This window comes from Mauremys reevesii, linkage group 18 (genome assembly GCF_016161935.1).
Source record: "Mauremys reevesii isolate NIE-2019 linkage group 18, ASM1616193v1, whole genome shotgun sequence".
NCBI classification, from domain to species: domain Eukaryota; kingdom Metazoa; phylum Chordata; order Testudines; family Geoemydidae; genus Mauremys; species Mauremys reevesii.
Genome location: NC_052640.1, coordinates 28,428,295 through 28,479,114, shown reverse-complemented (window position 1 = coordinate 28,479,114; position 50,820 = coordinate 28,428,295). Strand labels below are relative to the sequence as shown.

General features: G+C 62.7%; 2 protein-coding genes across 2 annotated transcripts; one reads left to right on the top strand and one right to left on the bottom strand.

Moving 5' to 3' along the window:
* Positions 1-3,313: 3,313 nt before the first annotated feature.
* On the top strand, positions 3,314-30,347 carry INPP5J (inositol polyphosphate-5-phosphatase J). Its single transcript, XM_039504413.1, has 13 exons — positions 3,314-3,401; positions 5,323-6,170; positions 7,889-7,999; positions 11,281-11,389; positions 13,652-13,768; positions 13,859-14,034; positions 15,735-15,846; positions 17,063-17,172; positions 23,336-23,525; positions 23,722-23,859; positions 25,543-25,620; positions 26,646-26,750; positions 27,105-30,347. The coding sequence occupies exons 2-13, from the start codon at positions 5,323-5,325 to the stop codon at positions 27,783-27,785; spliced, it is 2,775 nt and encodes a 924-aa protein (XP_039360347.1). The 5' UTR covers positions 3,314-3,401; the 3' UTR covers positions 27,786-30,347.
* On the bottom strand, positions 30,295-37,090 carry PLA2G3 (phospholipase A2 group III). The gene is made up of 7 exons (XM_039504414.1): positions 36,511-37,090; positions 35,566-35,698; positions 34,808-34,942; positions 32,865-33,394; positions 32,495-32,624; positions 32,003-32,134; positions 30,295-31,258 (listed from the first exon to the last, which is right to left on the bottom strand). The coding sequence occupies exons 1-7, from the start codon at positions 36,989-36,991 to the stop codon at positions 31,054-31,056; spliced, it is 1,746 nt and encodes a 581-aa protein (XP_039360348.1). The 5' UTR covers positions 36,992-37,090; the 3' UTR covers positions 30,295-31,053.
* Between the last annotated feature and the right edge of the window lie 13,730 nt (positions 37,091-50,820).

Here is a 50,820-nt window from a genome sequence, read left to right as displayed (position 1 = left end):
GGGCACTGTGGGCCCCTCCTTGTCCTCTGAGTGTCACTTCTGCTCTTAATGCAGCTTGTTCACGGAACCTGAGGCTCCTGCCTGGGAATCTCATGGCAGCCCCAAGAACTGTTCCACCCATCTCAGGGGAGGGATTGGGATGGGGTGCTGGCTCGGACGGGCGCAGACTCGGATGGCAGGATGTGGGGAGGGACCGGGGCAGTGAGGGAAAGCTGGGGCCAAGAGTGAGATGGGGCAGACGTGGGCAAAGGGAGGAGACTGGTACATTTCCCGGCTCCATGGTCTGGAGGCTAAGGGAGGAAAGGCTCAGATCAGGCCCTCGGTAGCCAGCAGCCACCCCACTAACAGCCCCCAGCCCCCTGGGGAACAGGCCAAGGTCGCTGCCCCAAAGGCACAGAGGAGCCTGCAGCATCCCATGCCCCAGAGCTGACAGCCCTGGCCCCATGACCATGGCTGCTGGCACTAGGGGTACTGGGGGGGCTGCAGCACCCCCTGGCTTGAAGTGGTTTCCAGCATATGCAGGGTTTACAGTTTGGTTCAATGGCTCTCCCCCCTCCCCCGCCACTACACACATTGTTCCAGCACCACGACCATTGCCCACGACAAGCCCAGGGTCCAGGCTGCTCCCTGGCGGGAACCTGCGGGAGTCTCGGTGTCTGGCCGCAGGGGCCAGGCTGCACTGTTCGAAGTGGCCACCAGAGGGCAGGCCACTCCCACCCGTGCCTGGAGCAGGGCCGCGCAGTGCTCAGGTGGGCCAGGTGCGGGGTGGGGGCTCTGTTTGGGGCTCTGACTCGATTCCCTTCATGCTCGTCACATCCGGGCGCATCGCTTTAAGGCCAAGCCCACAGTGAAGGCGCGATCCTGCCCTTGCCTGCTGCCCAGATGCCCTCAGTGTGGGTGGGGCGCACGTGTGAGACATGGGACGCAGCACGTGTGTGCATGGCACATGAATGGGCCGGGTGGGCATGACACGTGTGGCTGGGGGAGGGGTGCGGCTGCCTCGCTGGGCAGGGTCGTCCATGGGAGCCACACGCCAGGGACACGGAGGTAAGATGCTGCTGAGCAGACCCCAAGCAGAAGGTCAAGGTGACCAACTGGGTGGGGGTCTTCCTGACCCACATGGTGCTAATAGGACATGCTGGGTGCTGGCCTCTGTCACGGAGTGTGGGGGAGTCAGGGCCCTGCTCCCCTCTTCCTGCCATTCACCGGGACTCTCAGCCAGCCAGTAAAACGGAAGGTTTATTAGCCGACAGGAACACAGTCCCAAGCAGGGCTTGTAGGTACAACCAGGACCCCTCAGTCAGGTCCCTCTGGGGGGCAGGGAGCTTAGACCCCAACCCTGGGGTTCCCTCCATTTCCCCAGACTGCTCCAAACTGAAACTCCACTGCAGCCGTCTCCTTCCAGCCTCCCCCCCCACCCCCTTCCAGCCTTTGTCCAGTTTCCCGGCTGAAGGAGTCACCTAATAATAATAAAAAAAGGTAATAATTGGAGCTATACCAATCTCCTAGAACTGGAAGGGACCTTGAAAGATCATTGAGTCCAGCCCCCTGCCTTCACTAGCAGGACCAATTTTTGCCCCAGATCCCTAAGTGGCCTCCTCAAGGATTGAACTCACAAGCCTGGGTTTAGCAGGCTAACACTCAAACCACTGAGCTATCCCTCCCCTTCTCCTGCTGGCTCAGGTTACAGGCTCAGGTATCATCCCTCAAGTAAAGTCACCCCCTGCTCTCTCAGCCCCCATGCAGACAGCGCCAGTAACACTAGGACATTCCCAGGTCTGTCTGCCCCGCTCCCTACTGCGTCCCATCTCCGGGGGCATCGGGGGCTCCTGCTTCAGCTGGTCCAACAGGGTTGTGGCCAGCTTGGCAATCGTCTGCCAGCTCTCCGCTCACCGGTGGGGCTAGCCAGAGCCAGGTCGTACTGTTCCACCCAGGAGCATGGGTCTGGGATGGGACATCCCCCACAGGGCACGCCCTAGACTCTGTAGGGGTGTTCTACACTAGGACCCCACGGTCTTTGTGCCCCCTTCCCCATGTGCCCCAGCTTTGCCACATGCTGCTGTTGGTCTGTGGGCCCTGAACACGTCCCTGCAGGCACAGATCTGCAAGAGTTTCTCCTCTGGGGCTGTCTCCTCTGAGCGCGGGGCCCTGGCCTGCCCTAGGATCCTGGTTCTCCTCCCTGAGCAAGGCCCACTCCCAACACTGTGTCCACATTCTCATCTGCTGCCCCCATGGACACACGTTGTGGGGGTCACCCCCTCGCCAAACAGTCCCCACTGGGCAGCCACAGCCACACAGGCAGCCTCGCCTGCCGTCTCCCTCCTGGGCTGGCCCTGATCCTGCTTCCCCACAGCACCTGAGCCGGGGCATGGCTGGCAGGGGCTAGTCTGTCTCTGAGTCGCAGGCCGGGGCAGACAGCTGAGCTCCCAGGTGGAGAGGGGCAGGGATCCTTTCAGCACCAGGGGGCAGCGCCAGGCAGCTGGGCAGAGGCCTGGAAGTGTGGGTGCTGGGCGCCTCTTGCCCTCGCCTGAAGGCTCAGCTCCCAGTGCCCAGTGCCCCGTCCCAGATGGTCTGTCAGCTGTCCTGGTGCTGGGTCCCAGTGCAGCACCAGCCCGCAATCCGCCATCCTGCTCCCTGCAGCAGAGCGCCCCCTATTGCCACTCAGAGCGCCCCCCAGCCCCTGCCAACCTGCATCACAGCACCTCCTAGTGCTACACCACGGCAATGGGATCAGCACTGGCTGCACGGGGAAAGTGCCCCTACTAAGCCCCCACCCCTCTCCGTACAGCACAGCACCCCGCAGTGCCACAAGCGTCTGATGGGGGCGGTTTCTGCCCCTGACACCCTGTTCTGCGCAGCCCCCAGTGTGTGATGAGGTCCTACCTCCCGGCCAGTGTGGGATTCTGAGCTCTGCCAATCCTGCCGACAGCGCCAGGCCCCGGCCCCGCTCTGTTCAATGCCGATGCCCCCTGAGAATCCCAGAGGGGACCCCCAGTGCCTGCTCAGCTCAGCGTCTCCGACAGCCCCCTGCCAGTGGGGCAGCGCGGCAGGTGGTGCCCTCACCCAGGGAACAGAACCTGCGGTGGCAGCTGTGCCACCCCGGGGCGGGCAAAGGGCTCCCAGGCTCCCCTTTCTGCTTGCCCAGCCTGCTGCCCTCCAGGCTGGCAGCGCTCGGTGGCACCCTGGTGGGCTCCTGCGCCTTTAAATCCTCCAGCAGGTTGCGGGGCTGATGACATCACTGAGTCCCTGGGCTGCGGGAGGGAGCTGAAAGCATCATCGGGGAGGCAGCGATGGAGCAGCCGAGTCGCAGCAGCCGGAGGCCGGGGCCGGGGCCGGGGCCGGGGCGGGGCAGAGCCGCTGCCCTGCAGGCTGGGGCAGAGCCCTGCGGCAGCCACCGCCAGGTAAGTCCCGCGGGGCGGGCAGCCCGGGCACACCTGCTCCAGGGGAACGGGAGCCCCCCGGGGTGCCCACGCGTGCCGGGCCAGCTGCTCCCCACGTGCCGGGCCCTGGAGCCCCGAGGGGCGAGTGAGGCCGGGCCCTAGGCTGCCCCCCGGCTCCGCTCCCGCGGCCACCTGGCCTGGCCGGGGTCCCACGCACCTGTGCCCCGGGCGGGGGGGCGGGTTCCCGCCGGCAGCACCCGCTGACCTCTCGCCCACCTGGTGACAGACTCGCTGGGTTTGGCAGGTGAGTCAGATGGTGGCTGGATTCTCCCCCGCCGCCCGGCTGAGCTATTCTCCTGGCAAGTTAGTGCAGGAGCCAGAGCTCTGGCAGGGCGGGGGGGCTGGTCCCCGAGGGAGTGCCAGGCTGGGGGGGCGGGGGGGCTGGGCCCCGAGGGGGGGGACGGCTGGGGGGGCGGGGGGGCTGGGCCCCGAGGGAGTGCCAGGACTAGAGCCCAGGAGACCTGCCTGGCGCTCCCCAGTGGGACAGCTCTGCCCGGGGGCAGGACAGAGCCTGGTGATGTGGAGGGTCTGGCTGGCTCTGCTGTCCAGTGCCTGCTGCCCCCCATCTCTGAGCCCCATGGGGGGATTTCATTGGGTTGTGCCAGGCTCCGGCTCCAGTCGCTTGGCCTGCTGTGGTGCCCCCGCCCTGCTGCGGGCACTGCCCGAGCTGACACCCAGCACCCGTGTTACCCAAGAGCCAGCCGGCCTCTTCCTCTTCCCCTTCCCCTTCCTGCCAGCAACGACCGACGTTCCCGGGGCAAATAGCAGCCCCTGCCTTTGGAGGGAGCCGAGCGGCCGTGGGGTCCCGTGCCCTATGGGCCAGCAGCCCTAAAGCGGGGTCCCCGGTACGGGAAGGGTTAAGGGAGCCGTGCAAGTGTCAGCAAGTCTGAGCCGGGCTGGAGAGGGGAAATGAAGGGCATGGAGGGGCCATGTGAGTGCAGGGCTCCATGGAGGGAGAACGGTGCCTCGCTCGCTCCCCAGGTGCCAGCGACTCGCTGCCCGCAGCCCAGCCCCCTGCCGGCAGGTGGGACGTCCCGTCAGCCCCACAGTGTGGAGAGCCAGCCAGGAACGGGGTCCCCAAGCTTGATGCTTTTCACACGAAGGGGCCTCATGTCGGACACCGAGGCCAAGCTGTTCCCAGGGGCTGGTGGCTCTGGGGGCCCAGCGCAAGGGGGCCTGATGGTAGCGGAGATCCTGGCCCCCTTGGGCTGCTAGTTCAAGTCCTGCTGTGGGACTGGTGCTGTGGCCTGTTGTACCAGCAGGGGCAGAGGGGTCTCTGGAAGGAGTGTGTCTCGGGGTGTCTCTGGAAGGGGGTGTCTCTGGAAGGAGTGCATCTTGGGGTGTCTCTGGAAGGGGGCGTCCCTGGAAGGAGTGTGTCTCGGGCATCTCTGGAAGGGGGGTGTCTCTGGAAGGAGTGCATCTCGGGTGTCCCTGGAAGGAGCGTGTCTCGGGAGTCTCTGGGAGGGGGTGTCTCTGGAAGGAGCATGTCTCGGGGTGTCTCTGGAATGGGGGTGTCTCTGGAAGGAGTGCATCTTGGGTGTCCCTGGAAGGAGCATGTCTCAGGAGTCTCTGGGAGGGGGTGTCTCTGGAAGGAGCGTGTCTTGGGGCGTCTCTGGGAGGGGGCATCTCTGGAAGGAGTGTGTCTCGGGTGTCCCTGGAAGGAGCGTGTCTCGGGGTGTCTCTGGAAAGGGGGTGTCTCTGGAAGGAGTGCGTCTCGGGGTGTCTCTGGAAGGAGTGCGTCTCGGGCATCCCTGGAAGGGGGGGGCGTCCCTAGAATGAGTGTGTCTCAGGGTGCAGGGACAGGCGGGGTCCAGCGTCCCGGGCCAGGGGAGGCGAGCGTGGCAGGGGCTGACGCACTCCCTGTCTCTTCTCTCTCTCTCAGATGGAGCCGGCTCACCGTGGGAACAAGGACCAGGGACAGGCCTCGGCCATGGGGGCCCCGTCTCTATCGCCGCGGGGCTCCATTACCGCCACCTCCCCGGGACCGTTCGCTCCCCTCGTGGCCCCGTTCGGTGCAGAGGGCTCAGTTCGGTTCCAGCCCGAGGGCTCCAGTGGGCCCATCTCAGCAGCGTACCCTGGGGGGAACCTCCCCCTGGGGCACAGGGGCTCCAGGCCCGACACCCTCTTTGACCCTTTCCGTCCCGTCTCCCCTCGCTCGCAGCCCGAGGGCTCCCAGCACGTGGGGCCTGAGGAGAGGTCCCCGGGCAGACACAGCCAGCCCCAGGCGCTGGAGAGCGGCAGAGCCCAGCCCGACGGCTCAGGCGGGGCCCAGCTATTCAACCTGCTGTCCCCGGTGGAGTTCCGCCCGCTGTCCCCGGGCACCGGCAGCCCCTCCTCCCACCCCAGCCCGGCGCCCGCTGGGAAGCTCAGCCAGTCGCCCAGCCGATCCGCGCTCCCCGAACTCTGCCCCCTGGATCAAGGGCCCTCAAGGAAGATGCTCCCTGTGGAGTGGAAAGAGACCCTCCCCAAGGCAGAGTCCAGTGACTACATCTCCGGGGGGAGAAGTGGCTCGTCCCCCAGACCCGTGAGCCTCCCCAAAGCCATCTCCAGCGAGTTCCTCTCCGGGGCAAGGATCGGCCCCTCCAAGTGCATGACCCTGGCCAAGGCTGAGTCCGAGGAGTTCCCCTCATACGGGAGGAGCAGCCCTTCCCTCGCCCTGCCTGGCTGCATGGACCCCCCCGAGACTTCCCTCAGCTGGCTGGGCAAGGCCAAGGAGAACGGCGCATTCCGGTGAGCGTGGGCTGCCGCGCTGGGGGGGCAGTCTGCTCCCTGGGGGGCTGGGGAGTGTATTTCAGGGCCAGGACGTGCTCGGAGCGCTGCTGCAGTGGGCTGGGGGGGGGCCCGGGAGAGGCTCTGGCTGAGTGCCAGCACCGAGGAGCAGAGAAATGCCCCTCTCCGGTGCTCTCTGCAGGTGGCCCGCAGCATGCTCAGCAGGGTCGAGGCCGCCTGCCCAGCCCAGTCTGGATGGGAAGAGCCGTCTCTAGGGGGCTGGGGCAAGTGGGGCGTGTGCCACCTGCCTGCCGACTGCTCCTCGACCTGGCAGCAGCTGGGGATGTGATCCCAGCGCAGGGTTCAAAGGGCACCAGGGAGAGTCGTGTAGCTGTCTGTCCATCCAGCTCCCTAGCTCGGGATCCGGGCCGAGCCGGCCTGCCCCATACACCCACCCTGCAGCCGGAACCCACCTTCTTCAGCCACTTCAACTGGCCGGCGGGGCCGGTGGGCCGGCATTCAGTGCCACTGCGTGACTGATAGCAGCTCGGTGCCAGGAGAGCACGCACCTGCCCTGGGCTCCGGGCCTGTCTACAAATCCCAGCCCTTCCCAAAGAGAGAGCCAGCAGCTGCTCCAGAGGGAACAGCCCGGCTTCCCCCAGATGCCAAGGCATTGCCTGCTCCTCCCTTCCTTCCCCAGGTCTGCAACGTGCCTCAAAGCCAGGGCAGACCGTGGGGAGGGGAGTGGGCTCCAGTTTCTCCCCCCGTTCTCCCTGCAGACTCCCCTCTCTCCTAGGAATTCGAGGGGACTGACTCTCTGGTAGGCAGCTCTCAGGCGGTTGAAGGCTTAGAGCTCAAACCCAGCCCCTTGAATGCCACCCAGAATCCAACAAGCTCCTGGATCGGGGAGAGCCCCACAAGAGACCCCGTTTCTGCACCAGTTTCCTGGCTGGGGTCAGCTGCAGCCTTGTGTGTGACCCGTAGCTACGGCCCGTCCCCGGGGGCTCAGATGCAGCCGCTGCCCTACCCCACCTCGCCCTACCCCACCTCGGTCCTCTGTCGTCTTGTGCAAATAAGCTAACGAGTCAAGTTACATTTTGCAAGTAATTTGCATTTCACTAGAACCACCAAGTCCCGCCCTGAGCAGAGGGGCAGAAGGAGCAGTCACAGGGCTGCACAGCCCAGGCAGCTTGTTGGGGTGGGTGGCTGCTGATACAACTGGGGATTAGCAGGCTCCTGGGGATGGGGGGGCTGCAGGGAGCCTGGGGCCAGCCTGGTGCTGCTGTGGGCGAGGGGCAGAAGCTCCACAGTGGCCTCTAGTGGTCAGAAGACACAGCTGCAGGTAAAGGCCTTCCTGCCGCCCAGCTGGGGTGTGGGCGTCAAGGCAGGGCTGAGCTCTGGGCCTGCTGTGCCCCGGTGTGGACGGTGCGCCCCTGGGCTAGCACGAGCAGGGTGCTGAGTGCACTCGGTGCGTAGCATGCCCAGCGCGGTGTTCTTAGCAGCCGCTCTGTGCGCTGACAGAGCCCAGCTGAGCTCAGCGCTGCGGGATGCCCAGCAGCCTCTTCCTCGGGCACAGCCTTTCCAGACACCTGCCGCATTCCTTAGCCTCTGTCACGGCCCGTTCTCTGCCCCCGTAGGGCAGCAGCTCCGAGGCACAGGGGTAAGCGGACTGTGGAGGAGGGAGTGGGGCCGGGCACCCTTGTCCCAAAACCTGAGTGTGGCTCCTTTGTCTGTCCAAGGATCACCGTGGTCACGTGGAACGTTGGCACAGCCATGCCCCCGAGCGACGTGACGTCCCTGCTGCACCTCAACACGGGCGACACAAACGACACCGACATGATCGCCATTGGGTAAGGGGAGCCCGGGCCGAGAGAGCCTCCTCGCCCCACTGCGGGGGCTGAAGGAGGGTGCCCTGCAGGAGGTGGGGCCCAGAGAGGCTAGAATGGCACTGAAAGGAATTGTCCACTAGCCCAAGCAATGGGTTCTGGTCCCCGCTCCCCAAGCGTGCTGTTCCTGCACACCGCGTACTGCAGCAAGGAAGGGGATTCAGAATAAAACACACAATCAAAATCTAACAGTAAAAGTAGCCCAAACACTTTTTAACCCCCTCAAATCCACCCTCCTCGCTCCCCCGATCCCTGTGTGCCCTACACGGCAGAGCCCAGCCCGTACAAATGCCCCTGCACCGCTCAGGATTGGGCCGTGGACAGTGCAGCGTCCCCTCCAAAGTCTAGCAGGAGCTTCTCCCTCTGCAATCAGCCCTTGGCCGTAGTAAGCAGCCCTCCAGGGCATGAATCCATTGTTCTGTTCAAGCTGGATTGGAGCCAGCCCCCGCTAACACTTAATGCAGTTCTGAGCTACCGACCAGGCATCTCCCAATACAACGCACAGAGACTTTGTTGGCACGACAAGCCGGACGAGCGCTGCCAAAGTGCAAGAAAAAGACAGGCCCTTGGGTACTATTGTAGTGGGTTACGTTAGCACCTAGGAACCCGAACTGAGATCAGGTCTCCATTATTCAGAGACAGTCCCTCTCCCAGAGACCTTCCAGGCCACATGAGGCTGCTTGTAGGCTTGGTCTCTCTCCTGCTGGACTCCCCCATCCAGGCCGGGGGTCACACACGGCATGGGAGGTTCAATCCCCTGTGCTTGTTTGTAATCACTGTCCATTCCTAGGGCTCTCCGGGTGCTGTGACACCTCTGGCCCACTTACCTCTGCCCCGGGGCCTGGCACCTTTTTAATCCCTGTCTGCTTTTTGATGAGACGTCTTCAACCAGCAGGTTCCCTAGGGAGGGTGTGGAACCCCCGTCACTGGAGGTTTAAGAACAGGCTGGACAAATGCCTGTCAGGGCTGGTCTAGGTTGACTTGGTCCTGCCTCAGCGCAGGGGCTGGAGTAACTGACTTCCCGATGCCCCTTCCAGCCCCACATTTCTATGATTCTATCCCTGAGGCAGCGTCTCCCACCATTTGCTTTTGTTAACAGCGGCCTGGGCCGAGCTGGGGCAGGCTGTTAATGCAAAGCCACTGCTGGTGCAGACCTGGGTGGAACTACGGTGGCTTGGAGGTGGCTGGGCCCCCCAGGCCCCAGACTGTTTAGTAACGCAGCAGCTGCATACGATGTGCACCAAGTGGCATTGCACATGCTTCTTGCCTCTATTGAATGCACTGAATTCGCTTAGGGTGCAGTTCAGGCCTGGGCTGAGAGCCTGCGAGAGGCCTACCCTGTAAGCAGCCGTAGGTGACCCCGGGGCCTTTCCCAGGCTCTCAGCACAGGACGGAATTGCACCCCCTGTGAAGAATGCTTCCGAGGAGCACCCACCGCCCCGCATCTCTCCACGCACGGCTTGTCTCTTCCCGTCTCCCGGCCTGACCCGGCAGGAATCCTCAAGCAGATCCCTCCAGCCAAAGCAGAGCACCCGAAGCCCTTTGAACGTCCGCGGGATTTGGGTGCCTGACTCTCCTTGGCTCTTCCTGCCAGTCCCAGGCTGCCTCACTCCCCTTTGCCAGTGCAGCCTGTGTAATCGCCTCGGCCTGACCCAAAGGGAGGCTGATGCTTCCTCTCGATGGAGGATGCTGGCGCTGTGGCCAGTTAACGTCTGGCTTGGCAGCAGCAGTGGAATAGCCAGGGCCGTGCCACGGACTAGACATCATTGGCTAAGTGTCTCTGGAGACACCTCCCAGGGATCAGAGAGGCGGGCGCGCCACTTCGCGCATGGACTGTGTTGTCAGTCACACTTGGTAGGCAGGGGCCCTTTATAAAGGGTTAGCCTGTTTTAGGGTTTTTTCCTGCTGCCCATCACCATAGCATCTGGGTGCCTTCTACATGAAATCAATAGCAATAGCCAAGGCACTAATGGAGTTCATGGAGTCTCTGGCATTTCTCCCTTTTCCGAGGTCAAAACTCTGGGACAAATCTTGGTTTTGACTTTCCGTTTCAGATTTTTTTTGATCATCTACTCTGCCCTCCTGTATACCACAGGCCACTGGATGTCACCAGTTACCCCTGTACTGAGCCCCAACTTGTGATTTGCTAAAGCATCTTCCAGAAAGGCATCAGCCAGCCTGGACTGGAAGACAGTGAGAGATGGCGAATTCAGCGCTGCCCTTGGCAGGCTGTCCCAGTGGGGAACTACCCTGACCGATAACATTAACTGTAGGAGTTCCCCTGTGGGATTGGTTGGGGATTGGGATGCCAGTGTGGGGTGCAGGGGAGACAGGGGTCACAGAGTTGCCCCAGTCTCATAGCAGAAAGGCTTTTCCAAAGAGGAAAGTTTTGTGGCATTTCCTGAAGACGCTTGGACTCTGGTCTCCTCTGGAAGGTTGTTCCTAGCACCTGGTTGGAGAACACTTGGTCTCCTGCACTTTGTGTGGAGCTTGTCAACGACTGATGTTTTAATAAATGTTGAATCGGTTGTTGGAGACCAGCAGGTCAATTGGTTGCTTATGAGTGTCTATAGCCTCTTCTACTGATGGGCTTATAAGCAGTTTTTTATAATGTCTGTCAATCACCCATTTCAGAGCACTGTGACTGGATGAGTCTTTGAAAAGTCGTCGTTAGCCTGATTCTTCCCTCTCGGGAAATGAGGCCGGGATTTTCCAGGCGCGCAGCATGTCGGGGCCGCAGCTGTTCTGAGGCTCTTAGAGTCCCTGGCAGGAGGGTGGAGCTCAAGGCTGGGTGTCGGGGCTCCCTGGTCTCCTTGGACAGGCTCCCGCAAAGCAGGGCCATGCCCTCGGGTTAGTGCCCGGCTGGCAATACGCTGGGAATCGCACAGACTCTTGGGACGTCTCCAAGTGCAGCGTCAGTTACTGTGGGAGGCAACAGCCTCTGTCAGCTGCTGCATGTAGCTTTGTGTGAACAGGGGCACAGAACCCCCGTGGGGTCCCCAGGACCCCTGCCTGGCGGTTAAGCCCCACCCTGCTAGTTGTAGTGTTTGACTCACCCAGACTCGCCCCCTCCACTGCCAGCAGCAGGGACTCTCCCCGGGGGAATTTCCAACCCCCTGCTCCCTCCAGCACCGGGCCGCTGCCCCTGGCTGAGGGGGCTGCCCCGAGCTGGGGCCCAGCAGGGAGGAGGGGCTGCTGGGGGGTCTGCCCAAGCCTGCCATCAGACCCGTCTGTCTCCCTTCCAGGCTGCAGGAGGTGAACTCCATGATCAACCAGCGCCTGAAGGACGCCCTCTTCACGGACCAGTGGAGTGAGCTCTTCATGGATGTGCTGAGTCCTTTCAACTTCGTACTGGTACGGGGGGGTTGGGCTCGAAGGTCTGCTGGGTTTGAGCAGGAAGCTGATTAAATCAAACTGGGGACTCCACCCAGGAGTGCAGGAAGCCAGGGCCTCCCTACGCTACCCCCACCCCCAGCCTGGCTTGCTGACACCGTTCCCCATCCTGGATATCGGGGTCTCCCTGGGGCGGGGGGGGGGGGTGGATTAGAAGGAGACTGCTCTAACCCCTAGACAATGCACAGGGATAGCAAGGCCCTGCCACTAGTTCATTGGGTGACTCTGGGCAAGGCCCGTCCCTGCTCTCTGCCTCAGTGTCCCTCATTGCACCACAGAGAAGTGACACCCTGGCCCACCTTTGCAAGGTACTGAGAATCCGAGACATGAGGCACTTCTTGTTCCATGGGTGACTCGTCAGTGCTGTTTGGGGGACTTCTTTGAATTAGAGGGATGAGGTCAAAGAGTAGAAGGGAGCTGGTGGGGAGTCAGGAGTGGGGGGCGCAGGAGAACATACAAAGCTCATGACAGTGGTATCTGGTGCCAGGCACCGTCCATGGACTTCTACCTGTGATCTTAACGCTCCCGGCCCCCTTTGTGCGTGTCCTCACAGCTGTCTCCATGGCAGCTTGAGACTGGGAGGTCACAAGCACAGTTAAACTCTTCTGATGGGGGGGCCCCAGCTGCTGGGGGGGCAGAGCTGTCTGGCTCCTCCCCTGCCTACCTCTACCTGGGCCCAGGAGTGGAGGGCAGGTCTTCCCCAGTAGCACAAGGGTGGGGGCCTGAGCCCACCCCATCTCCAGTGGATCTACCCCGTGGCCTGGAGCCCGTGGAGCTGCCCCGTCCCATCCCATGGCCCTGCGGCTCACAGCACCCACCGTCATGCCTGCCCGGCCAGCGCAGCATATCTCCCTGTCATGCTGGTCCCTCGCTGCCCCCATTCCTTGTGGGGCCAGCACAGCCCCCAGCGCAGGGCGTGTGGAGCCCTTGGCTTTGAGCTGCTGGCCCTGCTCTGGCCTGATCTGAAGTCCTACGTGCCCACCCCCATCCAGGGAACTAAGCCCCGCTGGGCACTCTGGGCTATTGCCTGTTGTGGTGAAGTGGGAATGGTCTTTGAACGCCGGGTGGGTGCCTGTGACGCAGCAGGGAGAGGGGAGTATTGACCTGGGAAGGTTGCAGGGGAGTTTTGCTGGGACTGTCTGCACTGGGGATGGGAGACTTTCCTCAAGGGAGGAGACCTGCGCATGTAACATGAGAACCAGGAGGGGGGTTGGAGCCAGGTGACACCTTTGCCTGGGAAATTGGACAAAGGCTGGGGGAGGAGCCGGGGGGAGACTGAGTCAGGGCCAGCTCCAGGCACCAGCGCAGGAAGCAGGTGCTTGGGGTGGCCAATGAAAAGGGGCAGCACATCCGGGTCTTTGGTGGCAATTTGGCAGCGGGTCCCTCAGTCCCTTTCGGAGGGAAGGACCAGCCGCCGAATTGCCGCCGAAGAATGAAGCAGTGCAGTAGAGCAGCCGCCGATTGCGGCTTTTTTTTTTTTTCCTCTTCGCCGCTTGGGGCAGAAAAAAAGCTGGAGCCGGCCCTGGGCTGAGGGAGAGGCTGGAGGGAGTTTCAGTTTGGAGCTGGCTGGCAAAATGGAGGGGAGCCCAGAAGCAGCTCTGGCCTCCCTGGCCCCACCCCCAAGATGGACCTGCGGGGGGCCCTGTGGTCTGTACCTGCAAGACCTGTCTTGGACTGTGTTCCTGTCGGCTAAATAAACCTGTGTTACTGGCTGGCTGAGAGTCACGGTGAATCACAGGAAGCTGGGGGTGCAGGGCTCTGACTCCCCCACACTCCGTGACACCTGTTGCCAAGAGACTGCTCTGCGGGGTCCATTCCTGGGGTAGTCGCATGCTGGCGTCAGCCTGGCTGCAGAGCAATTGCCTGGGAATGGATGCTGTGGAGCAGGGTGTGCCGGCTGGGTACCAAATACAGGACAGGGTGGGTGCAGGGACCTGTAGCCTGTGGGGTCTGCATGCTTGGGGTGGCTGCCATCTGCCCTGGCTGGCGCATAACCCCCCCTCAGCGCTGTGCCACTGCTGACCAGTCCTGCCAGCCCTGCCCCTGGGAAGGTGGGTCAGTGCCATCAGCCCTGGCTGGCAGATGGGGAGACTGAGGCAGGGAGGGCCTGGCCCGAGCCGGAATTCTAGCGCAGCCCTGCACCTCAGCCCCACGTCCCCTGCCATGCAGGGGCAGAGGCCTCGGACAGCTGCCCCGCCTCACGCCCTTCTCTCCCTGTTGCAGGTGAGCACGGTGCGGATGCAGGGTGTGATCCTGCTGCTGTTTGCCAAGTACTATCACCTCCCCTTCCTGCAGAACATCCAGACGGACTGCACCAGGACCGGGCTGGGCGGCTACTGGGTGAGGAGGGGGCCGCGGCAGGGGTGGGCGGAGGTGACTCCGGGGGGGTCCCCTCCCCCGATGACACAGCTTGGGTTCCTCTTGGAGCAGGGCAACAAGGGCGGGGTCAGCGTGCGGCTCTCCATCTTCGGCCACATGGTCTGTTTCCTGAACTGCCACCTGCCGGCTCACCTGGAGAAGGCCGAGCAGCGCAAGGAGGATTTCACCACCATCCTCAACATGCAGCAGTTCGAGGGGCACGCAGCCAGCGGCATCCTGGACCATGAGTATGTCCCCCCCCCCCACTCCTTCCACTTCCTGCCCCCCCCCCCAGCTCTGACTGGGGCTTGGAGCTGAGTCTGCGGCTCTACCCCTCTGAGACAGGCCGTGTCCTGCCCCCCGGAGCTCAGATTCGGGTCCAGCAGGGTTCCTAGCCGGGGCTCTGCTTTGGGAGTCGCAAGCCAGCACCTCACCTGGCGAGTGCTGGGTGGGCCCCACGTGGATCTGGGTCCTGGGCCGCCCTTGGCCCTTCAGTCCCAGGCCCAGCTGGGTTTGCTTTGCAGCCCCCCCCCGGGTGCGTGCTGGGCACTGGGCCATTCTCCTGCGCTGGCAGATGGCTTCCTCCAGGCTAGCTGGGGGGCTGGGAGTCTGCTCCAGGCCTGTCAGGCTGTGCTTTGCTCTGCCCGCTTCCCACCATGCTCTACTGCTCGGTGCTAGCCGGGCTGCAGGCCTCGGGACGGCCCCACCAGCCGGCACCAGCCAGTGGAAATTTCCACCCCGGGTTCGCGCTCTCCCATTTGATCCATGGAAAGTCTGATGATCTGAGCAGCAGGTTTCAGCTAATTATCCCCAGGGCTGCTGGGCCCCGCACCTGAGCCGCTCCAGCAGTGGAGCAGCGGGGCTGGCAGCCGGCCAGCGCGTTATCGGCAAAGCAGTGACCTACATTCCCTCGCCCGCGCGGCTGGGCTGCTCAGCGCCTGTGCGGCTGGGTGAGACTGACTCCTGTCCCCAGGCCTCCCTGTGCCACAGCCACGTGTCCCGGCTCCTGCTCTGCCCAGGGCCCCGCCCAACGCCCCCAATCCCCGGGCCCCCCGCCTGCCCAGGGCCCCGCCCAACGCCCCCAATCCCCGGGGGCCCCCGCCTGCCCAGGGCCCCGCCCAACGCCCCCCCATCCCGGGCCCCCGCCCGCCCACGGCCCCGCCCCCCCGCCTGCCCAGGGCCCCAACGCCCCCATCCCGGGCCCCCGCCTGCCCAGGGCCCCGCCCAACGCCCCCATCCCGGGCCCCCGCCTGCCCCGGGCCCCGCCTAACGCCCCCCATCCCAGGCCCCCCTGTGTGTCCAGCCCCCCCATGTGTCCAGGCCGCTGCCCTGCCCTCTGCAGCCCACAAGCTCCCAGAAGCCCAAGTTGAGACACAGCCCAGAACCCACCCTGCCAGCCCACTGCCCTGCTCCAGCTCCCCAGGCTGTGCCAGGGCTGGGGAGGTCCCAGACACTAGCAGGTAAAGGGCTCCTGGCTCCTGCCTACCCGGGAGCAGGCTGGAGGCCAGGTCGCAGCTCCAGGACTGCTTGTCACCCCACCAAGCTGGCTGGAGGGGTGAGACCCTGTGACGCTGTGTCTCTGACCGCGACCTGTTGGGAATCGTGCCCCATCACTCTGGGTGCTGCGGGGGAGCCCTTCCCTGGCCGCCTTGGACAGGGCTACGGGAGCTGGTGTCTCAGGCAGGGACTTTCCCTCCCCGCTGCCTTACCCAGGACACTTCCCTGGGCCTCACTTCTCAGAGGCAGCGCAGCCCAGTGGCTGGATCCCAGGCCTGGGAGCCAGGACTCCTAGCGCTCTCCCCGGCTGTCACTCACTCACTGCAAGCTCTGGAGGGAGTCGGGTCCTGTCTCCGGGCTGCAGCTGGCCCACCCCTAGGGACGCTGCGCTGGTGCTGTGTGGGGAGCACGGCGCCTCCTCTTCACGCTGGCCCTGCCTTGCTCTTCCCAGCATCGTCTTCTGGTTTGGGGACCTCAACTTCCGCATCGAGAGCCTGGACATCCGCTTTGTGAAGTACGCCATCGACAACAGCATCCTGAGCCAGCTGTGGGAGAGGGACCAGGTGAGAGGCCGGCCGGGCAGGTGCATCCCTTGCCTGGTTCTGAGTTAACGCTCGGCGGTGCTGAATGGGGGCCAGCAGATACTCTCCTGCAGCCCCACATACTAGGCACTGAGGGCAACGTGGGGCCGAGGAGCCAGCGCCTCCCTGGGGAATCCCCCTTAGGAAGAGATTGAAGGGGGCCTGGAGGGGTTCGGGGGTTCGGAAGAGGGTTGGGTTCTGGGGCTGCTCAGGAAAGCCATGTGCTAAGTACCTCGTTCCTCCCTTTCTGCCCGCTCCCTGGGATGTGGGTCAGAGCTACTTTAATCTCGTCCCGTTCGCCCTGCAGGGCCAGTGGGGTGCAGGGCAGCTGGGGCCCAGCCTGGCTTGTGCATCGCCAACGCAATTGCTCCCTGTGTTCCCAGAGCACAATCTCTGTTGTTGATGCACAAGCCCAGCATGACTCTGAGTCCAGGAGAGCATGGGGGCCGGGCGGGGACCCCCGGGAGAGCATGGGGGCCAGGCGGGGACCCCCGGGGGAGCATGGGGGGCTGGGCAGGGAGGTCCCAGGGGAGCGTGGGGCTGGGCCGGGGGAGACACATCTCTGTACTGATGGGCTCTGAGGTTGATGCGAGGCTGTAATCACTGGATTCTGGGGCATGCTGCCCACGGGGACCGTGGAGCTGCACTGAGGCTGGGCAGAGGGCACAGGAGCCGCCTGACACTCCTAGAGGCTTGTGCTTGGGGCAAAGTCCTCCCAGCCTGGCCTGTGTTGCCGGGAGCTGTTGGAACATATTTGCATGAGGATCCAGATCTTGCCAGCTGCATCCGTGCTATCAGCTGGGGCTCCAAGGGCAGGAACAGGTGTTGGCTGAGATCCCCAACCCTGAGTCTGCAGGGGCTCAGATCGTCCTCCCCTGCGCTCCAGGGAACGGCCACTGGGGCTCCCCAGGGCAGGCGTTGACGGCAGGCTCAGCTCAGTCTCCGGGGCTGTCCCCAAAAGAGGATGAAGTGGGGAGGGGAATCGCCAGGGTCATGAGCTCCCTGGCCACTCAAGCCCCAAGCCCCACTCCAGCCACCCCCCGACTCCAAGCCCCTCCCCAGGGCCAGCAGCCACGTTCCCATCCTTGGAGCGGGTCAGGAGCTGGGGGGCTGCAGAGGGTGGAAGGGAGGCCTGTGTGAATTGCACTGGGGGTGACCCTGCTAATGGCTGTCCGTTCCCCTTGATCCCCTCCCCCAGCTGAACATCGCCAAGGGCACCTGGCCCATCCTGAGCGGCTTCCAGGAGGGGCCCCTCAACTTCCCGCCCACTTTCAAGTTCGACGTGGGGACCAACCAGTATGACACCAGGTAGGGGTGCGGCGCGAGCGACTTGCCTGCCGCGGGGAGGGAGAGGTGGAGGAGAGGACTGGGGGGCCTAGCGGTGAGAGCGGGCACTGGGTGTCTTGAACTCTGGAACGGGGGTACCACTCGCGTCATTGCAGGATGCTGGCACAATACAAGCAGGGAGTGTTACTGAAGCAGTTTCTGCATGGGGGGCTGGGGCTAGGGCTCCAGGATGGGGGGCATAGGGCAGGCACACCATTGGGGGGAGGATATGGCAGGATACATCAGCACGGGGGCATAGGGATGGGCAATGGGGACAGGCAGCCGTATTGGTGTGGGGTGTCACGGAGTTGGGGGAGACAAGGCCCTGCACCCCCAGCTTCCTGCGATTCACCGGGACTCTCAGCCAGCCAGTAAAACAGAGGTTTATTAGAGGACAGGAACACAGTCTGAGACAGGTCTTGCAGGTACAGACCACAGGACCCCCTCAGTTAGGTCCATCCTGGTCGTGGTGGGCGGGGGCAGGAAGGCCAGAACCCTGTCCGGGTTCCCCTCCATCTTCCCAGCCAGCTCCAAACTGAAAACTCTCTCGCCTGGTCACCTGATCTCTTTATTCTCCAGCACCTTCAGTTGGCACCTTCGTAGAGGAGGGGCCCAGGCCATCAAGTTGCCAGGAGACAGAGTGCAGCCATTCTCTGTGCAGACAGCATCACACTGGCCCCCTAGGGCTCTGCAACAATCACACACCCCTAGGCACTCGAGAAATGCATAGGGGAAACTGAGGCACCCACACAGCACTCAGAGCTCAGAGAAAACATTAAGAACATTCCCACTTCGTCACCTCTCTCCCTGCTTCGAGACCGAACTGAGCGGGGTCGCTTTAGCCAGTGACCTGGGGAAGTTTGAACCCACCAACGTTCCCATGGATGCCCCAGCACCAGTCTCATTCCTTGGTGGGAGTTACACCAGGCCCTTCCAGTTTCACGCCCTCCCTGAGGTCGAGTGGGCTTGATGGCGCTTGCAGGCTGCATTTGGGAAAGTCTATGCAGCCCATGCCCTTTTGCCACCCCAATACCCCTGGGGTTTAAACTGAGAACGGGGTCTTCTCCCAGAACTCCAGTCTGGAGGGCTGCGATTCGGGCTCTCTTGGTTAAGAGCCCCCAGCTTGACCTTGGTCACCCTCTGAACGGGTGTGTCTGTCACCCGCAGCTCGGCATCAGCCCCTTGCATTTGATGCAGCCACGTCAGAGGAGAGTGGTCAGTACACACAATAAAGGGCTGCCCCAATAGATACAGCTGCAGCTTTTTGCTCAGATACCCGATGGGGAGTCTCCCCATTAGCATCAGCATCACGCCCAGCCCTGCGTCTGAGGCGTCAGTGAATATTGCAAAGGACTTGGCAAAGTCTGGGTTTACCAGATTTACTGGGTCCTGGATTAGAGCCTCCTTCAGTATACAGAGAGCCCTCTGGCCCTGCTCGGTCCACACCACCTCGTCTGGCTTCCCCCTCTCACATAGCTCAGGGATGGGGGCAGCTAGGGAGCTCAAGTGGGGTACAATCCTCCGGTAGCACCCCACCATCCTGGTAAAGGCCTGGACCTGGTTCTTGGTCTGGGAACAGGCCAATCTTTGATTGCCTCCACCTTGGCCGGCTCTGGCTTTGGGAAGAGAAGCGATCCACCAGGGGGTCTTCCCCCTTTTTCCAACTGTCCCTTACCAGGTCCCGGGGTCCCCTCACTCTCCTCCCATACAGCAGCTCGAAAGGGAAGAACCCTGTGGATTCCTGGGGCACTTCCCTGTACCGCAGGTGGGGCAGGTACTTGTCCCAGCCTTGCGGGTGCTGATTCATAAAAGTCCTCAGCATCATCCCTAGGGGTCCCATAAAATCTCTCCACCTGCCTGTTGGACTGAGGGTGATCTGCAGAGGCCCAGGTGGGCCAGACCCCACATTTCTCCCACAAGCCCCAGAGCAGGGCTGACATGACATTGGCCCCCTGGTTGGTAAGGACCTCGCTGGGGACTCCCACTCTGCTGAAGATGGTCAGCAGCACGTCTGCCTCGGTCTCCCGCCCCTAGGTAGCGGGTGGCAAAATCCATCACCACCATGATGTATTTCTTCCCTGACTGGGTCGCCTGGCTGAGGGGCCCCACTATGTCCATAGCCACCTTATGGAAAGGCTCCTCTAGGATGGGCAAGGATCTCAAGGGGGCTTCACCCTTATCCCAGGCCCACCCCACCACCCTCTCGGAGGGGTCGCAGGGCCTGCAGTTCTGCTGGACTGCGTCACAGACTCTGGGCCAGGACAAGTTCTGCAGCAGCTGCCGCCTGGGGTGTTGGATCCCCTGGGGTCCCGAGAGAGGGACATCGTGGGCCAGGTACAGTAACCTGGTGATGCTTCTGGGGCCCCACCAGCTGCCTCCTGATTCCTCCAGTTCTACTTCCCCTGGGGGAGCCCATTCCCGGTACAGGAATCGCTTCTCCCACAGGACTCTGTCCCTGCAGCCTTCCCCAAGGGGGTTTGCAGCGCTGTGGCCAGCAAGTTCCCTCAGCTTCTCCAAGGAGGGATCCTTGTGCAGCTCGGTCTGGGATTCAGCTGCTGGGGCAGGGAGTGGGACCTGCTCCCTCTCGCTGGCTGGGCCTGGGGTCACAGCCCCGCTGAGCCCTGTCCCTGGTAGCTCCCTCCCTGCTGTGTAATCACTTCCCAGCAGCACGTCTGGACCAGGCAAACCTGGTTGGCAGCCGACCTGCCCTGCCTGGGTGTCCCCCCACTCAGCTGGGGTCTCAGCTCCTCCCGTGCTCAGCGCTGCCCTTGCTGTCCCAGTGGGGGCAGGCAGGGAGCTCTCTGCTCTGGTCACAGCATCAGAGCCAGCGTGAGCCCCCTCTCCGGTGTGCAGGGGGGCGGGGAGCATCTCTCCCTCCCACTCAGCCCCAGGGGGCTGGTTACAGATGAGCAGGTATCCTGAGCCCTGCAGCCCCTCCCCGCTGCCAGCCAGCTCATTTGCATTTTCACTGACCATTTCCATCCTAGCCAATTGGTTCCCTGGATTCAAATTCAAACCCTCGGCCGTTACAGGAGCAGGGCCTGGATCCTGTCCCACTAGGGTGACCAGACAGCAAGTGTGAAAAATTGGGACGGGGGGGGGGGGATAGGAGCCTATATAAGTAAAAGACCCAAAAATCGGGACTGTCCCTATAAAATCAGGACATCTGGTCACCTTATGTCCCACAAAGACACAGTCACCCCCCAACAGGACCTCCCAGCCGATATCTGGAGCGCCCCAACGACCAGCCAGCCTGACCCCTCCTGGGTCTGCACAGGGATCCGGGCCTTTAGCCCGGGGACCTTCACCCAGGTCCCCCAGCCCCTCAGCACCTGATGAGGCTGCACCACCCGGGGCCTGATAACAGTTCTCTCTGTCCCAGGGTCTCGCCACCCCAGGCAGGTCTCCCCATTGATCACCACCTTCTGCTCCCACTGGAGGTGCGAGGGGCCTGAGCCCAGAAGACTCCACACAGACATACAGGCTGGGGCCAGGAGTGGGAGCCTGTCCACCACCCCACCCATCTGGCTGACAGTGTCTTTGGCCTTGGGACCCAGCAAGGGAGCTAGATACTGGGGCTTTTCTGCAGGGTCCCCCTGGGTCAAATCACCCGTGTCATGGAGTTCCCGGGCGATGCTCTGCAACTGCTCCCCCCAAAGCCCTAACTGGCTTTGGGGAGCCTCCTCTCCCTTGGAGCATTCAGCATATGCCCCTCCGTGCACTTCCCACAGCAAGCCTGACCTGGTGGCGCCCTGGGGAAGCCAGAGGGTCCTGCCCACCCACTTCGCAGTCAGACGTGACTCTTAGCCAGCCAGTAAAACAGGTTTATTTAGATGACAGGAACACAGTCCAGAACAGGTCTTGCCGGTACAGACAACAGGACTCCCTTTAGTTAGGTCCATCTGGGGCCCCAGGGAGGCCACAGCCCCGTTGGGAAGCCCAAGCCCCGTTGGAGCTCCCCTCCATTTTCCAGCCAGCTTCAAACTGAAACTCCCTCCAACCTCTCACTCAGCCTCCCCCCGGCTCCTCCCCCAGCCTTTGTGTCCTTTGTTTAGGTCTGGGGCAGAGGTGTCACCTGGCCTTCAACCCCCCTCCTGGGTTCTAAGGTTACATGCTCAGGTATCCTCCCTTCCCCAAGGCAGTCCCAGAAAAACACCCCTGCAACCTTCCCAGGTCAATACTCCCCACTCAGCATTCACATAACCCAGCCGGACCATTCCCCCTTTGGCACAACCCGCCTGCTCGAAGGCAGTGCGCTGGGCATCCACATCTCCCCCCGCTCCTTAACCAGGGGCAGCAATTTAGTATCTAGGTTCCCTGCAGAACTGGCAGCCCAGGGTCTATCCCCACTCACCCCTGGGAAGCCCCCTATGCCTCTCCACTCCACCAGCGCCAGTCCATGCTGCTGCGGCTTCTCCTGCAGCTCTTTCTTGGGCTCTTGCTGTCTCTCACGATCCTCGCTCTCTCGGGCTCCGCTCCAATCCCATCCATCTCCGATCTCCTGATGGGGAACCCGTATAGTCGGGGACAGGACTCTTGGGGATGCCTGGCTGCTGCTCCCAGATCCTCTTGTAGCCCCATCTGGGTCAGGAATCTGCTCCTCGTCCTCCAGCTGCATGATTAACTGGGCCTTGGTGAACTTCCCAATGCAGAACCCTCTCTGTGTGCACAGGATCACAATGTCCTTAAGGAGATGGTGATAGGCCATCACTTCGCTGTTCTCAAGTTGTTGTGGACTTGCAGGCCTGTGTGCTCTCAGCTCCCCACGGTTTCCAGGAAGAACCCCTAGTGTGCCAGCCCTTCTCAAAGTCACCACCTCTCTCCGAGGGTCGAGCCGCCGACTCCTCTGCCCCTGAGACTACTCACTGCAGTCCCCAGGAGACCCTGTTACTGCAACAGTCCTTTTCTCTCCCAGGGTCAAGCCGCAGGCTCCTCCGCCCCTGGGACCACTCACTCCCATTACTCCAACAGTCCTTCTTGCTGGTCACACGCTCCCAGGGGTTAAGCGTAGCACCTCCGCCCCCTGAAACCGCCCCTCTCTGAGCCTTCAGCATGCCTGGTCCTCATTACTCCCCCTTCGTTTTACTGCTCCCAAGTCACTTACTGCAGGAAGCGCCATCCATGGGGTGCAGTAGATCCCACCTCTGCCACCAGTTGTCACGGGGTTGGGGGAGACAAGGCCATGCATCCCCAGCTTCCTGTGATTCACCATGACTCTCAGCCAGCCAGTAAAACAGAAGGTTTATTTAGATGACAGGAACACAGTCCGAGACAGGTCTTGCAGGTACAGACATCCTGACCCCCTCAGTTAGGTCCATCCTGGGGGAGGCCCAGGGAGGCCAGAACCCCGTCTGGGTTCCCCTCCATCTTCCCAGCCAGCTCCAAACTGAAAACTCTCTCACCTTTGTCTCTTTCCCAGGCCAGGAGGTCACCTGATCTCTTTGTTCTCCAGCACCTTCAGTTGGCACCTTTGCAGACGAGGGGCCCAGGCCATCAGTTGCCAGGAGACAGGGTGCAGCCATTCTCTGTGCAGACAGCACCACACTGGCCCCCTAGGGCTCTGCAACAATCACACACCCCTAGACACTCGAGAAATGCATAGGGGAAACTGAGGCAGCCACACAGCACTCAGAGAAAACATTAAGAACATTCCCACTTCGTCACATGGGGGGGTGGAGGGGACGGACGGCCGTGTCGGCGTGAGGGGCATAGGGACGGGCGGAGGGGATGGGCGGCCGTGTTGGCGTGGGGGGCATAGGGACGGGCGGAGGGGGTGGGTGGCCGGCTGTGTTGGCGCGGGGGGCATAGGGACGGGCGGAGGGGATGGGCGGCTGTGTCGGCACGGGGGGCATAGGGACGGGCGGAGGGGGTGGGTGGCCGGCCGTGTCGGCATGGGGGGCATAGGGACGGGTGGCCGTGTCGGCGTGAGGGGCAGGGGGATGGGCAGAGGGGACAGGCGGCCATGTCGGCATGGGGGGCATGGGGCTTGTCATGAGGGAGGCTGCAGTCGCCATGTTGCCGGGGAGCATCCCCAAGTTGTGCTCCATTCCCCTCCCGCAGGGCCTGTGCTGGGGAGGGGGTGTGTGTGTGCAGGGAGACCCCTTTGCCCTGTGCCAACTGAACGGTGCCCACCTGTGCCACACAGCGCCAAGAAGCGGAAACCAGCCTGGACCGACCGCATCCTCTGGAAGATCAAGTCCTGCGGTGCCCCACACAACCCCGGCGGCCGGAGGCCCAGCAGGTCCAGCCTGGCCGTGACCCAGCTCTGCTACTGCAGCCACATGGAGTACGTGGTGAGCGACCACAAGCCTGTGGCCGCCATCTTCGCCGTGCAGGTGAGTCTGTCGCCTCCTCTGGAGCTCCCCAGCAGGGGTGGCCGGCTCTCCCCAGCGCTAGTGTGGGTCTGGCGGAGCGGCTCTGGCCACGGCCCTGAGGGCCCAGCCCCCCCGATGGAGGTGCTTGGCAGTGTTGGCAGAGCTTCCCCTGGGGAAGATGCTGCCCCCGCTCACGCCCTGTGCTTCTCCCTGGCAGTTTGCCTCCAAGACCGACAAGCCCTTGGTTGAGATTCAAGTGGCCGACGAGTGGTCCAGACCTGAGCAAGCCATTGTCCAATACAAGATGGCCACCATCTTCCACAGGAGCTCCTGGGACTGGATAGGTCTCTACCGGGTAAGGGGCTGCGCTGCGGGTGGGCTGAGTTCCGGAGGGGCAGGGTGTGGGGCCCACCTGCGGGTGCTCCTGGCCTCTCTGCTGCTGCCTAGGGGCACGCGGCGGGAGAGGGGTGGCTGGGGGCGTGAGGGGAGCAGGCCCAGGTGGCTGGGGGGTGACAAGAATGGTATGATAGGATAGCCTGCATCTTGCAGGAGGTCAGACTAGATGATCATAATGGTCCCTTCTGATCTTGAATTCTATGATTCTATGATTCTATGAAGAAGGCAGATGTCTCCTGCCCTTGGGGGTGGAGATGGAGGGTGCAGGCTCCACGGGGCTCCTCCCTCCCCAGCCCCCAGAGTCCCACACCCCAAAAGAGCTGTGTCCTCTCCCACCCCCTGCGTCTGTGCACTCAGCAGGTGAATGGGGAGCGCTGCAGGGCTTGGTGCCTGTTACAGGGGTGCCCTGGGGTTAGTTCCCTCCGGGTGGCAGAGCCGTCCTGTGGGAGCACCGGCTCTGCCACTCAGAGCCAGGCTGTCCTGCCTCTCTAAGCCGCCACTGCCTGCTGCCCCTTCCCCTCCTGAGGCGCCTGCCCATGGCCTGAAGCAGGGAGCCGACCCCCCTGGTGCTGGCATCCCTGGCTGCAGTGCTGCTCTGTACCGCCCGCCCGGCGACCAGCCGCCGTGTGTGCTGGGGCTCTGTGAGCATGGACCCCAGATGAGCCCCAGCGGGCTGCAGGCATCCTTGGCACTCGCAGGGTGAGCCTTTCCGGAGCAGCCTGGACCTCGCCTGGGTGTCTCCTTACAGCGGAGGGAGGGCGAGGGCCTCTGGCGCAGGAGCGGGGCAATGTGACTTTCAGATCCCCCTGTGCCGAGCTGGGGCTGCGGGGGACGCTCCCAAGGGTTGCGCTGCGAACCTGATCCCCTGGCAGAGAGACTCCAGCAGCCTGCAGGGATCGCCTGCCCCAGCCAGCCAGTGTGGGACACACGCGTCGCCCTGCACCCCTCACCAGGGTCTCTGCTTCCCACGCTGGGGCCAGGCTCTGCTCCCTGGGCCAGCGTCTCCTCTGATTCGGGTGCCTTGGTTCCTGGATGCCCAGCTGGGGACTGGGACTGGGGGGTGGGGGCGACTTGTGCCCAAAGGGGAGTCTCCCAGTGCACTGTTTGTACGTGGGTTGGGGACGGGGACGGGAGCCCCTCGCAGCTCAGAGCCCGCAAGGTGCCTCGAGGGCAAACCCTGGCGGTTCTGAAAGCTCAGGACTTTGGGGCTGTGGCGGGGGGTGGGGGGCCGAGCTAGGCAGTGGGTGCTGCAGGTGCTCAGCACCTCTGAAAATTTGGCCCCATGTGTGTTAAATGGAGCCCCCAGATGAGGCCTGGCTGTTGGCAGAGGCTGGCTGGGAGCTGAGGGTTGGCTCTGGGGGTATGAGCAGGCTGGGTCGGGGTAGGCATGCTCTGGGGTTAGGGGTCAGAATCGAGCACCCTGGGCTTAGAGGTCAGGGACGAGAGTTGGGCCTGGTCTGGTGCTAGGGTTGGTGTCGGTGTGGCTGGATTAGGGGGTCGGGGGGGTCAGTGTCACAGGGGTGCGGGCGGGGTTAGGAGTCTCTGTGAGGCACATGGGTGGGCAGGGCTCAGCACTGGGCACTCTCTGGGTGGCTGGGGCCTGGTCCCGTCCAGCTCTCCACGGGGACGTCTCTCCCTGCAGGTGGGCTTCAGGCACCACAAGGACTACGTGGCGTATGTGTGGGCCAAACACGAGGACCCAGAGGGCAGCGTGTACCAGGTGTGTGAGCATGGCACAGCCCCCGTTCATTGCCATGCACCCAGCTGGCCCCTGCTGGCTGCTCCTTTTGCCTCTGCTTCCCAAGTACCCCACCAAGCCCCCCGTCTTCTCCCCCTCCCTGCTGTGCCGAGCATTGCGCCAGCCAGGTGAGCGTCAATCCCTGACAGAGCCTGGGGCTCTCGGGATCTCCCGGCCCATGGCGCCTTGGGCAGCCTCCCTCCAGGCTGGGTGGAGCCATTGTTAGCAGGACATCCTGCACCAGAGAGGAGTTGTGCTGGGGCCACCAGGTGTGTGTGTGTGGGGGAGCTGGAGAACCAGCACCAGCCAGAGGCCAGATGTGTGTGTGGGGGGGGAGGGCTGTGTACCAGAGGCCAGGTGTGTGGGGAGGGGAGTGAGGGGGGGGGGGAGCTGGAGAACCAGCATCAGCCAGAGGCCAGGTGTGGGGCTTTGCAGCTTGTCGGACAGTCCAGGGGCTGGAGCAGTGACGAGAGGCAGCCACATGCCCGTGGAGCCAGCCCCTCACAGCATGGAGACAGCCCCTGCCCTGTGGGTAGATGATCACACAAACCCATGCAGGCCAGCTGGAGCCTGGACTCGGTGCCCCACAGCAGGAGCCAGGCCGTTGCCAAGGGCTGCTGGTGGTGGTGATCTGCATTGCAGGCTGTGCCCATGGGCCCTGGGTGCCAGGCTCCCTGCACCCCGATGGGAATATGCCCTGCTCCCAGCGAGCAGGCACTCAGCCCCTTTGGCCTCTCGGCGCTCCTGCTCTCGTGACTAGTGTCATGCCCCCTCCAGCGCCTGAGGCTCTCTCGGCGCTGCCCAGGGCACTTCTCCTGCCGGCTCTGCGTTCGCCTGTCCCCTTAGAAACGCCCTTGGGTGCCAGACGTGCTTCCTGGGTACGCCAAGGGGCACTGTGATGGGTGCTCGGCCATGCCAGGGGTGGGGGTGGGCCGGGTGCATTGCAGGGCCCGTCTCGTGTGGGTGGCACGGCCCCTGACGGCCCCTCGCTCTCGCCGGGGCTGTAGGTGGGGTTTTCGGAGGAGGCGCTACCCAAAGGGAAGGGCGAATACATTCTCGGTTACTATGGCAACAACTACAGCGGCATCACTGGGGTGACAGAACCCTTCCAGGTGAGCAGCTTCCCGCGGGGCACTATGCAGGTGGGGACGCGGGGTGCAGGTACAAGGGCGTCACAGTGGGGGAGAGGAGATGGGGGGAGCTCTGGGGTGTGAGCTGAATGAGATGGGGGTTCCTGGGGCCCCAGCTGCTGCTCAGACACCACAGAAGTTGGGCTGGCCTTGCCCCGAGTGGTGCTGTGCCAGGTCTATCCCCCCCCGGCAGCTGAACCCTGTGTGGGGTGGTGAGGGGCATGAGAGAGGGCGGACCGGGTATACCGCCTGCCCTGAGACACCCCCTTTCCCCACGCCCTCCCCATGGGCAGCGCCAGCCTCATCTCCCCGCTGACTGTCTCTGTGGGCGTGCAGATCTCGCTGCCCACCTCGGAGGAGGGCAGCAGCCAGACGGACAGCTCGAGCGCCAGCTCCGAGGAGGAGGACAACAGCACCCTGGTCCTGCTGGCGCCCAAGTCCCGCAGCCCCAGCCCCGGCAAGATGAAGAGCCACCGGAGCCGCAGCCCCAGCCTCCCCAAGTTCCAGGGGCTCATCCTGAGGCCGACGAGCCGCGAGCGGGGGGCCAGCCGCAGCCCGTCCCCGCAGAGCCGGCGCCCCGTGAAGGGTGACATCCCCAGCATCCAGCTGCCAAAGGAGGAGCCGCCCTGGCCCAATGCCAAGAGCAAGGAGCCAGCGCGGGCTGCCGAGAACCGGGAGAGCAGCCGTGCCCCCGGCTACAGGACTGCGGGGGAGCCCTGCGGCACCTGGTGCCTCTCTGACGACAACCCCCTGGCCAGGGCCAACCCCAGGACCCTCGGCCTGCTGCCCGCGCTCCGCCTGGAGACTGTCGACCAGGCCATGGGCCCGAGGAGGGCGAGCGCAGACCAGGGCTACCCTGCCAGGAGGATGAGCCCCACCAGCCCCACCGCCAGGGCTGCCAACCTGTTCAGCACCTCGCCCAAAGAGGGGAGCGGCTCCAGGGACAGCCAGGACCCCCCGCCGGCTGCGGCCGCCACTGGAGCCATGCAGGGCCGAGCAGCTGGCACCGCGCCGTGACTGCTGGGCCTGGCGTCTGCGCGCCCACGTGCAATGATCCCCGTGTAGAGCTTGCCGTGTGCTTCCTCGTGTGCCGCCTCTCCTGCCCGCACTGGGCCACCCCAGGTGCGCTGTGATCCGTCCCTGCTGGTGTGACGTAGGCAACAGCCGTTCACGAGCCACATGCCCTGCCCAGGGCTGCCCGGGCATCGGCCACTGCACGGACGCTCCGCTGCCCACGGACGCTCCCCCCAGCCATCCGCCCGCCGGGCCCGGTAGTGGGAGTGCAGTGACGCCCCAGCGGGGCTGGTGCCCATTCCTCCGCGTTCGCTGTTCCAGCCGTGAAACCTCCCTCCCAGGATGTGCGCCTGAGCCCCAGCTCCGATTCCATCCGCTCAGAGACGGGGCCTCGGGCAGCGCTCCCCGGGCAGCCCAGCGCACGGACTCCGTCGGGCATGAGCAGGGCCAGGGAGTTGGGACACGGGGCATGGCAGGGCCCCTGGCAGCAGTCAGTGGCGATGCCAGGGGATGCGGGCAGGGCTGGCAGCCTGAGGCTACCAGGATGTGGCTGGGGGAGCTGGCTGTGAGCGGCTGCAGCCTGAGTCCCCCGTGCGCGGTGAGCCCAGCCGGAGCAGAGCTTTCCTTTGCCGCACGGCTGGGCCAAGCCCACTGCCCACACCCACGCGGAGCAGGCTGGGGAAGAGGAGCGACAGTGGGGTGGCCCCATGGCCCAGACGACAACATGGACAGGGAGGGAGGTGTGAGGAGCCTTGTGGGGGCCCAGCTGGTGTCTCCAAGGGGGAGGGTGCCAGGCACCCAGAGGGGCAGGAGGGCTGAGCGCTGGCCCTGGGGGGGCTGGTTCTGCGGCTGCGTGGGGAGCATGTCAGGGTCACTCGGGGCAGTAGCCATGACCCACGTGGCTGGGCCTGGCAGGGCGATGGGGGCACAGGGACAGGGTGAGGGGAGACTAGAGCAGAGGGGGACAGGACAGAGCCACGCAGCACAAGAGGGGTCACTGACCCACAGCTGTTAGCACCACAGAGCCTGGCCTGGTCCTGCAGCACAAGTGCCCATGCGGGAGGGAACAACCCAAAGCTGCCAGGGAGGGCGCGGGCCTGGCTGCCCCCGGGCCCATGGCTCGTCAATAGGGCGGAGCTCCCACACCAGGTCCTACCACATTGCAGCTCATGGAATAAATGACCCACCCCCAGGTGCCCACCCAGTGCTTTGATTTGGTGAACTGGTATCTGCAGGGGGTCTGGGGCTGGCTAGTGGGGCCTGCAGCCCCCAGGCTCAGGCACTGCTCCCATAGCAGGCCTGGGCTGGCTCAGCATTTGCATGGTGTTGCTCAGTAGGGGGCCCTCCCCTGGCAATCCGTGCCAGCCCCCATGCCCCAGCCCAGCACTGAGGGGGCCTGTGAAAGCGGGGTGCTAGGCACAGGTGGTCCCTGATGGCTCAGCCTCCCTTTGTGCCACACCAGGGAGCTAGTCGGGGGGGTGGGGGGGTGTCACACCATTCTGCCTCGGCCGCTTGTCCCGCCCTGTGCTGGGAGTGCAGTGGTGGGGGTCATGGCCCCCGCGGGTGCAGCTCACTGCATGTGCGGGGACCCCAAGTGCCCCCACCCTCAGCACAGGAGCTACACAGGCTGGAGCTGGCAGCGCAGAGGTAGGAGGTGCCCCAGGCGAGGTGTGGGGGCCCTGACTCCCCACAACGTAGCAGACAAGCTCAGTTGCTGCCCCACGTCTGAGGCCTTCCTGAGCTGGGCTCCCCTGCCCCACACTGCCCTTCGGGGCGGGGGGGGGGGGGGCTGATAGCTTGAAGTCAGTGCTGTTCCCTCCCTCCCTCCCCCAGGGAAGTTGGGGCCCTAGGTCCTGTCCCCTCACTCCCATGTGCACAATGCTTCTCCCCCCACCCAGCCGCGTGCGCACCCTGGCTCCCCTTGCCCCCCCCAGCCGTGTGCGCCCCGACTCCCCTAGACCTCCCCCCCCCAGCCGCGTGCGCCCCCTGGCTCGCCCCCCAGCCGCGTGCACACCCTGGCTCCCCTGCTCCCCGTGGCCCCTCCCCGCTGTGCAGGGTGGGGGCTGGCTTGGCCTGCCCTGCCCTGCCCTTCCCTGTAGACCTGGGGAGGAAGAGGCCACAGTCCCCTGCAGGCAGCCCTCCCCCACTCCTCTTCTGCTGGGGGCCTGGCCTGGCCGGGGTACCACGGAGGGCACAGAACGAGGGGGGAGGCACAAGAGGCTGATGGGACAGAGACGTGGCCCTGCTACAGGCCCCGCCGGGGGCTGCTCGACCCACCCCGGGCCCCAGCCCCAGCAGCCCAGCCCAGGAGACAAGGCATGAAGGAAACTTTATTGCTGCATTATTTACAGAGCAATGGCCCATGGCCCATGGCCCACAGCTCCATGCCTGCTTCAGGCCCCGCCGGAACAGCCCCCTCTGCCCCAGGCCCAGCCACAGGAGGGGCAGCGCTGGGGGAGGGCTGCAGCGTTAGGGGGGAAAAGATGTAAAAAAATAGGCTCTGTAGGAAAGCTGTCAGGGGCCCGCTCTGCCCCAGGGCTGGGAGAGGGGGCTCTGCCCCCCACCCTGGGCAGGGCAGTAACAGGCTCACACAGCAAGGCTGGGAACAGCACCCCGCAGTCTTGACTCACCCCTCTCCTCGCCCCAGCCTAGAGGAGGTACAGCCGAGCCCTCCTGCCCCTCTCGGGTGGGGGCACTGCTAGCGGCAGCAGCCCCTCCCCCAGGCATGGGATTCCCCCCAGGGTGGGGCTGGTTTCCTGAGGCTCAGCCCCCTGGGCTGCAGTCCTGAAGAGGCACCCCCTGTGCCCCCCATGGCAGAGCTTCAGGGAGTAGCATCCTGGCCTGGAGCGTCTCCCCCCAGGGCCAGTGTTCAAGGGACAGAGCCCCTCCCCCAGGCAGGGCTTGTTTGACGTTTGCACTGGACAGGGTGCTCCCCGTGGGGGAATGTGGAGGGGAGGCAGCACCTTGGCCTCCCCCTCCCCGCCCCGAGCTCCTGCCTGGGCCAGGGCCCTGCCCAGCCCACCCCCCAGGAGTGTGGGGCAGGGGGCAGCTGCACCAGCAGGTGAAGGAGAGGGAGGGAACAGCCAATCCCCTGTCCCAGACCAGGCTGGGAGGGTCCTGTCTCCCTGCAGTGCCCATGCTGCCCTGCGGCACAGTCAGTCTCCCAGCCCTGCTGGAGGTGAGCAGGGGCAGGGCTGGCCACGGCCTCAGCGCCCCGTTCCCCCTGCAGACAGACTGGCTCCATGGTCCCACGTCCAGCTGTGCCCTGGCCTCAGTGGGGTGCTGGGTGATGGCCTGACCTCCGGGCTGCCCTGGCCAGCTGGAGACACTTGTCGTAGAGTCTGGGGGGGCTGCCCTGCGTCTCCCACTCCTGCCGCTTGACCTTGACGGAGGCTGCGGGCCGCGCCTGCCACCGCCCCAGCGTGTTCTGCAGGTGCCGCGCAGGCGCCAGGACGGCCCGGCCCAACCCGATGCAGCTGGGAGAGAAGAGGAGCACACTTAGCCCAGGGAGTGCCAGGCCGCTGGCACCGGGGAGGACGCCAGCCCTCAGCCTGCTGGGGAATCAACCTCCATGGGGCTGAGGCGGGAGGAAGGCAGGGGCCCAGCTCCCTTAGTTCCACCCTGCTCCCACGCTGTGAGGAGCTGACCTGAGCCCCTCTCTTCCAGCCTCCCACGGCCTCTGGGCCTGGGCACTCCCTCCAGCCCCCCGCTTGGCCAGCCTGCCCCATGTGCCCCACTCAGGCTGTGCCTTCTGCCAGGTCCCACCATGGCACTGCCACTGTTAATGGCTGAGTGCTGCCGGGCGGCTGTGGGGCAGGCAACCGGAGCTGAGAGGGACAGGGGGCTGGGCAGAGCAAGGGGCTCCCTGCCCCAGGTGGGGAAGGGCCCCTCAATGCCAGCAGTGCCCCCCACTAGACAGGAGATCCAGGCTCCAATCCCTCCCCCCTTGTCTATGCGCAGGGTGATCCTGTGCTGCCACCCAGTGGGGGAAAGCTGCATTGCAAGCCCAGCCTGGGCTGCCCCCTTCCAGCACCTCCAAGGGGATCTTCAAACAGAGGCGGCACCCACGTACCAGCATAGGGGACCTCCCCCACCCCTACCCCTACCCCGGGAGCCCAGGCTGCAGGAGACTCCATGCCACCCTTCTCCCGAGCCCCAGCCCAGGGCACAGAGGCTCTGAGCCTGGCCTGGGCAGACCCTGGCGGTGATGCTCTACTCACTTGGGCTGCTGCTCCCCGTCAGCGCAGCCCCCGGGCGGCTCCAGCACGAAGCAGGCCGCGGAGATGAAGTCGGACAGCACCTCCTCCTCCACCTCATTGGGGCCCTTCGTCCTGCGCAGGAACCGCGCCAGCCTGTGGGGACAGGGCACAGCTCACAGCGGGACCCCACTGGGGGCAGAGAGAGGCAGTGCTGGGCATGGGCCAGCGCCCCTCCAGACATGCACCGAGTGCCCCCTGCAGAGTCCCCAGCACCTCCACCCCATCTCCAGGGCCCTTCCCCCTCGCCCACTGCGGAGACCGCCTGGCCCAGTCCCTGGGAGCCAGGGTTAGCTTGGGCAAGAGTGGGAAGGAAAAGGCCCAGCACCAGGCCCGTGGCCTCTCTCTCCGAGCGGAGCCAGCCAGTGCCAGTCCCAGCATGGGGCACCCACCCAGCTGCCCCCCGGGGCGTCTGGCCCTAGAGAGGGCCCCGCTGCCTGAGGAAGTGGCACTCACCTGCGGGTGCAGTTGCAGTGGAACAGGGTGCGGGAGTCCGGGTTGCGCAGCTGGTACTTGAGCTCATGGGGCGCAATCTTGTGCTCACACTGGTCAAGGCGCCGGTAGCATCCGCAGCTCCTTGCTGGGGCTGGGGGGAGGGAGTTGGGCTGAGGGTCAACTGAGGCACATCACAGCCCCCCCAGCGGGTCAGGGGCCCAGGTATGCACAATGCTGTGCCAAGCGCCACAGGCACCCAACTCTGCGCACACCCCCCATGGGCACGGGCCCTCTCGGGAGTTCCCCCGCACAACACGCCACCCCAGAGAACCCACGGCAACCCCCCAGGCCCCTCTGCTCCCCCACCCTCGTGCCCAGAGCCCTCACTCACCCCGGCGGCTCGGCTCGGGTGGGTGCGGTGTGGGGGTGCGGCGCGGCTCCAAGGCTGTGGTGGGCGGCGAGTTAGTCCTTTGGGCAGGGCGTGCTGAATCCCCGTCCTGGGGCTGCCCTGCCCCCTCCGTTCCAACCCCACCAGGGGGTGGGTGCTCAGTCCCCGGCGTGGGGCCCTGCTCTGAGGCCCTCAGTGTAACGGGTGGTGGCTCCTGCCCCCCCAGGTCTGGGGCACGCCTGTGTGGGGTGGTGGCCCCATCCTCAGCAGGGGGCAGCGTGCCTAGGCCCCTGGGCAGGGGGGCCGTGACAGGTCTTTGATCTTCTCTGGGGCTCTGTGACCCCTGGGCCCCATTGTCCTGCCCAGGCCTCTTCCTGTTCTTCCTCTGGTGCTTCCTGCCCCGCCTGGCAGGCTTCTTGCCCTTGGCTGGGGGGCGCGTGGCAGCGCTGGCCGTCTCCCCCTGGGGCAGGCCGTAGTAGTACTGGCTTTGCTGCACTATCCGGGCCAGGGCTACGGGGCCGTAGTGCTTACACCTGGGGAGCAGAGGGGGAGTGAGATAAGGCCATCCCCCAAACTCCCACCCCCTCCAGGGCTGGGCTCTGCTCCCAGGGGTTCCCCTGAACACCCACACGCCTGCCCCCTGCCAGCTGGCACCCAGAGAGCTGTGCTGCTGGAGCTCCTGATAGCCATGCCCCAGCTGGCACCGTGCCCCCAGCATGTGGGAGTGCCGGGGTGGGGCCGTCTGGCTCCGTCCCACCTGCCGACTCGGACCACCTGCAGCAGCCAGTCAGGAGCGAGACATGCCTACACGCCTCACTGGTTCCCAGCTGCTTCGTCACAGCACCCCCACCCCCACACTGGGCCAGCCAGGGAGCCCGCAGCCTGCCCAGAGCCTGCCCTGGCTGAGCGAGGGAGTCCCAGCCTGGCAGGCTATGTCCAGCGGGAGAGCTGGGGGGCAGAGGCAGTCCAGGGCGGGAGAAGGGCCAGGCTCTCTGCCCCGACGCCCCGCGGGCTCTGCAGTGATCACCCACACGCTGGACGGCAGCAGAGCCTAGCACCCCCCACCCCAGGTCCCTGGCCCACTGTCTGCCCCCTGCCCACCTGTCTTCCCCCCATTCCCCTCCACCACTAGAGGACAGTCACCTGGTAGAGTCCCCGTGTGCCCCGACCACCCTCAGCAGCCAGACCCGCGGGGGACACCCTGTGCTGGGCGAGTCTGTTCCTCCCTTCCCAGCCCACCCCACGCCCTGGGGCTCCTGCCTCCTCGGTGCGACCCGCGAGCAGCCTGGCTGAGACCCTGCCTGGCTGGAGACTCACTTCTAGAGAGGTCTTGAGTTCAGGGACCTCATGGCACTCCTAGGGCAGGTGGAGGCTCCGCCATCCCCAGCCGGTGCCAGGCCTGTCCCTGCACCCAGCTCGCCAGAGGCAGCGTCGATCCTATTCCCACGCAGCCTCCCACACCTGAGCCAACCCTGCTCCCCCCGTTAGCCCGTGGCCGCTCCACGCGCTCTGGCAGGATTCGGGATGTCTGACGAGCTGACGCAGATCATGGGAGCCCCAGGAAGCTGATCTCTGCACCTGTCACGTGCAGCAGGAGCCAACACCGCAGGAGCACCCTGGAGAGGAGCCCGCGGTGCAGGGGCGGATGGGAACGCTGCCCAGTTCTGGGGACAGCCCCGGTTCTACCGTTAGCGCATCCAGCACCGCTAGCAAAGGGCACTGCAGGGACACGCCAGTGAGAACCTGGCACAGCCCCCGCTCCAGTGACGCAGCCAGGCCTGGTGGGCACAGTGCCCAGAGACGCTTCCCTGAACCTTGGCCTGAGTAAACCGGCTGCAGCTCCAGCCTGCCCCGCCCGATGGCCCTGGGGTCAGAGCGCCCCCAGAGATGCTGGGCGTGGTTCTGTGAGCAGGGCCGAGGGCTCAGGACCCAGCCTGGGTACTCACCCTCCCCACCAGTGCCAGTCCACACACGCTTCGCTCTGCTCCAGCACGAAGCACGGGATCTCCAGCAGGTTGAAGAAGGTGATGCCGACGATGTTGGAGATGGTGTCGTTCTGCCCCAGCAGGCACTGCCTGAACCTGCAACCCAGTGAGGGTGTCAGGGCACAAGGCAGCCAGCCCGGACGCTGGTGGGCGGGGGGAGGAAGGGCTGGCTCAGACAAAGGGCACGAGGGGGGCAGCGGGGGCACAGAAGGGACTGCAGAGGAGCCCTGCTGCTGTCCAATCCCAGCCCCCTCCCGCGCTGAACCCCCGGTTAGCGGCTCTGTTGGGCGTGTGAGGTGACAGTGCCAGGCTCCTGAACAGCCCCTGAACCAGGAGTCGCCGAGGAAAGGGGCAGCCGGGGTCTGCCAGTGCCTCCACGGGACCTGGGGAGTTGAGCCGTTTCCAGCCGGCCTCCCGCTGACCCCAGACACTGGAGCAGGGGCAGGCACTCTGGAGCCGCACGGCACAGCTGCAGGCTCTCAGCCATGCCATGCAAAATGGGCAGAGGGGACCTGCGGGCCTCACTGCCCCCAGCTCTGCTGATGCTCCTCAATCCCGACTTGCAGCCCCCCACTCTAGGTGTCTCCTAAGCCTGCTGGTGCCCGGGTGGGTTTGCGATACAGACACTAGCTCCCCAGTGGCTGAGCTGACAGCCCCCATCTCTGCCCTGGGGAGCTGGTGCAGCACCAGGCTAGCCCTGCCGTGCCCGCCCGGCTCACCTGGTGTCGCAGTCGCAGTGCGAGATGGTGTGCAGGCGGTAGTTGCGGATGCCGTAGTTGTACTCCAGGGCAGAGAGCTGCTCTGCGCATTGGTCGTGTTCCCGGCAGCACAAGTCTGGGCCCTGGAAGATTCCTGCAGGGGAGGGTCGGGAGGCTGAGGGGGAGCTGGGGCAGCAGTGCCCAGCAAAGCAAAGCAACACTCTGCAGAGGCCCCAGCACCCTCGCTGCTGCCCCCTGTGGGCGAGGCAGGAGGGGACCTGCAGGGGGGGTTATTGTCACACACACTGGCCGTGAGCCCCAGCAGGGATCAGCACCCACCCCGGGCTGGACATGCAGGGGCAGGGGCTCTGTGCTGGCCCCATTAGGGCTCCTCTAGGGCCTCCCTCAAGTAGCCTCTGGAATGTCTTGGCCCCATGGGGCACCTTGGGCACCGTCACCATGCTCAGGAATGCAGCAGCCTTGAACCAGCTCCCGCAGCTACTTACACCCCTCCTGCGGGGGTCACACACAGAGGCTCGCAGGCTGGGGGGACCAGAGTGAGGGACACTGAGCTGTCCTGGCTCAGGGGCAGGTAGCCCCGGTGTCCAGCCCAGGCTCGGAGCCCACGTCTCCGGGTCCCACTGGAGCCCAGCTAGGCCAGAGCCACTGAATCACAGCAAATCCAGCCCCTTCTGGCAGGCAGCTCCTGCAGCAGCATGGCGAGGAGCCCAGGCAGCCCCCTGAGGGCTGGGGGTGCCTCCCTCTCCCCAGACACCCTAGGCCCAGGCGTGTGCCACAGGGGCACCACCAGGGCGAATGCAGGAAGCTTCTTTAACCCCCTCAACTCATTCCAGCCTCTGGCCTGAGCCTGGGCCCTGCCGGCTCCCCCTGCCCACAGTGGAGGGTCCCAGCTCTGCCCCGGGGGAGCTGGCGGCACGGGGGACACGGCAGCGCCGCAGCTCTTACCTAGCTCGTTGAGGCTCCCTGCAGAGTCCCCAGCTCCGCACCACAGCGTCCCTGGGACGGTCCAGCCCCGCCGGGTCCTCCTGCGCCCACGCTCCTCGCCCACGGGCGCTCTCCTCACGCGGGCCCCGCCAGCCGCCAGGGGCTCAGCCCGGCTGCAGACGTGGATCTGCTGGGCCAGGCTGTCCAGGGCTCGCTGGCGCGCCGGGCTCCGGGGGCTGCTCCGCGGGCGCTTGGCGCAGGACTCCCGGTACAGGCGCGTGAGCCAGGCCTCCTCGCGGATGGAGCAGGCGAGCAGGTGCCCAGCCCCGTCCCAGGCGCTCTGGACCAGGGCCAGGGCGCCCGAGCGCCGGCTGAGGAAGCTCAGGTACCCGGTGCCCGCGGTGCCCGCCGCCTCCATGTAGCAGAAGGTGTCGCTCCCGCGGAAGGACCCGCGGGCCCCCGGCGCGGCTAGACAGAGCAGCGCCGAGAGGAGCAGCCACATGGTCCCCAGCCGGCGCGGGGAAGCGGCCGGCCCGGGGCGGGCCCTGCCCTCCGAGCGTCCCGCGGGGCTGTGGGGCGCGCAGGCAGCGGGGCGCGGAGCAGGCAGCGCGCAGCCGGGGAAGGAGCGAAGCGGCCCCCCGCGCCCGGCCCGGCTTTAAGGCGGCGCGGCAGCCGCGTGGGGTGAGCGGCGGCGACTCCAGCGATGGGAGGGTTGGGCCGCGGCCCGGCCGCTGATTGGACCGCACCTGGCAAACCCCTCGCCGGCCGCGCCGCCTCCAGCCCGGCACATGGCGGGAGCCGCCCGCGGGGCTCGGCGCTGCCGCCGCCCCAGAGCCGGGCGCGGCCATGGCGGGTCCCCGGCGCCCTCAGTGCCCGGGGCTCCAGCGTGGCGGCAGCGTGTGGCTTGGCCGCCGGGATCCCGCGCGCTGCTCTCCTGGCTCCTCTCCGGCTCCCGTGCGGGGTGTGACTCGGGTGGGCTGCCCCACGCTCGGCACAGGCAAGGAGGAGCCAGCAGGGCCTTGGCCTGCGCCCCACCCAATGGGCCTTGCACAGCTGCTCTTCTCCTGGGGGCAGGAGAGTTCAGTGGTTTGAGCATTGGCCCACTAAACCCAGGGTTGAGAGTTCAATCCTTGAAGGGGCCATTTAGGGATCTGGGGCAAAAATCTGTTTTGGGATTGGTCCTGCTTTGAGCAGGGGGTTGGACTAGATACCTCCTGAGGTCCCTTCCAACCCTGAGATTCTATGACTATTAAACAGCTTTCATTCATGTGAAAGTGACTGTAATTCTGCTCCTCTCTGGGTCAGGCCAGGGTCACCTGCTGCACCAGCTGTTTCTGGGCAGTGCACGGCCCTGGGCGCACAGGGCTGTACCAGCAATAAATGGCCCCTTACAGCCTCCAGGGAGCAGGTGCCAGATGATGCCGAGCAGTGGGGTCAGCCAGTGGCCACTCTGTGACCTTTCCTAGCCCCATCTGTCTCCCAGCTTCCTGGCTACTTTGCCATCTCCCGCCTTCACCAGCACTGAATTGCAGTCACCTCTGGGGTGCATCGTGGCAGCTGCTTAACGACACCCAGCAATGCCCCAAGGCGGGGGGGAGCGGGAAGGGAGGGGTAGGCCCGTGTGCAGGAGGGGAGATAAGGAGGGCAGGAGGCAATGGCTGGTGTTAGCACAGGGGGAGTTGTCTAGTGTGGTAAGAGCATGGACCTGCCGTCAGATTGGGATTCTATGCTCACTGTCACGGAGTTTGGGGGAGTCAGGCCCTGCAGCCCCGGCTTCCTGCGATTCACCAGGACTCTCAGCCAGCCAGTAAAGCAGAAGGTTTATTAGATGACAGGAACACAGTCCAAGACAGGCCTTGCAGGTACAGACCACAGGCCCCCCTCAGTCAAGTGCATCTTGGGGGGCCAGGGGAGGCCAGGAGGTCTGTGGCCTCCCCTCCATCTTCCCAGCCAGCTCCAAACTGAAAACTCTCTCACCTTTGTCTCTTTCCCAGGCCAGGAGGTCACCTGATCTCTTTGTTCTCCAGCACCTTCAGTTGGCACCTTTGCAGAGGAGGGGCCCAGGCGATCAGTTGCCAGGAGACAGGGTGCAGCCATTCTCTGTGCAGACAGCACCACACTGGGCCCCTAGGGCTATGCAACAATCACACACCCCTAGACACTCGAGAAATGCATAGGGGAAACTGAGGCACCCACACAGCACTCAGAGAAAACATTAAGAACATTCCCACTTTGTCCCACTCACTGGTACCATTGGCTCTGTATGATGGGCAGACCCCGCTCTGTGCCTCAGTGTCCCCATTGGTGATATTAATAGTTGGCACTTGCGTAGCAATTTATAAAGCTGGGTCAGTGTCACCATAATACAGATGGGGAAACTGAGGCACAGAGCAGAGATGGGACTTGTCCAGGGTGACAGTGACTGGCTCACTAGCTACTGCAGAACTGGGAACAGAACCCAGGAATCCTGGCTCCCCAGATCCCCCCCTCCCCTGTCTAAGCACTAAATCACTAAATAAGTCCCTGCCCCAGGATTTAATTTTTTATTTAGAAGATAAAACTTATAGAATCATAGAATCTCAGGGTTGGAAGGGACCTCAGGAGGTATCTAGTCCAACCCCCTGCTCAAAGCAGGACCAATCCCCAACTAAATCATCCCAGCCAGGGCTTTGTCAAGCCTGACCTTAAAAACCTCTAAGGAAGGAGATTCCACCACCTCCCTAGGGAACCCATTCCAGTTCCTCACCACCCTCCTAGTGAAAAAGTTTTTCCTAATGTCCAACCTAAACCTCCCCCTCTGCAACTTGAGACCATTACTCCTTGTTCTGTCATCTTCTACCACTGAGAACAGTCTAGATCCATCCTCTTTGGAACCCCCTTTCAGGTAGTTGAAAGCAGCTATCAAATCCCCCCTCATTCTTCTCTTCTGCAGGCTAAACAATCCCAGTTCCCTCAGCCTCTCCTCATAAGTCATGTGCTCCAGCCCCCTAATCATTTTTGTTGCCCTCCACTGGACTCTCTCCAATTTATCCACATCCTTCTTGTAGTGTGGGGCCCAAAACTGGACACAGTACTCCAGATGAGGCCTCACCAGTGCTGAATAGAGGGGAATGATCACATCCCTCGATCTGCTGGAAATACCCCTACTTATACAACCCAAAATGCCATTAGCCTTCTTGGCAACAAGGGCACACTGTTGACTCATATTCAGCTTTTTGTCCACCGTAACCCCCAGGTCCTTTTCTGCAGAACTGCTGCCCAGCCATTCGGTCCCTAGTCTGTAGCAGTGCATGGGATTCTTCCGTCCTAAGAGCAGGACTCTGCACTTGTCCTTGTTGAACCTCATCAGATTTCTTGTGGCCCAACCCTCTAATAGTCTAACTTGCCTGAGTGCAAGTGACTCCGGGGAGTTCTGGGGCTCCAACAACATGTGTTTGCAACCTCCCTGCCCAGCACCTGCTGTCTCTGCTCGTCTGGGCTGGCGTTGCAGGCACATTGGACAGCCTGAACCTGGCATTCAGACAGCCCAAGCCTGAGACCCTGCAGGCCCAGAGATGGTGACACATGAGTTCTTCCCTTTCCCCAGGGAGCTAAGGCTAAACAAACCCAGCCAGGGCTTTGTGAGTGCCAGCAGCCAGACTGAGGGCCAGATTCACCCCTGCGCCTAGTGGAAGGTAGGGGAGGTGGCTTGGGCCTCCCTGCTTCTGGGGCACGAGGCAGGATCCAGGTGCCAGCCCTGCCCGTGCCCTGTGCCAGAGTCTGCAACTCCTAGGGTGCCTTTGTTCCAGGGTATTCCTTGGAGGGGGAGGGGGTGACACCTGCCCTCGGATCCCCTTCCTCAGCATAGCACAAAGGAGCTGTAGGGCTGGGAGAAATCCTGATCCTCCCCTCACCACCCCCATCCCCATGGGAATGCAGCTGTCCCTGATTCCCCCACACAAAATGGGGGTAGGAGAGTGAGTGGCTCCTGTGGGGGTAAAGCCGGGAGAAGCAGCTGGAACCTTGGGGCCAGTATTTCATAGAATAGGAGGGCTGGGAGGGACCTCAGAAGGTATCTAGTCCAAACCCCTGCTCAGAGCAGGACCAATCCCCAGACAGAGTTTTGCCCCAGATCCCTAAGTGGCCCCCTCAAGGATTGAACTCACAACGCTGGGTTTAGCAGGCCAATGTGCAAACCACTGAGCTACCCCTCCACTTGCTGCTGCTGCCTCCTGGCTGCTCCTTCTCTGCTGGGGGGCTGCGACTGGGGAGGCAGAGGGGCCCCTGGCTACCTACAGAGCCCCACACCACCCCAAGTGGCCATAAGGAGCCACTGCAAGCTCATCCTTTCAGCTCAGCCTTGTGTGAGGCTCCAACCAGGCTGTGGGGAGATGTGGGGTGGGGGCTGCAGATGCCAGGGTGTCCCATGAGATGCTGGATACTTGGCTTCTGCAAAATGAGCTCAGATCCTTGTCCCGTCCTCCCTCCCGCTCAGAGAGGGGTGGGTTTCTGCCTAGCTCTGCTTCCCATTCCTCTGGAGCAGCCTGTGCTGTCAGTGGAAGGACTTTTATAAGGCAAACAGCAAAAAGAAAGACCAAAAGCAAAGTCTACAGGGGAGTGAGAGCGCAGTGTGTGCTCTCCCTGCAGGTGGGCTGACTTTGAAGTTTAAAGGTGCAGTACAGAGAAAATGTAGCATGTTGCAGAAATACAAGTGCCACAACTTCTTCATGAGTAACCCTCCTGGCCCTCTTCTCCACTTTCTGGTGGAGCCTTGAGGCTTCTTTATGTGGGGAAACTGGCGCCAACAGCCTGCCTGGACACTCTGTTCCAGCAGAGAAAGTACTTTATTCCAGAGCAGTTAGTGTGCTTGGGCACAGAGCCCGCCGGAGGGGCAGACATGGGGATTTCTGAGCAAGGAAGCTGCCTGCTGGTGTTTGTACCTACTGCGATCAGGGCAGTGGGACCTTGTGAACGTTCTTTGTAAATACAGAGGATTGTACAAAGAATAGACTTTTCTCATCTCACCAATTCCTCGTCCTAACAGAAACAACCTGGCAAGGCCCTGAATATTGGCCAACTGCTTGGGTCAAAGGGGCAATGGTATGGAGGGTTCTGCTGTGGGACAAAGAGATGGACCTGCGTTCAACAGGAGCAGCTGCCCAGTTGGGCTGAATGAGATGAGCTCTGTGGGACACACGTTCAGGGCAAGAGAGCAGGAGACAGCGGTACAAGTGGAAAGCCACTTGGAATAAGATGTGACAAAGTGGGAATTTTCAGCAACATTTGTATGAACCCAATGCAGCTGCGCCGCTGTAAGGTCTCCCATGTAGCCGCTCCGTTCCGACAGGAGAGGGCTCTCCCGGTGACATTATTAAACCACCCCCAGCGAGCGGCGGTAGCTACGTTGAGGGGAGCAGCTTTCCTGCCGACACAGCGCTCTGCACACTGCCACTCATGCTGGCGAAACTTATGTCACTCGGGTGGTGTTTTTTCACTCCCCTGGGTGACACAAGTTTTGCCGACAGATGTGGTAGAATAGACATGGCCGTAGTGTGTGACTGTTGCCTGGCTGTCCGAGTGGACTGAATAAGAACATAAACACATAAAAATGGCCAGACTGGGTCAGACCAAAGGTCCATCTAGCCCAGTGTCCTGTCTGCTGACAGTGGCCAATACCAGGTGCCCCAGAGGGAATGGACAGAACAGGGAATCATCAAGGGATCCATCCCCTGTCGCCCATTCTCAGCTCCTGGCAAACAGAGGCTAGGGATACCATCCCTGCCCATCCTGGCTAATAGCCATTGATGGACCTATCCTCCATGAACTTATCTAGTTCTTTTTTGAAGCCTGTTATGGTCTTGGCGTTCACAACATCTTCTGGCAAGGAGTTCCACAGGTTGACTGTGCGTGGTGTGAAAAAATACTTCCTTTTGTTTATTTTAAACCTGCTGCCTGTTCATTTCATTGGGTGACCCCTAGTTCTGGTGTTATGAGGAGTAAATAACACTTCCTTATTTACTTTCTCCACATCGTGGGTTATTAAAAAGGACTGGCCTAGGCTAACCGATATCAATGGAAAATCTGAGAAGACACTGGAAAACCCAGTTACAAGGACACTGACACCTAGCAACCAGTGACCCAGGGGGATGAGGATTTCCCCACCTCTCCTCAGGGAAGCTGAGCGGAAACCCCAGCTTGAGATCAAAGGACTGGAAGGTGTTTGCGGGGGGCGGGGGGGGGGTAAAGAGGTGGCTTCTGGAAAGATCCTGGACACTCTCACCTGGGAACTGACTACAGAAGGAAGAGAGCGAGTGAGCCTGCCAATGGAATTCACTACAGCTTGGCTGGTGGGTTGCTCTGGGGTTGTCCAGAATGGACGATGCTTTAACCTTTATGTCTCTGGGTGACCTTAGGACTTCCGGTGCTGTGTCCAGTTGACTAATAGACCCAACTGTTTTGAAAGTGCTGCTTGAGTGTCACTGCTAATCCTGGGTGAGGTGCATTGGTCCCTGCAGAGCGGACAAGTCTCTACCAGGAGCCTAGCTCAGCTGGACTCAGCAAGCATAGCTCATGATTTCTGTTACCCACCGAGCATGGGCAGCCTCCCAATAGCTCTCCCTGCTGACCCATGTCTCAGCCCCACCTCATCTCAGTCTTCAGAGCTCCGTAAGTCCTGGGCCTCTTGACAGGCTGCCAGCTGACAGGATGTTTTGGGATCTGGCCCCGGCCCCCTGGGATCGGGCCCTGGTCCCATGGGGTCTGGCCCCACCAGTTGTGGTCCTGGGCTGGGAATGAAGCTGCAGCTGAGAGGCACAGGCCAGGGGAGTACGAGATCCCCGGTGTCTGAGCCTAGTGGCCACAGCAGAGAGTCAGCAGGCAGCTGTGCAGAGCCAAGCTCAGTGTCTGCCGGCTGCCTCCCAGGCAGGGCTGCCTTCCTTGGCTGGGAGATCAAGGGCTCAGGAGTGGGTGTCAAACAGCGTCTCCCCAGAGGTGGTAGGAAGAGCAAGTCCCGAGAGACTGAGGCAGTGGTCTGGGTGGGCTCCATCACTGGTACCGATCCCCCAAGCCAGCCAGCCCCCAGGAGTGTCTGCTTGTGACCAGCTCGGAGGGTGTTCCTGTCGGGGGGTCTGGGTTGTGTTGCTTGTGCGGGGGGGTGTTGTTCCAGGGTTATCTGAAGGGTGTTGGTGTTTGTGAGCATGCACAACGTGGCAGGGTGATTGGAGGCATGTTGTGTGGTTTGTCAGGATGTTCATGTTGCAGGCTTGTGTAGTTTGTGACAGCAGTGTTACCCAAGAAGGTGTTGGGGGTGTTTGTTAGGGTGTTGTCTCTGTGTTTGTGTGTCAGGAGGGTGTTACAGGGTTGTCATGACTTGTGGGGGTGTTGTGTTTGTGTGTGGATGTTGGCGGGTGTTGTCTCGGGGGTGTTTGTGGGGTATTGTTCCAGGGATGTTGTGGTGTGGGGGATGGTGTTGTTTGTGTGCTGTCCTTGTGGCAGGGTGGTTGTGCTGTTTATCGGGGCCGTTGCCAGGGGCTGTGTGTGCCCTCGCAGGCCATGCCCTGGCTGTGCAGGGCCGGTTGCTCTGTGTTCAAGGAGCGGGTGATGTGGCACTCAGAGAGATAACCTGACACTGCTGATAAGGGAGTGGGAAGGACTTGGCGAGACAGTGGATTTCAGTCAGGGGGGATGGGGGGAGGCACATGGAGGAGTTAGTGCGGGGCCTGGGCTGGCCTGTTTCATTTCGCACTCAGGAGTAGGAGTCCCATGTCCTGAGTGCAGCTCATCCCCTTCCTCTGCAGGCAGTGGCTGTTGGGTGGGGACTCTCCCCATCCCCTGGGTCTGGGCACAGAGCAGCAGAGGGGGGACATGCCCCTGCCCTTGGCAGAGCCTTAGTCTAGCAGCTGGGACTCAGCTCCCTGGTGACAGCTCTGGTCCCCTGCCCCACCCAGGGGCGGCTCTAGGCACCAGCGGGCCAAGCGCCCGCTTGGGGCGGCATCCTGGGGAGGGCGGCATTTGGCTCCGGTGGAGCTCCCGCCGGCATGCCTGCGGCAGGTCCACCGGAGCCCGGGACGAGCGGACCTGCCGCAGGCATGACTGCGGCGGGTCCCGTCTTCCCGCGGCTCCGGTTGAGCTCCCGCACTCATGCCTGCGGCAGGTCCGCTCGTCCCGGGCTCCGGTGGACCTGCCGCAGGCATGCCGGCGGGAGCTCCACCGGAGCCAAATGCCGCCCTCCCCAGGATGCCGGAGCCGCGGGAAGAGGGGACCCGCCGCGGGACTGGGGAAGGGCGGCGCAGCGCTCCGCGCTGCTTGGGGCAGCCTACTTTGTAGAGCCGCCCCTGGCCCCACCCACAGGGCCCAGTGGTCGATGCAGAGGGTGACATTCCCCCTGTCCAGAGGGGCCATGCCAAGGCGTTGGCGTAGGTACCACATTCACCTGTGACCCAAGGACCTCTGGATGCCAACTGGCAGAGGGCGCTGGGGTCCCCAGGGTTCACTAGAACAATGTCATGTAAGGTCCCTAAGGAAAGCCTGTGTCACACTGGTCATCATAATCATATCAAGATAGATGCATGGAGAAGATGTGAGGAGTTCTGCTTATACTAACTATTATGTTCTCTAGGTCGTTAGTTCGAAACAGGCCACTCAGAGGTAGCGTGTCTTGAGACAAACTCCTCCAGACAGGGCCATGGGAGACACTGGTCTCCAGGGGACCAGTGGTATTGTTGTATCTCACACAGTAGGAGTCAAATCCCGATGCAGAGCTTGCAGAGACTCCAGAAGGCAACTACCAGGAAAAGGCGACAGCAGGAGCGAGAGGGGAAGGGAGACGCTCTCTGGAGGTGAACATCCAAGGGCTGTTGTGGTACATTTGGGGATGCAAAGAGACACCCTGGCATCCTTCACTGAGGAAGTAAATGGATAGCGAGTTGGCTTCATGAAAAGGATCCCAGCCAGGCTTGGTTGAAAATGCTGGGCAGAACTCTGGCTGAGCAAAAAGTTCTTTAGCTAGCAGGGGAACGTGTTAGTGAAGTTTGAGCTTTAGAATAAATTCATAGAGTCCAAGGCTAGCTGGGACCATTGGGACCATCTAGTCTGTATAGCACAGGCCAGAGAACAGCCTCAAAATCGCTCTGAGGGTGAAAACCATCCCATCTTGATTTTAAAATTGTCAGTGATGGAGAATCCACCACAACCCTTGGTAACTTGTTCCAATATTAATTACTCTCACCATTAAAAACGTTCGCCTTATTTCCAGTCTGTATTTAACCACTCCAACTTCCAGCCATTGGCTGTGTTAGATCTTCCTTTGCTAGAGGGAAGAGCCCATTAGTAAATAAACAAGTACCCATGTAGGTACTTACAGACTGTGGTCAAGTCACCCCTGAGCCTTCTCTTTGTTAAGCTAAATAGACTGAGCTCTTCGAGTTTATCTCTATAAGGCAGGTTTTCTAATCCTTTAATCATTCTCATGGCTCTTCTCTGACCCCTCTCCAATTTAGCAACATCCTTCTTAAACTGTGGTCACTAGAACTGGACACCGGATTCCAGCTGCGGTCACTGTAGGGCCAAATACAGAGGTAAAATAACCTTGCTACTTCTAGTCGAGATTCCCCTGTTTATGTATCCCAGGATCGCATTGGCTCTTTTGGTCCCAGAGTCACATTAAGAGCTGATCGTCAGCTGATTATCCCCCATGACCTCCAAATCTCTCTCAGAGTCACTGCTCCTGGAACATTCTTTGTTCCCAGAGGAACGCATTTACATTTAACCATATTAAAACCCATATTGTTGGCTTGTACCAAGTTTACCCAGCGATCCAGATGACTCTGAATCAGTCACCTGTCTCTTCATTATTAACCGCTGCCCAATTTCTGTGTCATCTGCAAACTTCATCAGTGATGATTTGATGTTTTCTTCCAGGTCACTGATAAAGGTGTTAAACAGTGCACATGTGTTCCCATCTCTCATGCTGGTTTTTCTTTAAATCTCAATTCTTTCTTAAATACATTTCCTTTTGTTTTAGAATTGAACTCCAGGGCTGTGTGTAATACAGGAGCAGTGGGCTAAGGCAAAGTGGGGACACTGTTCCTTTGGGAACAGAGGATCTGGGATTTCTGGGGGGATCCAGTGATCAAGGACTGGATGCCACAGGGGGACACTTTGAAGGAGCCGGGGTGCATCTGTTGTCACTCGGCAGGGCTGGTGTAGCCTAGAGGAGAGTGCTGAAGTGCCTGCCAGCCTGGCTGTGTTAAGGAGCTAGAACCTGACTGGCACAGGCAAGATTCCCTTGCACTGGAGGCAGGTGGCAACATGGTGACGCACAGCCCTGGGTGCCCGCGAAGCATCACGGGGCGTGGTGCCCAGACTGGGGCAGTTACTACTTCATGCTGTTCCAAAGCAATGGCCTGGCGAGCTGCATTCCCTTTGATCTGGGCTTGGCTTACAATTTTAGACTCAATCAAGAGGAAGTTCGGCTCCGGGCAACATCTGCACCCGCTGAAATCTCCCACCTTGCTTGGGAAAGAACTGGTGACTTTGCAGCTTTCTTCTGTGTTAGCAGCCATGATGCTCCCCAGGGGTATGCAAGGCGCCAAGGCACCTCACCACCTCCTGTCCTTTGCTTGAAGCAGTCTTGTCTGTGCCTGCTGTGGATCAGCTCCCTGAAACCACCAGCCTCTGGCGGCGGAACAAGCACTGCCTGCCACGCACGCCTCCGCAGGCCTCGCTCTCTGTACAGGTAGCGACAGGCACACACCAGCCTCTGGCGGCGGAACAAGCACTGCCTGCCACGCACGCCTCCGCAGGCCTCGCTCCGTACGGGTAGCGACAGGCACACACCAGCCCTTGGACCGTTCCCTGCAGAGTCCAGCCCCCGTTCCGCTGGGTGCTCACAGAACCACCTTCCCCTAGGAACAGAACAAGCAGCTTGTAAGAGTCGGCCCAGGCCCAGCGCATCACTCAGCACTGGGAGATGTTTACAGTGAAAATGAGATCACGTTTGTTCTCAAAGACCAGAGAGTCAAGTGAAGCTGAGGAAGGACATTGGAAACCAAAGGTTACCAGGGGCAGCTCCAGACCCCAGCACGCCAAGCGCGTGCTTGGGGTGGCATGCCGCGGGGGGCGCTCTGCCGGTCGCCGGGAGGGCGGCAGGTGGCTCCAGTGGACCTCCCGCAGGCGTGCCTGCGGCGGGTCCGCTGGTCCCGCAGCTTTGGTGGAGCCGCGGGACCAGCGGACCCTCCGCAGACACACCTGCGGGAGGTCCACCGGAGCCGCGGGACCGGCAACCAGCAGAGCGCCTCCCTCGGCATGCCGCCCTGCTTGGGGCGGCAAAATGTGTAGAGCCGCCCCTGAAGGTTACATATAAAACAAAATTCAAACACACTTCCTGGAGACTAAACTTAACTAACCAGTTACCCTCCTGTCTCAGGACACCCTCTCACTCAAGTTCTCGTCAGTCTTTTCAGCCACGCTCTGCATGAAGCCAGCACTCTGTCCGCTTACTTCCTAGTGCGGGGCAACAGGGTGTGGTCTTTGTCTCCCAGATGTAGCAGAGGGAACCTTTGATGAGGTTCTCCCCACCCTTGCTCTTTGCCCTGCCAGTTAGATAAACATCTCTGGTCTGATAGAAAACCTGATTACTGGTGATCACCCCTAAACAGAGAACGTAAGAACATAACTTTCAGTGTATGTACTTCACACTTATACAACAGCAGTGTGTGCCTTGGGTGAGGCTACTGGTGATGACACCAGCTTTTCTTTGAAACCTCTCGTGACACTCATGGGTGAGCCAGAGGGTACGTGCCAGACCCAGGAGATGGCTGTAATCCCTGTGCACTCCTTGCTAGTGGCATTAGTTGGTTCTTGGGTCACAGCAGTTCACAAAGCTCAAACCCATTGTGGGTCTGTGCTTAGCCTGCTAGGCTGCGGCGCACGCCGCTAGTACTGGTGGAACTGGTCGGTTGGGGGATATCTTACAGCGCCAGTGATGTGCTCCAGCCCTAGTGTGGATGCAGTTGTACCTGTGTAACGGTGCAGAGAACGCTCACCAGTCCTTTGCCCGCCACAGGAGTTCAGCTGGGGATGGCACCAGACACTCCAGCCCTCTTGGGCATTTCTGCTGTGCCGGGGCGGGGGCGGGGTGGGGGGGGGGAATGCCTCTGATTGGCTGCTTTGCCCACAGCCAATCAGAGCTGCTGCAGGTAGCAGGAAGAGCTCTTCCCTGCCCCTCAGGAGCCAACACTATTCTCACAGGAGGGGAGGGGACGCGAGGGAGCTAAGGAGCCCAGCAGCTCAGTGCATCCCCCCTCCCCTCCTGTGTGAGCAATACGGACGGGACTGACCCCTTCCCCTGCAGCACCTGCCAGGGCAGAGGGGGGAAGAGCCCCCCCCCCCGCCTGGAAGGGAGTGAGGAGACCCCACTGCAGCCCCCAAGCCAGATGAGGGGGGAGGATGAAGAACTGCAGGAGGGGAGGCCGGGGGGACAGAATTGATGGGGAGATGGGGGCAGAATGAATTGCTGAGCAGGGACCAGGCCGATGTGGGGTGAGAGCTCCTGCAGTGGGGGCCAGACTCATCTTAATATATCTGGGAGCGTTGGCAACTAGGGCTGCCAGTTTTGGCTGGACGTATTCCTGGAGGTTTCATCACGTGACATAATCTTTAAGACCTGGCAACTTCAGGACAGTCCGGGAGGGTTGGCAACCCTATGGCAACAGTACTTGTCACACTCCGCAGGGACAGGGCGACGTGCAGCAATCCAGGGACAGCTAAACCCCCCTATAGCCGTCACACAAACCAGCAAACCACCGTATGGCTCTGGGGGCTGTTCTGTGAAAGTGGGGGGTTCTGACTCATGCTTTGTGAACCTTGGGGGTTGGCCAGCTGGCCGTACTGGTTAGACTGGTGTAGCGTCTTCCCCTTCCGGTACGGAATAGCTCTGCAGCTAGAAAGCAGCTTGGTGCAGATGTAACTGTGTTCACACTCAGCGGCTTGTGCTGCTGTAACTACCGCAGCCGAGTGAGGGCTGGGCTATTTTTGCATGTAGACATGGCCTGAGTGCTATGGGGGACGGCTGGCAGCTCCCAGTGCCCCAGAGAGCTGTTCCTCCCTGTCAGTCACTGATGTACCAGCAGACCAAAGCCGACAGTCCTTGCTCAGGCATCTCCCCCCACGGGAGCACAGTGCCCAGGTGGCTGTGCTTTCGCTGCCCTCCTCCTGGGGTTTAGTGCGAGGAGCTGCGTGGGGAGCCCTGGGGAGGTCCGGCTGGGTGGTAAGAAAGGGTGGAGCTGGCACCAGGCTCTGTCATACAACAGCCGCTTCTGCTGTCTGTCTGCCGTGCCCAGTCACCTGTGCGCGGGGTTCGCTGTCTGCCTGCCGCGCCCTGTCGGCGTCTGTGCAGAGGAGATACAGTATCTGAAGGCAATGCTGATAGGACAGGAAACGGCAGCTTGTGATGCTGTAGCAGAGAGCTGGGATCCGCAGCCTGCCAGGGAGCTGGCGCTTCGCTGTTTCCCAGGGTGCAGGGCACCGCATGGGGATGGCCGGCTGCTGGAGTCCTCATGGCATCCAGCAGGGCAAGGTGCTAGCCCCACGCCAGCCCTGCGACACAGAGAGGGGGAGGCGCTAGGCCAAGGCCCTGTGGAGGGGCAGCAGCAGGGCTGGCATTGGAGCGCAGGAGCCCCTGGCTTTCCCACCCACCCCAGCCTCCTCTGCCCTCGGGCAGGGCTCCTGCCTCTCACGCCCCAGCCCAGCTCCCTTTGGTGGGGAGGGGTGGGGCTCTGTACCACAGCTGGGGAGCCCTGCCAGGTAGCCCCTCCCCCAGAGGGCTTTCGTGCAGGCATTCTGGAGAGACAGGCAGGTGCCCCACAGCCCCCCTTTCTCCCCACTTAATCCTGCTGCACCCAGCCCCTGCCAGCTCCACTCTCTCCATAGGCCCTTCAGCGCCGTCACTGGCTGCTCAGGCTGACAGGGCCGGCTTTATGACCCACGGGGCCCGACTGGAATACTCGGCGGCAGTCCGGGGCTTCGGCAGCATTTTGGCAGGGGGGGTCCTCTCCGGGTCTTCCGTGGCACCGAAGGACCCCCCCACTGCCAAAATGCCACCGAAGACTGCCAGAGCGGACCCCACACTGCAGAAATGCCGCTAAAGACCCCCGGAGCGGAACCCCCACCGCCGAAATGCCACCGAAGACTGCCAGAGTGGACCCCCCACTGCCAAAATGCCGCCAAAGGCACCCAGAGCGGACCCCACACCGTCGAAATGCCACCGAAGACTCCCAGAGCAGACCCCACACTGCCAAAATGCTGCTGAAGACCCCCGGAGCGGGCCCCCTTAGGCGCGGGGCCCTCGTCAGC

Bases quoted from the DNA above. Each gene is read 5' to 3' on its own strand.
- INPP5J (XM_039504413.1), top strand. From the start codon at position 5,323: ATGGAGCCGGCTCACCGTGGGAACAAGGACCAGGGACAGGCCTCGGCC. The intron at 14,035-15,734 runs GTATGTCCCCCC...TGCTCTTCCCAG, and splicing joins AGCGGCATCCTGGACCATGA to CATCGTCTTCTGGTTTGGGG. The intron at 25,621-26,645 runs GTGTGTGAGCAT...CCGGGGCTGTAG, and splicing joins CAGAGGGCAGCGTGTACCAG to GTGGGGTTTTCGGAGGAGGC.
- PLA2G3 (XM_039504414.1), bottom strand. From the start codon at position 36,991: ATGTGGCTGCTCCTCTCGGCGCTGCTCTGTCTAGCCGCGCCGGGGGCC. The intron at 33,395-34,807 runs GTGAGTACCCAG...TCTGCTCCCCAG, and splicing joins GACTGGCACTGGTGGGGAGG to GTGTAAGCACTACGGCCCCG. The intron at 32,625-32,864 runs GTGAGTGAGGGC...CCCTCCCCCCAG, and splicing joins ACCCGAGCCGAGCCGCCGGG to CCCCAGCAAGGAGCTGCGGA.